Source organism: Cygnus atratus, chromosome 3, assembly GCF_013377495.2.
Source record: "Cygnus atratus isolate AKBS03 ecotype Queensland, Australia chromosome 3, CAtr_DNAZoo_HiC_assembly, whole genome shotgun sequence".
Taxonomy (NCBI): domain Eukaryota; kingdom Metazoa; phylum Chordata; class Aves; order Anseriformes; family Anatidae; genus Cygnus; species Cygnus atratus.
The window spans coordinates 86,239,293-86,310,932 of record NC_066364.1 but is presented as its reverse complement, the minus strand read 5'-3'; the positions used below and the strand labels follow the sequence as shown (position 1 = coordinate 86,310,932).

Genomic DNA, 71,640 nt, shown 5'->3' with positions numbered 1-71,640 from the left:
CTGGTGCTGAGAGCTTGGAAACTCTCAGTTTCAAATAGTTCAAAAAAAAAAAAAAGGCGCTTTTATTTCAGAGGGTGTGAATTTTCGTCCAGGCAGGCCTTGGGTGAAACTAGGTCTATGTATTCTCTATTAATAAAATGGAGTACTGGAAAGAAGGGGTTTAATTGCTTCAGGGAGAGGGAAAAGAGGGAAACTTTCTGGGATGCTTCTCACTGAGGAATCATGATGTACTTAAAAATCAAATCACCTGGAAAAAGTGTCCGTTCACATGCTCATTACCGTGTCTTGTGAGAGGCACTTTGTCATCCCTTTGGTATTACTAAGCAGATTGTCTTCAGAGAGCGGTAGCTGATGCTTAATCTCAGCCACCTGGCTGCTAGCTTAAGATAAATGTGGTTAAAGGAAAGCAAGTTACTAACATAAATTGAAATACAGTAAAGTTTTATTAAATCTTCTGTGTTATACAGCAAATATTTAGTTTGCAAAAAAATTTATATAATTTTTTTAAAGACTGCATTAGTGTGTGGCTAGAAGCTGAGCCTTTAGTCCCAATTAACAACAGACTGAAGCAGTCTGTGTATACTGTAGTAGCAGATTAACTTATTCAGATTTATAATGCTGTTTATTCTTGGAGATCTGGACAAGAAATTATCATAAGACTTCCCAAAGAAACTCTTTTACAATATAACTATCAAATGTTCATCTCCTTCTGTTCCTGCTTAAAAAAAAACAGGTATCGTTCTGGGCATTGTGGTACCATGAAATGTTTAATTACTTTTGAGGATTAAACCTATGCCTGCTGCTTTGTGTGAGTCCTGCTAGTGTAATAGTTGCCTACACAAAGTCAGTCTGAAAGATTCTGCCACTTCTAGAGGTATTTCCGTACTTCAGCATTTGTGGAACTTCTCAACGTGTCCACTTCACTGGGTGTATTATGCCATTAATTAGGTTACCTGAAAATTGAGTGCTTTTTAAAGTTACTCAACGGATGTGCTTCTCTGTTGATACAAGTCGCAAATAACTTTTAAAACAATATTTTGGTGATTTAATCCATTCTTAAAGGAAAGTGAGTGGATTCTTTTCCATGTCATCCTGAGAGTTTTTACTACTCTTCAGTCTGAAGCTGGCATTTTCCTCAGAAGGAAAGGCAGAATTGATGCTGGAGATTATTTCTGGTGCAGATGTGAGTAGGAAAGAGCCCAATCCATGCAACTCTTTCATATACCAGCCTGAGGTTAAGACTGGAAACTGATAAAAATCTTTACCTTTAAACTGACACTTTTTAAGAAGGAATCATTGAAAGATACCAACATAGGGTTTGACCATGTTGTTTTTAGTGTGATATTTGGAGATGGGACCACATTTGAAGCTGAACTCAGAGTTTAGATTAACTGTATTATTTAGAATAAAAGATTGACCTGTGCTGTTTGAGCCTGCAACACATTACTGCTAAAATATCCTGGAATACCTTTTGTTGCTCAGAATATTCAGATATGTCACTTCATGATATTGATATGCAATATATTTCCATAGATAAGATTAGAACTTTTACCGTGAAACAGATGACTACAATAGTAAATCAGATTATTTAGTTTTTATAAAGTGTGTTGGTTGTGATGAAAAGGGGGAAACTTGGCTGCAAACCTGAGCGTTCAACTTTGTGCGAGTTCTGTGTACTTGACTCATATTCTTTCAGTGTCATTATTTTATTTCTTTTTGGAGAGGAAATTACAAAGATTTATTTGAAAAATTCTAAAAGCTATGTATATTATATATGTGTATATATATTGTAAACATGTATTAAATGTCTAGTAAGGGAAGACTCCATGGGTGCATTTTAATGTTTTAGTATTAAGAGTTCTCTTGAGTTTGTGTATACAGAGGATAATGGCGTGAGTATGAAATGAATGTTGTGCTTTTGCTTCCACAATACAATATGTAGTTAGAGTTGTTTAAATTGCTGTACATAAAACTAATAGGCCAGCATGCTTGTTTTTAAAAACTGTCATTCTGATTACAATTGGAATGTAAGAAGTGGCTGTTCAAATGTGAATTGAAAGATGTTTCCCTCTCACTATTGAGCTCTTGCTCAAACTGAAAAGTGTTTTTTTTAAAGCTGGCAATAGCTAGAGGATGAGGTGCCTTTAAAAAAACAAAACAAAACAAATGTAGCCTTACAAAGAGGTTGTGGAGTATATATATTTTTGTGCTGGTCTTCATAATTGATGTCAATGTCTTTTTACTGTACTTGGTCACGTACTTGTAGGACTGCGGGGTATTGTGCATGAGCCTGCCAGATCTTCTGAACATCATCATAGGAGTTAGGGATGAAAAAATTATTTAGGTTATCTAGTTCATCTGTTTGCTAAAGCAGGATTGTAGACTTGTGCATTTTAATGTTGTCTTGGCCAGTGAGGTTTTGTATATGTTCTAAACGATTAGGATTCCTTTGGAAGATTATTTCAATGATTGCTTCTCACTGACAGGAGGAATTATGTGATGTTTAGTAGTTCTTTTTGTAACGTCATGCCAGTATTCCAAGCCATGTTTTGTGCCATTTTAAATATTTCTAATCACTTTTGTAATTTGGAACCTGCAGGTATGCAGTAGTTTCTAGCTGTATATTTCCATTTCTTTCCACTTTCTTCAAGCTATTTTTCAGTCTGCTCTTTTTATACAACTCTTCTTTTGTTTTCAGCTTTTTAGCTCATTTCTCCATGTCTTGGTGCCCACGACACCATTGCATATGCAATGAGTTGTTGGACTTAGTCTGAAGGTGATCTGGTAAATGTGGTTTGTCCGTGTCCTCCCCCCCAGCCTGAAACACGATGCATTTGTGTAGGAAGTCCAAACTTCTTGGTCTGGTGTCTCACAAACCTGAATCTTAGTGCTGACAAAATAAGATTTTTTATATATATAACTAAGCGTTGCTGCTTCTCATGTTTCTCCCTCACTTTCAGTATGTCTTTATGATTCTTTTACAGCTAGATACTTAACTTCTGTTTCACGATTAACCTGTTTTTGTAAGCTTTGAACTTCTGATTTCTGAGTGCACTATTTTTTTTTTTCATTTTACGTGCAGCTCTTTCTGTTTCAATATAATTGGTAACTTGGATGAATGTGATACGTGCATCTAAAGATGTAAATGAGACTGGACCTAATGCTTATTCTTGAAAAAAGCATTTTTGTGCAACTCTCTATATTGCATTTTACCATTATGTTTTTTCCTGTATGCAGTCTACATGGTACATTTTTTTAATGGTTAACTCATAGAATTTTCTAGTGCATATTAGCCTGTGCTACTGATTTTGGTTTCACTAACTAATTTAATGGGAGAATTTGCAATTCTTTCATACACTGAAAATTGTTCCACTAGGTTTTTTAAGTCCTATAATTTTTATTTAGCATTTACTTCACTGTGCTGTATGCTTTCACATATTTGATTTGGTTACCAAAACTCTTGCACAAAATGATTTGGAATAGCCTGGAAGAAGCTCTAGATATAATTCTACTGTGGAATACATTTTCCTCACTCCTATAAAATCCTTGTGCTTGCTTTTTATTGTGCCTCAATGACAAAAGTGTTTTGACACACCAAGTAAAAGATTCAGTTTACTAGTTACAAGAAAATCACCTGATGATTATTTTCAGATCTCATTCATCTTTATTTTGATTTAAAAACAAACGAACAAAACAAAGCTTCTTTACCAAGAAGTCTGGACATCTACATGCTATATAGTGTGGGTTATTTTCTAGTCTGAATTCAAATAACTTTATTTTATAGCAGTCCCATACGTGATGTGTTCGAGTAAAAGTGTGATGTTCACCATACAGCTTTGTGATTGGGCTGTGCAGCACCATTTTGCAGCTGTGAATTTAAATTAAACAGGAGCTTGTCCTTCTGAATAAATGTGAAACAGATAAAGGACTTAGTTACACCACCTTTTGTAGTACACCTGTTTGTTAAAACATAAGGACGGAGGTGAGGGAAGGGGACGCATCTGAAATCAGTGTCATTTTGGGGAACAGAACTTTCTGTAAACTGATGTGTCAGATCAGCAGTGTTTCGCTGTCAGAAGTGTTAGTCCATCCCACAGGAAACAAGAAATTAAAAAGCAGGCATAACCATCTGATAAGCAAGTTTTCTGAATGCCTCTCAAAATGTGTGTTTGAAAGCGTTTTCAGACTGTGGTTTGGCAGCGTCTTTCCAGACTATTCTGGGGAGCCTACTTGACTGTGAAGCATTTAATACAAATTATATCTAGTAAATCTAGTAAAACCTGGTGAAGTAGGCTGAGTTATGGAAGAAAATGCAGTTACTGTGTTTGTGCCTGTACAAGACTGCTCTAGAACAGTCATCTTTGCAGAAGCATCAGACTTGCAATCTAACATGAATAATTGCTGCAGCGTGAGAGTTCCTGCAAATGAGATTATTTGTATTTTTACTTTGAAGATCTGTAGGCAGTGGTCATTTGGATCGTGCTGAGCAGTGAGGGAAGCAGGGAGGCTGTTTGCTGAGCTCTGGAAGGTGAAGCAAGTTAAGTGGCCAGAACCAACGTGCCCTCCATGGAACTTGTGTCATCTCAGCAGAATTAGGCTGGGAAGCAGTGCAGATTTAGCCTGATGGTATCACAGGGAGCAAAGGAAAACCCTTTAAATACAGAGTGGCAAGTTAGCGAGGTTTTCCCATAATGATTCTTCAGATCTATTCACTTGTCCATTGGTTGCAGGTTGTATGAAGGACAAATTCTAGTGTATGTTCAGATTCCAAATTACGCCCTTTTGTGTCAAAGGTGGATTTTCAAATTTCAAACTGTCACTTTAGACAAGGTGACCCATTTGCATATGTTGCTAAATATTGCTTTGTCATCTTGATTTTACTTTCTCATATAAATGAATAGGACCAATGGTTCCAGGTGATTTGTGACTTGCTTAACCTGCATGTCTTTTCAGCTTTCTTGCGGGTGAGCTGGAATTCTGATAAGCTTCATGGAAACTACTGTGAAAAGATACTGCTGCTTATAACACAGCATTTAAAAACATTGTGAAAATTGTGGCTGTATGGTGAAAATTGTCTTGGCCTACACAGTGAAAAACAAAGACCAGAATATAATAGTGAAATGTTCACATATGGTAAATTGGTTTGTATAAAATGTTGCAGTCTGACACAGTCATTGATTTATTTTTTTTGGACATCTGCTGCTGGTGAGCATCATAGTGGTGTTAAGTTGAGATGTTAGTACTGACTGACAGAGAGGAAACAAAGATTTTTCTGAAAAACCTGTTCTCCCCCCCCCCCCCCCCCCCCCCCCCGCCCAAATCTGACAAATGTTTCAGGAATCTTCCTTTTTCCATAAGGACATGGAGGCGTTGAGAATGTTCTATCTAAATCCGGCAGTATCTTAGTTGAAGATGAATTGGTGAACTCTGTTGGCTGCTATATGAGTTTAGAGAACAGTTACTGAAACTAATGGCCCGTGAGCTGCTAGGCAAAACCTCTGCAATGTTTCTGCTGAGCTGCAGTGAAACTGATGAAAACCAAGTCATAGGCAGTGTTTAATCCATCACGTTAAAGTTGGATTGACCGACAAGAAGTAACCCACATTTTGAAAGATAGCCTTAGGCCCAACAGAGCGAATGAACAAATGTGGGGAGTAGGGGGGGACTCAAATGACCTGTGTGTAAATAGCCTTTGCTCAGACAAGTGCTCTTGTTCAGCTGGTGGGACTAATCCTGGGAGGGAAGTTCCTGGTAAATGGGACCTTTAAAATGATGCCTCTGCCTGTGCTTATATATATACATATGTATGTGTATATATGTATGTGTGTGTGTATATGGGTGTATATATATATATATATATATATACACACCAGTTGTGCAGGTTATCAGTCTTCAGAATTCTGATTTTTAATCTTCCCACTTAAATCTTTCTTTAGGCTATATTTTTCTTGGAATCTTAAAATCCCATCTGCAGTAGACTCTCATCGCAAGATATATTTCGTAAAGGACTATTGTTTATTTTTTCAGACTGTTTTTTGAAGGGTACTGGGGTTTGGGCTTTGGTCCCGCTCCTCCCACCACCAAAAGGCTGTTCTGTACCTCCTTATTCCCAGTTCATTTAAGTCTACTGAGTTCTCTCTTATCCCACCTGCTGACCTAATTTTTCTGCTCTGTTGTCAGTTGTGAAAATTTAGGAAGTACTGTACCATTTAGGGTTTCTGAGAATCTCAATTCCACTACAGAAGGTGTAATTCCAGTTCCATAGTACAATTCGTGGGTCTGAACAGGGTCATTGTCAAGAGAGATTTGTTGCTGGATGACAAAGTCTGAAGTATAGATGAACTAAAGCGGCATTCAGTAATACATGCACTTTAGCCCATCCTTGTTCCTGACTGAGTCGTGGTGTTGTGTGCTCCACTAACTTTGTGCAGTTTGTGCTGCCAGGCCACTCTGTGATCCTGGGAGGTCACCCCCATGTTCAAACCATGCCTGCACATGTGCTTTTGAAGCTGCTCAAAGCCTTGTGTGGACAATTCCCTCTGCTTGAATTGCAGCCGCCCCAAAATTGTTCCTTGCTATTTCACAGAAAGCCTTGGTCCCCACACCGGACTGTTAGGCTGGAAAGCTGAGAAGATTTACGCAGCTGGATTTGTCCTGCTCTGTAAGGAAAGGGATAACTTGTCTCCAAGCCAAATATTTTCATTGCTTTGCATTGCTTACAAAAGCAGCCAAAAACATTGTATAAGGGAAAAGCAATGGACTTCAAGCTAATATTTTTCCATTGAGAATTTATTTTTTTATTTTTCCTATCAATGAGAGAGTGCTTTTTGAATGTAGATTGTTTTCAGATGTATGGCTCCTAGAATTGTCTCCGTGCAGTCAGGCATCTACAAACATGCATAGGTTTTGAAAACTGTCTCGTATGTGAGCACTTTTTCTGGAAATGCGAAATGAGCACGTTTGCTAATAATTTATTGTACCTTTATAGCCCAAACAGACTGAAAAGCAGTCTTGTGCTACATTTTCCTTGAATCATGCACCTGAAACTTACAGAAATCTGTGATAAGAAAAATATTGTTGCTGTAAGGTTTTCTATTAATATTTGTCAGCACATACCTGCATTGTATTTCGTATAAATATCTTCAGTCGGTTTCTTTTAAAAGAAACTGTCAGGTTAAAAAAATAAAAAAAAAATAAATAAAAATCAGGCATATTTCTTTGCATTATGGAACTTTCACTAGTAAAATTGAAGTAATCTTCATTGTGATCACAGTTTGGATTGTTGTTGTTTACATTCAACTATTCCCCCTGCAAAACAAAACAAAAACCTGTTGAATTTAGTTACCTGACAGTTCTTTCAGAGAAGGTGCCACAGGTAGGAACCACTTAAATGTTAGTAATTCCGTTTGCTCCTCTTCTGTTCTAGGCCACTTCCATGACAGTTGATAGGAAAAGGCTACTGTGACTTATATATGAACTCTTGCTTAAACAGCTAAAGGAAATTAAGATTCCCCTTCAGAATTATGCTGAGGTTATGATTTTGCACGCCAGTTTTGAGTGACTACTTTGAAACAATATCGGGCTTCAAGTGTCTTGCAAAGTGGTGAATCCAAATGAGAAATGCCTACTTGTTGAGTAATAGTCTGCTTGTCAGTTTGTGTATGGCTCGGTACAAAGCTGTGTCAGAACTACAATACCACCAAACTACCTTGTTTAAATGCTAGTGTTGTACAAAAGTGAATGTTTTTTTTAAGTGAGAAATACTGTTTTCTAATTTGTGAAGAAAATGGTTTTCTTGGGAGTAAGGATCCAAAAAATTCACGTGTTTCAAAGATTTTGGAAAGGCTTCTTGTGGGAAACAAAAAAAGTGAAAAAATGATCATTCTCCAAAGATCAAAGATTTGATAAGCCTTTATAAGAAAAGGTATAAAAGTTTGCTATACATGAAAATGCTTCTTCAAACACTTAGTATTAAACTTTTACTAAAATTCAATATTTTAAAATCCTGGATAAATATCTAAAATGACAAGATAGAAAATTCAGAGGGAGATTATTTTGAAATACACCGCTATATTTTTGAGCTTCACAATTGCAGCCCTGAATTTTCTCTTTTTCACTGCAATTTATACTTCGTGAAACTTCTTGGATGGGTTCTATTTAAAGCTACATTCACTTGCCTGAATAATCCAGATAACTATTTTGTCCTTGAAATTATATAGATCTGCATATGTTAGTGAGCCATTTAAAATGAGACCACGTTGAGGTAACCACGCAGGTATTTATATTGATATGACAGTAGTGAAGTGGGATAGCTGTATACTGTACCCGCGTTCTGTGCTGAGCAAAATCACATGGACTTCCAGAAATAAGCAATGGTTTTTAAGAGCAGCTTTATTTAATGTTACAGCAGCAAGTAAGTGTCATTTGTACCATATAATTATGTAAATTGGGTGCTAATAAATACTATTTTTCAACATTTTGTATTGTGTTCATAATTCTGTGTTTTTTCTCATAAAGTTTGTGCTCTTGGAGTATGTACCAGGAGGGGGAAGTACACACAGTCTAGCACAAGTAGTAGCCTTGGGTGTGGAGGGGCTTGAGGTGACTTCACGTGAACTTTTTGAACTGTGCTGAGGGTTACGGGGCTGTCTCAATATCTCTGTTCTCCATATGTCTTGTTTTTGTACTGTTCTGTTGCCTCGTCACTGTTGGCACCCTGCATCAGGCACACAGTCCCTGCTGTCTGCCTCGGCTGAAGATGCATGCAGAGTGGGTATGGTACCGTTGCTCAGGAACTATCAGCCTCCCCTAATCACGGTGAAACGTGGTGCGCTTCCTGGGTAGAACATTTGTTTAAAATAAAAATAAGCACATGGTTCTGCCCTTGGGGAGAGGATGAGAGAGAGCAAACCACACATCACAGATGGTAGCTGCGTTGCTACGGGAAAAACGCTCAGAATGATGCTGCTGAGGGGGTGGTATGGGAACCTACACAGAACCGAGCAGAACAACTTGTCAGCAAGTCCGTCCTGTTGGGGTTTTTAAGATTGTAGGTGGGACAAAAGTTCTTGTCTCTTCTCTCTCCCCGGTAGGTAAAATAAGCCTTCTGCTTTAGTCCTACTCCTCTTCCCTCCTCAGAGGAAAATAGGGATTGTTGTATGAAGTGGTGGTACAAATGCATTCAGCCTGTGTTCTGCCTTCAGAAGGTCAACAGAAGATTTGTGAGGTAAGGAGAAAACAATGTAGGAGTTACCCTCCCACACAGGAGGCCTAAAGACTACCTTGAGGGATTTGAGACACTCGGTTATACAGATAACGCTGCGATGTTTTTAATGTAGAGGTGACTTAGCAAACGTAGGTTGCTTGCTGTTGTCCAAGACTTCCTCAAATTGAGATGGTGGTGGAAAAGAAAATGGAACTGGCTTAATTTCTTTCCATTATGGTGGGCAGAGAAAAATAGCTAGAAGAAGGACAGAGAGGGTGACTTCGTTCAACCACAAAATCAATTATAGAATCATAGAATATCCCGAGTTGGAAGGGACCCATAAGGATCATCAAGTCCAACTCCTGGCACCGCACAGATCTGCCCAAAAGTTTAGACCATGTGACCAAGTGCACAGTCCAAACGCTTCTTAAATTCAGACAGGCTTGGTGCAGTGACTACTTCACTGGGGAGCCTGTTCCAGTGTGCGACCACCCTCTCAGTGAAGAACCTCTTCCTGATGTCCAGCCTAAACCTCCCCTGCCTCAGCTTAACATCGTTCCTGTGGGTCCTGTCACTGGTGATTACGGAGAATAGGTCACCTGCCCCTCCAGTCCCCCTCGTGAGGAAGTTGTAGACCGCGATGAGGTCCCCCCTCAGCCTCCTCTTCTCCAGGCTGAACAGGCCCAGTGACCTCAGCCACTCCTCATATGTCTTCCCCTCTAGGCCCTTCACCATCTTCGTCGCCCTCCTCTGGAGGCTCTCCAACAGTTTAATGTCTTTTTTGTACCGTGGTGCCCAGAACTGCACAGAGTACTCGAGGTGAGGCCGCACCAGCGCAGAGCAGGGCAGGACAATCACTTCCCCCGACCGACTAGCAATGCCGTGCTTGATGCATCCCAGGGTGTGGTTGGCCCTCCTGGCTGCCAGGGCACACCGCTGGCTCATATTCAACTTGCTGTCAACCACAACCCCCAGATCCCTCTCTGCGGGGCTGCTCTCCAGCGTCTCGTTGCCCAGTCTGTATGTATAGCCAGGGTTGCCCTGTCCCAGGTGCAGGACCCGGCACAAATTAAGGTATGTATAGCACAGAAAACTCTTTACTGTTTGGTATCTAGGTCACATTTCTCATATTTACTGCTTGCTTTGACTTGCCACCTCAGCGTGGGTAGGACCTGTGGAGCTGATGGGTAGGGTAGTAGATCCATGAAGGAAGTTTAGGTCGGGTTGGGCCTGTCTGGATGTTTAACCCCAGATTTTTTTCCTGGTTCCTGGCACCGTTACTTTATGTGCTGGAGAGTGGTGGTAGGAGGAGCAAGGGAGGAGCAACCTGAGAAGCTGCCACAGGGAAAGCCTCTGACCACAGAAGCAGCAGAGCAGCAGCAGCTGAGGAGCCGGAGGGTGCACATGGCGGACAATGCCTCTTGTGCACAGTGACAGCGGTGGTTTCAAGCATCCTACATCCAGACTAGCCTTGGTAAGACACTGCTGAGAAACAGGGTTGTTACCTCTGTCTGTTGAGGTAACTGAACTGTGGTTGTTTACATAATGCAATGCGGGGAGTTGCTGCTGGAGTTTGAGGGAAAGGTGCTGCCCCCACGTTGAGCTCCCCCATGTTAGCGTCCATTTCCTGGTGCATGCTTTGCACTGTGACTGCTGAGCAGTGATAAGCCACCAGCCCAACTCCTGAGTGCCAAGATGCCCGTGTCCTAGAGAGAGGGTGATCAGACCTCCTTTTGGCTGTACATCCAGTGAGTAGTTGCTCTGGCTGCCTGCCTGCCTCCCTCTAGGCCCAACCCGTTGGTGCCCTACTCTTTTGGATGCCTCAGCCAGGCTGCAGCTTCACCCCAAAGGTCAGTACAGTTTCAAATAAGACATGTTCTCACAGACTTAGTAAAAGTACATGCAGTTTAAGGCCTTTCAAACCAGTAGACTCTGGTCCAAAGTCCAGTTCCTCTGATCAGTAATTTGGTGGTCCTTCCTCTGCTAGCTCACTTCTAGACTTTTTTTTTTCCTTCAGCTGAGTATGTTAAAAAAAACAAAAAAAAAAAAGCAAAACAAAACAAAAACATTGAACCATGAAACACTTGGGTCTTTTTCCAGCCTTACTAGGTCTGCTAAAATCTTGTGAAAGCACCAGCTGCGTTTCAGAAACTAACATAACATGGACCATATTTGAAAGTTATTTTTTGAATTACATATGAGGCAACATACTTCGAATGCCTTTGGGACATTTTTATTGCAAAATATATAGCAACTTGTACTGAGAAGCTCAAAACAGCTTGTATATGTTACAAAAAGAGCTCTGCTTCTTTCTCCAAATACACCCCATTCAAACATTTATGAAGCTGTATTATCATTTTTTAATATTATTTAGAGACTTCAGTAGATGTGATGAGTATTTTCATTGCTATGAAAGGTGAAGGGTTAAAAGAGAAGTGCGTTCTGTGCTTATCCACACTTGTGTTGAACACAGGTCGTATTCTGGCAGCTTCTGAGGATTACACTAGAGTTTACAGTGTTTATGGGTAGAGCATCTCAGGTTAAATGAGAGATGAAAAATTAATTTGAAGATCATCTCAAGAACTTAATAAAGCTGCTTGTTGGCAACTGAGCACCATGGGTGTTCTGTGAACTTAAGACAAACCATTTCAACAACAACAAACCCTGCTGTGCCCTTAATAAATGCTTGTGGTGGAAGATGGCTCTTCAGCTTTTCTGTGGGGAGTGTTTGAAAACTCACTGTTGTTGCTTTAAGCTTTTGGTAGAAGTTGAAATGTCTGTCCTAAAGAACACCTGTGGCTCCAGCTGTTCCTAATACCTTGGCCATCTGTGCTGTGCTTTTGGGGGAGCACAGGCACAGCCTTTGGGAGCATCTGTGTAGGAGTGCCAGTCTCCTGTGCTGCAAGGGTATGGCCAGTATGGAAATTGATATGCAGTGGTAAGCTGTTGCATTAAAAATTAGGCTGCAATCTTAAGAGTAGTTAGAAGTTAAGGCCTAGGCCTTCTCAGCTAGCGACAAATTAAACCGCAAGCAAATGGGTTTTCAGATGATAAATCTGGCATCTGAATTAAAGTCCCCAGTAAATCTGATGTATGTGTTTGGGTTCATCCAGCCCATGTAATATTCCTTATTGACAGAGAATTAACAGCAGAACAGTGGTGAGGGAAGTGGGTCTGAAGATGGGGCTATCAGGGCTGCTCCTCTATGTAACTCTCTATCCTTAATGGTTGGTTTTGTCAAGCCAAGAGGCTATTGCTGGAGAAGTGCTGCAGCACAGGTTAGTGTTAAAAACTGTGTGCAAATATCTTTTATGACTTTGCTTTGCTTTTGTTCTTTGGAAGCTGGCAATGACCTGTGTCTTCTGTGAAGGTAGCATTATCATATTGATAAAGTTCATTTAAAGCTAGAACTGAATGTTTTTTTCTTAAAGAGGGAGATATGAACCATCCCTGTGTAAAACCACTGCTTCATCCAGTATTGCTTTTGGTAGTAATGGTTGGGTCACCTCGTGAAAGGACCCTAGCCTGGCTTATGTTACCATGCTAGGGAGATCACGTAGAAGTGGCTGTCTGTGTTAATTTGAATTATGGTTACTTCACTGGTAATTTTTAAGCTGCTTCAGTTATATTTCCAAACAAAGATTTGGAAGATCATGTATATTTTGTTGACAGAAAGGAGTCTCCTTTGGCAACTTCAATTAGTTTTTTTATGTGAATAACAACATCCTGGATCATGGTTATTTATTAAAACTGTAAAGGCTATTAAAAGTCAGGTTTGTGAGTAAGATGTGAAATTTGAGCTTTAATTTCTTCCAGTTTCCTGTTATTTCCACAAGCCTGATGTGGTGTTGATTTGACTGCCATAAGGTGCATGAACATGCACATTTTTACTGGCACTGAAACATCATCCCTTTCCTTCCGTAACTTCTGCTTAAGGAATGTATTTTCTTAAATGACACTGGATGGAAACAACCAGCAACTGCTGCTTCCTAATTGCAGTGCAATCCTTTAGACCCTCTTAATGTGTCATTCCTTCTGTTGCTGACCAGCAGTATGGCTACCTCTTCACGTAAGAAACAATTGTGAATTCTGAATAACTCAAGGCTGTAGAAAGTATATTTTGAAATTAATCCATAAAACAGAAGTCCACCCCAAATTCAGAAAAGAATCTTTAAATTTTAGAAATACTACTTTTCCCAGTGTATAATACAGAACTTTAAGATGCTTTCCTCTTAAATCCTTGTAATGGCTCTCAAATAATTATCCTCACACTGAAGACTGCTGTAAGATGTTCTAACTGTGCCGTAGTTTAATGATAGAGCAGTGGGGGTCTCAAACACCTTTCAGACAGTGTGCAGCCTAAACCCACAATTTTATCAAAGGAACCTCTTTGCGTCTGCAGCTCTCCTGCTATGCAGCAGGTCTCGAGCTACATGGTGAAGTGGAGCCAGTGAGCTAAGGGGGTAAGGTTGTTATTTCTTTTATTTAACCACATTTTAATGCAGTGCTGTGGGAGATTAGATTCCAGCTCCTGTGTGGATCTGGAGCTTTACTGGGACTGCTAAATGGTTGCAGATCCCACAGCTTGACTCTGGCCTCTCTCTGGTTTTCCAGTCTCTGAGTTTGGATAAATCTCAATACTTGAATTTGCACTAGCTGAAGTTTAACTTCCCAGTTTGTGTCTGGGATTTCAGTCCTGACCTGTATGATGGGTGACAGGCGGTGTCACGTGGAGGTGCTTCAGCCACTGTAGCTGAGCAGCGTTGCTGCTCCCTGAAGGGACCTGGCTCCCCAGGAAGCAGATGGCACATCTTAAAGGGTGAGGGTGCTGAGACCAGGTCGTCAGGGTTTATGGGTTGTCCAACAACACTGTGGTATCAGTGATGTGCTGTGAAACCCTGGAACACAAGCCTGTGTGTGCCCAGAGGTGGGAATCAGATGAGCTGGGGATCTATACCGGAAGCAGCTTTTCCAACACCTCCATTTAATTCCTCCTCTTTCACTATCCATCCAAATCTGAGGTTCTGAAGCCTGCAGGGGGGAAAAAAAAAAAATCAACAGCCTACACAGAGCATTATCATACATAGGGATGCAATCAACTTTGTTAACCGGAAAGTGCCAGAGAAAACCAGTGCTGGTATTTCTTGAGCTCAGGGCTGGCATTACTCTGGTAGCATTTTCTGTGCCTTCATCATGATGCCCAAGGATCCTGCCTTGTTCCACTCCATCAGTTCCGTGGCTGTGAATTAAATTCTGTGCAAATGTTTTGGATGAGTGGATTAACAAATTGGTAGAGGTTGTCAAATTCATCCACGAAGAAGGAATGCTCCTTATCTGGATCTGTTGCAATGGCTTCCAGTTCATCTTGAGCAGCCCAAGCAACGCCAATGGAGTAAGCTATAACTCCTGGAAAGAAACCCAGAGATAAGAATGAGCATAACAGTTTTCATTGCATTAAATTAAATTGGTTAACACCAATACTGCAAACATAGTTACCAGGCCACTAAAAATGGGCAGTGAATTGCGGTACCTTCTCTGTATTAAAGTCGCATCGTCAAATAGGAAGAAAGGCCTGGTTTGTGCATTGGAACACTGCCTGTTGCCAACAGCAAAAAGGCTTAGACAATAGTAAAGCTCTAAATGGGGATCTGAACAACAGCTTCTTGCTCCAATGTCTTACAATAGTGCTGTGAGATGTATGAATATCCTGACTGGAAAGCCAAAGGAGGCTTCATGTGTTACTAAGACAGGAGAAATCTGCAGAGATCTCCTAGGCTTAGCTGCATCTTTTTGTTTCTGTATGATTTTTTTGGAAGTTCCTCATTCAGATAGAGAACAGATGCTGGTCTTGTTTAGAGCTTGATGGGATCCCAGGATGAGGTGCTATGCTTCCTTCCTAAGGGTTCCTCCAGTGTCTCCACATGATAGCAAACTGTGTCTCTCTGACCTGGATAAATGTGGAAGTGTTCAGGAAGAGCAGATAACAGAAGAGCTTACCATTTTGGTGAGCTGCCATGGCTGGCACTCGGACATCATCGTAAGACCTGCCATCTGTAATCAGAATCATGATCTTCCTTTTGTTGGGTTTGGATTTGGTGAACAGTTGCTCAGAGGTGTAGCTGATGGCTGCCCCTGTGCTGGTCCCACCACTCCAGTAACTGATCCTTTTGATAGCACTCAGCACGTCCTGCTTAGTGCTGTACTTGTCGAAGCTGAACTCAAGTCGTTGCTCATACGTGTACTGGACAGCTCCGATGCGGGTGTCGGTGTCCGAAATCTCAAATTCCTTGCTGATGTTGGCTACAAACTGGAGGACAGTGCGGAAATTGCCAGTGCCGACACTGCTGGAGCCGTCGATTACGAAGCCGATGTCGGCTGAATTGAGACACGTCTTGCTGCACACCAGCCGGTCGGTGTCGCAGACCCGCTTCACCAGGGGCTGGACGATCTTGTGTAGGCCAAACCAACTGGGCACGCTGATGGAATAGAAACCGTTTGTTCTGCACACTGCCTGCAAAACACCACAAGTATGAATGCAGCGGAAATTCAGTCCTCCTGCTTCAGCTGGGATTTTAGCTAAACTGTAAATTTAGGCTCCTGGAAAGAGCGATGCTAGAGTCTGAAGTGGCCTCTCCTCCAGTCACCATCTGCTTCCCTGGGAAATGACGTCAATGTAACATCACAGATGCTCGTCTAAGGAGCCAGGTTTTTCTGCCCTTTTTCAAAAAAAGCTGTGGGATGGAGCTGATATTATAGCCGTGAAAGAAGTGTAATAACCAAGTTTGCGACCTGTCAAGCTTTTTTAGATAAGTTATATTGTTTGCAGAGAAAGCATCCAAATCACAGAGGCACTGTTAGCATGGCTCAGCCTGGGAGCCCACGTGTTTGCCAGACGGCAACGTCAGCTCCTACCCTCCCAGGGTCAGGCCAACCAGGAGAGTTGTGCCTGCTGACAGACCGTGCTGCCTTGATCTGAAACTTGGGACTGAAGTTGGTTTCTCCCTGGCTTGCACCCATGTAAGCAGAAAAAAAAGAACAAGCAATGCAAAAAGCGCGTGAAGGTAGAAATATATATATATATATATATATATATATATATATATATATATATATCTTTGTAACTGAATATTTGTAGGGAGCAGATTTGAGGGAAGCTTTTGGAGGATCAGTGAGAAGCAGGTGAGTGCAATTAGGAAGTAGGGGCAGCACAGAGCAGGGGGTGGGGGAAATTGAGCATGTGGGGGTCTGGTGGGCTATTTTAGTGTCACGATGCAGCTGTGTTAGGTCACCATTCCCTCTTTACCTTCCTATCTTGAGTCACCTCTACTACCACTTGTGCTCTCTGGCAGGTTCACAGAGACTTGCTGTTGCTTTGCTTTTTTGAAAAGTAAATGCAAATAAGGCTATAGTCTAATTAAACGCTGACCAGAGACAGTGGAGCCCTCTGGAACAGCCCTGAAACTCATGGAAAATTATTTCATGGCAGAGTAACATGACTCAGACAGGAGTCTGTTTTCTGAAAATAACAGATATCTGCCCTGCTTCCTGAGCTCAGGCAGGTCTGGTACTTGGTAGATGCCTCCTGCCATAACCTTGTGCCAGCTTGTCCTGAGGCACTACTGAGCAGACAACTACCATTAGTGCCAAAAGCAAGTAGTGCAAGGCTTGTGTTCTCTGTTCGTTTGTTTGTTGTTGTTTTGTTTTTCTGCACATGACAGAGATTTGCTCCTTTTCCAAGAGTTCATAGCAGCAGAAATAAATAACCAAGGAAAAATAACCCACATCAGCTCAAGCACGGAAACAAAATGCTTCAGCTATCCAGTGTGACTAACAACTGAGATGTGCCTGTGTGTAGAGTGTCCCAGCCCTGGTATGCGTGGGACCTGCTTGTCAGTGCAGCAAGGGCACAGGGATTCCCAGCCTTTGCCAGGTGGGAGAGGCACAGCAGGAGGTCACAGAAAGCTCAGGCTGTGCTTGTGCTTTGTCATGCTGCTGGACATTCAGAAAGCCTCTTGCCTCAGAATGACTGCAGGTTTGTGCCAACGGGTAGTCAGCAAAGAGCCGTTTGCTCCGTGATGTGCCTCGGACCAGAGCTTTGTTGTCAGACAGTTTGCTGTCTCTCTTAGCAAGTTTCAGAAAGATCCCCTTTCTGGTTTCAGCACTGCTGCCTCTTTGTATGTGAGACATTAAGACAGTGTAAGCCGGACCAGAAGTAACCCTGAGAGGTAAGAAAGCAAGATGTCCTTTGAGAGGGACTGCTTAAGCTCTCTGAATGAAATCACTAGAAAAATGTTAACACCAAACTTCCAGCCAGAGCCCAGCCCAGTAAGTACCTTGTCCACAAAATTTGGCTCGATAACATTCTGCTTCTCATTTTCAGCAGCTGCTTCAATAGTGACAAAGAAAATGTTGATCCCTGATTCCCTGGCCAGCCTGGAGGCCTCCTCCACTCTGTCGGTTGGCCACCCATCCACCATCACCACGACCACGTTGGGCGCTCCACCTCTGTTTCCATTAGCATCCGAAAAGAAGTTTTTGTTAACAAACGAAAGTGCCTTTCCTGGAAAGAAAGAGGAGATTGAGGATGAGTTACAGATCTGGCAGTGCTCTGTCTGGTGATGCCTGACAGTACCTCCAGGGATATGAACAACCTACTCCTGAAATGGTGGACAGAGTGTAGGCCCAAGTGTTAGAGCCATGCTGAGAGCTGGGGAAAGTGGTTTCTGGGGCTGCGTGAGCAAGCAGGGAGGTCACCACTGCTGGTGCCAGCACCTCCTGAACCCTCTTGGCAGCTGTGCTGAGCCCCATTTGCCCCCGCCTGGTGTCCCACAGCGGCTGGAGGTGACCACCAATGCATCAGTGGGATCTGTCCATGAGGAGGAAGGTAGATCCTGGCCACTCGTGATGGACTCGCAGCAGCCTGGACCAAGGAAGGCACATCACAGGCAGAGCGTGTGCTCCAGCCAGCCCTGCCCCAGCACCAGGCCCTGCTGCTCATGGCCTCCACACCCGGTGACGGGGCACAAGCTCGCTTCAGGCCCCGGAGCCCTCCCCAAGCTGAGGCCGTGCACGCAGCCCGTCACATACCAACGTTGGAAAGTCCGCCTTTCTGTGGGATTTTCTCAATGGCGTTTCTTAGGTCCTTAGGGTTGGCATAAGTTTTTAGGTTAAATTCTGTGGAAGGGTCATCACTAGCAGATCAAAAGAAGAAATAAGAAGCAGTTGTCAGCTTTTTTGCCTTACATACAGAAGTACAGGAGTTATAGGAGCTGCCTGTGCTACCTGGCCTGTGAGCAGGCGCGAGGCCTTCAGTATGCACTAGCCCCACAGACGCTGCTGTCGGGGCGCACGCTCCCACCCACCGGTGGTGGGAGTAGCTCTTTCTAGGCCATGCCAGAAGAGAGGGAAGGCAGCAGATGGGGACAAACTGCTCTCTTGAAGCAAGGAGCCCAACAAAATTTGTTAAGGCAAGGTGATGCCATTATCTGGCATGACTGTGCCCTATTGCCTTTGGGTTCCCCCCAAGACAGGGCTGGTCAGCTCACGCGGCTCAGGCTAACACACAGCCACAGTAGAGGCCCCAAGATGGGAGCACCGGCACTGGAACAAAATGCCCCCATGCCATGAATATGAGTGAGAATATAAGCTATCAAGGAGGCCACACTGGTGGGGATTTAGATAGCGTTTCAGCAACAAGCATCTCCAAATGTTATAATTCTTGTTTTGTGGCCATAACGAAACAGAGCTAGGTCTGTAGTCTCTTGCGCATGAATGCATGCTTGCTTGTGCTCATCTCAGCATCTGTTGAAAAGACCATGGTGGGTGTAATTTTGGATCATATTCAACCTTAGGCAGCGGTAGAGGTGAAAAGCTGGATGACCTTGCTGCTCTGCTCTGCCCTGGCCTGTCTGGGTGCAGGTGAGCTAGTGCAGAAGCGGCCCTTACCCATACTGGACGATGCCCATCAGGGGCCCAGCGCTGCCAATGCCAAGGGCTTGAGCCACGTTACCGAGGAACTGCTTCTGGAGCTGGAAGCGGCGTTTACCGATGCTCCAGCTCCCATCCATCAAGAAGGACAAGTCAACCTTGCAACCTGAGGGGAGAGACAAAAGCACGTAAAATGCTTTTGGTCCTTTTTATAGCTGTACTTCCCACAAAGTACAGCTGTACTTCTGCCTGTGTGCATGCAGCACCATTTTTGGGTGCTGCCTCACTCAGCTAAAAGTCCTTCTAGAAAACCTAGGCCTGCACCGAAACGCCTTCTGCTAATGACACAGATGAGCCCGGTCTTTGTGTTTCTGCAAGTGCTGCCTGCAGTGCCTACCAGCCCGCCCCTACTTCTCTGCATGTTAGTGGTGACTCACTTGGCAGCTGGACCGTGACCCGAAGCGGGATCAAACATTTGGCTTAACTAGAGCGCTAACGTTTTCTCCTGCCGTCTGCATCTCTTGATTTCTCTCCGATGGTGCCTCCTACCAATCAGACTCTCCAAAATAGTGTTTTAATCATCAGATAGCCCGAAGGCAACAAAGTGCCGATTGTTCCTACCGCCTTATGCAACTGCCTCCCATCTCATTACTTTCAATTTTTTTCTCCCGTAGCTGTCTGTTTTTCTAATTCTAATAATGCTGAATTATAGAAGCGTGACAGAAAACTGTGTTCTTTCACAGCAGATAGTGAGGCAAGGCTGGGAACTCACAACAAATAATACCTCAATTAACGTGCAAATTTTCCTGAATTTCCTGGCCTTAAAAGGGAAATACATCATGCAATGTATACATGGGAAGTGGAAGTTTCTCAGACAACAGGGGCTGAGCGTGCAGAGATTTACATGCCTGCTCCAACTTAATTCCTGGAGCTGATTCGGATGGCAGGAGTATTCCTGTGCTTGGACATCAGCAGGGCTCTGCAAGACAGCAGCCTACATCTGCTCTGCAGGGAGCTGTCCTGAGCTCTGCTTTCGTGCAGTGAGTTTGGGTCTGCAAGGGCAGATCCTTCCCCTTCTCTCTTCTTCCTTATTTCTGTCCCAGTTTTAGGTGTATTTGACTTTCTTTGGTGGGAAAAAAAATATTAGGAGTATTATGTTGGGCACCTTGGCATATGGGATGTTTGGGCCAGCGTGTAATGTAAAGTCCTTGAGCTGCAAGTGCTGTGAGACTCAGCTGCAGGAGGGTGGGCACGGGAGGCCCTGGGGGCCAGTGGGAGGGTGAGGCCCCCTCCCTAGGGAGGCTTTCTGGGAGGAGGAGGAGGAGGAGGATGACCCCAATTCTTCAATCGCAATTTGCTTTCCCTTTCTCCTTCTCTTCTGGGCCCCATCTCAAGACGAGTTAATGGGCAAACCTGCCTTTGAATTATGAAGAGCTGTGCAAGGTTTGCTTTTTAGAGCAGGGAACAATTCCATCCTCAGACTGAGGGCTGCTTGATGCTCCTTCTGCTTCCCCACCAATACACAGACCCTGTCTCTTTGCTGGGTCCCTTTCTTAGGTGTTTTTTTCCCTCCCACACTCTGCAGCAGGAAGGGTGCCTGTGCCCGCATTGCCAAAGGAGTGCATGGTCAGCAGAGCTTGCCCGTCCATCCCTGGCCGCAGCGCATTGGTTTCCTGTACTCTGCCATTGAAACCCCCCAGAGAATCTGCGTGCCCCGGGACCATGGAGCTGCACTCGCCCCAGAAGAGGGAATGGTGAGCAGCCATCATCTGCCATCCAGGTAAGTCACACCTCGGCTGTGCTCCTGTTCCTACAGAAGCAAAATCTGACTGCGTCTGTCAGAGGGATCGGTGGAGATCGGTCGCCTGTCCTCCTTGGAGGAAAATGCATTCCTTGAGTTTCTTGGGATTCTTCGAAACTTCCCTGTTGCTACTTAATTTGAACACATTCTAGTAACAGGTAATTAACAAAGTAGCATTGCTTAATTATGAAATTAATTCTGATGTACGTACTTGGGTTCCCCTGGGAGGTCGCCTCCAGTGGCTTCGGGTTCAGGTCCTCCTTTGAAGCGAAGCCTAGAGAGATGGAGGGGAGGCTCAGTCAGGGTGTGCCAGGGGCTGTCTGGCTCTGGGGGACAGAGGGGCGTGTGTGCAGGGAGCCCCCAGCCACCGCCCAACACCCTGTGGCCTGAGGCTGGTAAATGTGAGAGGGAACCAAGGACGGGTTGCGCGTCCTGGGAACTTTTCTCTTCCACCTGTGTCACCTCTAGGGTGGCTCCTGGTAAAACAAGAGCCCAGGCACACCTAGAAATGACACTAAAATGTGTCCCAGTGGACAGACAGCTGCGAGCACTGAGCCAGCAAGTGTTTTTTTGGCTGTTTGACTCCCCTCTGTGAGTCAGCCTCCTTGCTGCAAGCAGTGCTGCCACAGCGCCTGCATTTTGCTGGCTGTTTGCAAGGAGCTGCGCAATGCTGGAAGCAGACAAGTGATGGTTTCAGCATGTTGGTTTTCTGCCTGGAGAAGGGGGCATGGGCAACACCACAGCTCACCACGTTACAGTGATGGAAGCAAGGCGAGCCATGGGGCTTCAGGTGCTCCCTGGAGGCTGGGTTAGTTTGGAAAGCACAGAGAAACAGTAAAGGGTGGTGGAGACCTGCAGAAAAGTCATGGGAAACAGTCTCATGGGTTATTAGTGAATTTTAGCTGAGGCCCCAGCTGCAACGTTTGTATGCTACAGCCTTGGGAACATGAGTTTTTGTCTTTGTGAGTTCCTCTGAGTCACAGGGATTTGTGATTTCTGGTTTTAAGGGGTTTGAAAATGCTGAACTTCGCCCATGTCCTGAATGTCTGGGGAGGTGTCTCCAACCATGCAGCATCTCACTCCCAAGCAAAGACAAAAAGCTGTTCCTTTTCACTAGAGCATGGCGAGATTAGAGGGATTTATCTGGGATAATCCTTAAAAGAGGCAGCAATGATCAGACAAGCCCCAAACCAAACACTCGCCAAGGAAGCAGTTTGCCAAAAGAATTATTCTGCAAACTGCATATTGTTTCTATAAAAGGAGTAAGAGGAAGACTTCCTTAAATCTTCATCAACAGGTCAAGGAAAGACTACTGCATTCAGAGAGAGACAGTAGAGAGGTAACTTCAGAAAGAGTGAACTTAATATAGAAAAGAAGTTGAGAAGTTGCAAGGTGCTGCAGGGTTTGTCTCTCCATGGCAGTCAGCCTCCAGCAACCCTAGCATGAGAGCTGTAACAGCTCCTGAGGTCCTGGACCACCTGAGCTGGTTGTTGAAGATCCTAATGACTGAGCTGTAATAATGCAGGGAACATTCAAGAAAATGGGGGGAAATACGAGCTCCAGCTCCCACCAGTTCAACTTCCATTTGCCTGGTTCGTTTGAGAATTTATTAATTGTAAATTGAGGTTGGAGAAAATATTTGGCAAAGAACTCTGGCCAAATAAACCCAGCTCCTGGTCCCTTTGCCTTGCCTAGTAATGTTTGTGTGTGTGTGTGTGTGTGTGTGTGTGTGTATATATATATATATATATATATATAAAGATTGGTCCATCTTTCAAGAGTTGAGGTTATTCTAAATAGAAGTAAATGCTCAATTCTGGGCCCAGAAAAAGACCTGGGTTGACCTAATTCTTCCTTTTGCTGCTCTTAGGTCTGTCCCCTTCCTGCCTTTTGGAGGGGCTGGGGGCAGTGGAGCCGTTTCCACCCAGCAGCCGGTGAGGGTGTAAGGGCCTGTAGGTGTGATGAGGACATGGGCTCCGCACAGTGGGGCAGGCGTGCAAGAGGTGCGTGTGTAAGCACTGCTCCTGCCCGAGGGTCACACTGGATCTTACACAGGATCACACCATGGTTTTTTGGGGTGCTCAGTGCCAGCAGCCCCATGCTCTCTTACGCCAATGAGAGCAAAAGAACTGAGCTGAAGCTGGGAGGAAGGAGAGCAGCTGGCAGTGGCATGGGGCCACTCCGTGGTGCCACTCAGCCCCAGCCACGTGGGGGGCATGGGCTGACAGGAGGCACAGGGTGGTAGGAAGGTGACGGCTCTTTTTGCTGCCAGCACTGGCTGTGACACTTGGAACTGGCATGGAAATCATGGGCAATGTGAAAAAAAACAAAGGAAGAAATGACTTGGAGCTGTGCATAACCTCTCCTTGTTAAGCAGAGGAAAATGACTGTGCTTTTTTCTTTAAAACCCGAAATACTCGGCAGCTTGCCCTTCATGACTGTGTACGCTCCAGCGTGGCCTTTAATCAGGCAGAAATGGGACATTTCCTCAGTAGCAGACCAGTGCCACGCTCCATCTCACAGCGCCCAGCATGTGCCAGCCTGGCACCACGTACGTGCAGCTCCCCGCGCCTGCCTTACTCGAAGAACATAAAGTAGGTGGATTTAGTGCTGTCGTGAGGTTAGATATAAACACGTGCCTTTCACTCTCGCAACCAAGTGGTACGAGGAAGTCAATTCATAGCTATCTGCCCCACACATCTATCTGCACCTGATAAAATCTGCGGTCTGTACCCAGGCGCACAGCTGATGTGATGCCCACGCGTGGGCAGCACGGCTCTTCTCGTTCTTGCCCTTATGAGTGCCGTTACCCGTTCCTAAGGCCGTGGGTCAGCAGGCTGATTTATGCTTTGTTTAACAATAAGGTCACCCGCCAAATAACCTTCCCCACTAATTGGGGATGTGGTCAGTGTCTACGGGCCGCCCTGCTCTGCCGGTCCAATTTAATGTTGTTATTGCCATGGGAATTTCAGCTCAGTGCATGGGCAGCCTACTCCATGCTAATTAAAGTTCCCTTCACTGATTGTCACAGCTGTCCACGCTTATTAAACTTCCCATTCATTTCAGTAAGACAGCAGCGACTAGATGTGCGCCAGAAACCAGTCCTTTGAAGTGACAATCTGAATTCATCAGACTTTATCACACAGGCACTTCAGTTTCTGAGAAACTATTAATACTACATCCCTTCTCCCACACCCAACCTTTCACTACATTTAATGCAATCTGTCATTTGCTGTCTCAAAATGCCCCTCTGTACCACTGGCATTAGCACTGTAGCTTTTTCTAAATAAACACACTGAAGACTTAAGCTCCAACAGATAGAAGTGCATCCTCTCTCTGGCTTAGAGTGCCACTGCTAGAGAAGGGAAATCTGTTCCTCTTTGGGCTGACGCAAATTTTGACTAAACAGCCACCACTGCTGATACTGGATTTGCAAGCTAATGCAAATGGGCAATGCTGCTCATAGCAGCCAGCACGAGGATTAGTCACGCCAGGGCTTTGAAGTAAGCAGAGTGTTCAAGGGAATTATCTTTGCAAGGGCCACCAGCACAGCCCTCTCAACAAAACTGGTGATGGAAAAGACATCTTACACTGGATGGTCCAGCTCCTTGTAAGAATACTTTGTAATAAATTGTCATGTGCTTTGCATAGTCTGCTTTAAATGTTCCCAAGGAAAGGGGTCCCTTAAATATGGTCAATACTGGGACCTGCAGTTGCTAACTGCATCTAGTTAAGAGTTACTCAAGTCTTGTTCCTGTCTCTTGAGCCTGCTACCAATGTGTTTTTTTCTCACTCACCAATAGTTATAAAAATGTTGTCTTCTCCATATTCTCACTTTTTAAGGCTAAAATTATAAATTAAAGCTACATTATAAAATTTCAATAATATTTACTATTTATTCTCAGTTTAAACCACTCAATCCTCATCTGAATGCCTTTCCTTCTTGAGTACATTGGCATCAGAATAATTTGTCAGCTTTTTCACTGATTGCATCTCTAGTCTGCCTTCTGAACTGTGGCATTACCAAAATAACTTATTATTTAGAAATGGATTTCAGCAGCTAGAACCCCTTTCCTGCAGGAGGGCTTTCCAGAGCTCACCTGTTTTGTTCTTGCTTTAGGCAGGAATTTGAGAATGATGAAGGCTCAGAGTAATTTTATCTACTAGGATGTAAACTACATACTTCATTTATCATTTTAAATACTGTAATTACTTCTTAAAATGAGATTGTTATCAGCAGTGTCATGGGCCTGATGAATAGTGTTAGCTTTCCCCATGTGTGACGGAAACCAATTATTCCCAGACTAGTTACTGAATGTCTTAAATATTTACCTGTGTCAAAAAGGCTCAGTCCAGGTTTCCATAAGTCTGTTTCCATTGCTTTCACGCATGAAAGAAAAGACAAAGTGTTACTGAAAATAATGGAATTACTAGAGATTACAAAGCTGTGGCTCAATTTAAAAAGATCAATTCATACAGCGAATCGCCATTAACAAATAGGAGCTAAGGAAATCAGTAAACCTGGAAACCTTTACAGACACATTTCAAGCCATATTTAACAGCCTCACGTCACTGCCTCCAAAGCACTCATCTTTTTTATGAGTTTAAATATGCCTCTTCAAATCTATTTTGGTTTTGTTCCTCTACACTGACACTGAGGCAGTATACTGACTTCAGTATCCTTTTGCTTGGCCTAGATTGTTTCCCACTGAAAATCTGCATGTGTCTCCCACCTACTGATCTCCGTATCAGTAGAAACCCAAAGAAGGCATCTAAGTCATGTTTGCAGCCTATCAGGCACGGAAAAACTCCATCGGAGCTGATGATTTCATTAATAAACCCCAAAGTGTCTCTGTTCTTGGAACCTGCTGAAGAACTTTTCCAAGAAGTGATGTTTCCCTGACTAGACTGTCAGCTGATGTACTCTGAACTAGAGCCAGTGGGTGAACCACGCGTAGGTTTGGGGAAAAAATAAATGAGTAAAGGAGCTGTGGGCTTGCCAGTGTCCTCCAGCCTAGTGAAGCACTGACCTTGCCATGACATTGTCAAGCCGGTGAGGAGCTATCAGGTTCTTTGGGAGGGAAATTCGCTGCATGAGTGAGATCGCTGAATAAGACACGTGCCCTCCCTTCAGATAGGAGGAACCTCTGATGTGTTTCATGGCTAAGGTGATTTTTCCAGGCCCCCTTCCCTCCTCATGCTGAGTGAGCACTGTTTAGACACACTATGATGAATGTGTAAAACTGAGAAAGCGAAAGGCTGAGAAGTCAGTCATGATACAGACAGAAGTTTTGCTGTGATTTCACTTAGGAGGAGAAGTAGGCTAAAGGAAGGACAGGTGTGGGTAACAGAAGGAAAGATGCGAGGACTATTCCTACTTTATCATCCACCTGGGCAGGATTACTGGCCAGAATTCTGTACATCCCTGAGGAGAGTCATGAGCACTGAGTGGAGATAGGGGTGGTGGCTGTGGAGGAGGACAACCCTATCCGCAGCAAAGGTCTGGTGCTTATTTGTTACCAGTGGCCAACATGTTTCCTGACTTCTGTCACTGAGAACAATGGATTTCAGTGAAGCCATCTTGTGAGAAGACAATCTCAAAAAGTTTGATTCATTCTCAGAGAGGGCCAACAAGTGTCCAACGGCTGATAAAAGAAGATTTTTATGAAGCCAGTTCTCAGCCTGACTGGCTCAAAAAAAAAGAAAAAAAGGCCAAAGAGCAAATCTAGAATGAACAAACAAACAAACACTTCCTGAGCCTTCTTTACAAACACACTGCTGTGAGTTTCAGGGAGAAAAAGTGCAGGAACTGCCCTGCACATGAAATGAGCATAGGAGCTGTGCAAACATCTGCCCTTGTAAGCAGGGAAGTGAACTGAAGGATGCAGAGCAAGGGAACATGCCTGTCCTGTGAATCACAGGCTTGCTTCTGCTGCCAGCTCATAGCCAAGGGCTACCCTCGGTGCAAGGCTGTGTGGCTGCAGCACAGGCTCTTCAAGCTTACCTGACTTTAACCTCAGAAAAGACAGATGGTTTTCAGTAACTTCAGGAAAAGACTGCTTTTTGTCAGTGAGAATAATGCTGGACTTCTAGATCTACTCTTCTCAAGAACTAGTTTGACTCAGACAACTGTGGGTCCTTCCAAATCCCTATGAGGGAGAGCTGTCTATGGCTTCTTTGAGCAGCCTTCTCATGGCTCACGTCCTTTGAAAACTTTCTGTGGTGAGAAGACCTTAATAAAGAAAAGCAGTAGTTAAGTGCCAAGGATTTGGGGTAGCTGGCTGCAAACATGAAGAATGCACTAATTTCTGAGCGATACGTAAATCTAGGCAAAAGCTCTGTTCTTGGATGTAGTCCTAGACACATCACAAAGCAAGCTCTCAATGAAATGTGCATTGGAAGGAAAATGAGTATTCTTTTAAGTTGCTAAGGCCTTTTTTTTTCCCTTGATGCCTATAAGAATCAAGGGTTTATTTTTAAAATACTACAAGACTGATACATATATATATTTAATAATTGTATAATTGTCTTGGAAAAAAAATCTGGGCTAGGTGAGCACAGGATAGCAAGAGAGTTGATGTGTAATATCAAGAGCTTCTTAAGAACAGGTAGGGAGAAGCTGAGCAGATGAATGGTGTGTCAGGATGGGCGTTTTCAAAGCAAACCTTTTTGCTAACCTGAGCTGGAGAGAGGAAGTTCCTCGACAGCTTGGCCAAACCCACAGACCCAGTCACTGTTGTTTGCTGACCAGCATGTGCTCGATTCACAGAATCAAGAAAAACAACTCTCCTTTCCAAGAAAGCAAGGAGTTGTCCAGGAATTTCCCTTTGATCGTGAGAGAAATTGGCTGCTTGGAAGCAACGCTGAAGCAACAGTGAAGTAACACTGAAGCAACTGCGTGGAAGAGCTGCCAGAACCTGGGCTGAAAAAAATAAAGATCAGGACTCATGGGGAATACAGCAAGTGTATGTTTATGGGTTTTTCCTTCTTGTTCTGTGATTGAGAAAACAGAATAATTCCTGATGGGAAATTTGTGCTTGAAATCATCTTGGGGGGATCTTAAGATGCCTTAAGCAGGTATGTTTGGTGGGGGTCAAACTCTGACTTTTATTTAAACATGCCTCAGCGCTGCATTCCCCTGCTTCTCTGGCAAAGATTTGGCTAGACGGAGGACTAGCCAGCACATCCTTTGGTCCAGATCATAGGGCTCCTCCCATTTCTGTCCCATCAGTAGGGCAGTTCTACCATCCCAGGCGCTCTCTCCCCTGTAGATGGTGTCATGTAATTAGCGCATTTTTGTGACTGACACCTTTGCAGGCAACATATTTGTTCTGCTGTTCTGTACAGGCACATATCTGTTTCCCTTCTGAAGGTGGGCACTGGATTTTTGACAAGGGCAAAGAAGATTGGGGGAGGGCAACAAATGTGAGATTAGTAAAAGAAAATGGCTGTGCCACTGGTATAGCAAAAAAAGAATATGAGAAAGACAATTATGGATGGAATCCAGAGGGAAGAGGCTGAGACTGAAACAAGGAGCAGCAGTGTAAAAGCAAGATTAACAATAATCTCAGGAGGGGCAGGAGTTTTAAATTTTAAATAGGTTGTAACTAGGTCAACTACAGGCTGTTGTTTTGATGGAGAGACTGCTGGGCAAGCTCACCCTAGCCTCTACTACTCAGGAAGCGCTACTGCATGAGGATGTCCTTGAGCCGTACTGTCAGAACCCTTGGCTCTGCCCTGTTGCAGTTCTCCTCCCGCACCTCCCAGATCTCACCAAAGCTGTCAAGGCCCCAGGTGCAGCCCCAGGCCTCGCAGCCTCTCCCTCCCCAGGGCATTTAGCTGCCTGTGCTCTGGTCCTTCTCCCTGCTCTGGCTGCTCTTGGATAAAAGCCACCCCTCAGAAGCTCTGCTATCCCATCGAAGCAGAGCTGGTGTTTGCATGTGAACCGAGTGCTCTGGAGCCACGTGAAGTTGTCGGCAGCCATCCAGAGCACCCACTGAAAGGGCTGCTTGCTGATGAAGCAGCTGGTGAATTGCACAGCCAGGGAAGAAGGAAAGCATAGATGATGTCTCTCCCCTCAGTGTTAAAGGCAATCTCTATGTTGCAATCAGCCTGGAGGCTCCCAGGAATAACAGGAACAGAACAAAATTTAGCTTGATCATAGACCTGATAGGCTGCACAGGGCTGGGATTTTGTTCCTCATTTTGACTAACAAATAAAGAGAACTGCAAACACTGTGGTAGATGTTGATTCCCACGGCCTGAAACAACAGCTCGCCAGTGACATAGCTGTCCTTTGCCTTCTTGTTCTGGAAGCTGCTAGTTGGTATTCAGTGCAGGAGGCTCACCCTGGTGCTTCTCCAGCACACACGGAAACCATCTGCAGAGCTGCCTATGCTAATTAGCTTGTGGACTAATTTGGGGTTACTAAAACCATGAAAGCGAGCAGAAAACCTGCTCCTAGCAGTCTGGCTCACCTAGGTGGGCTGGAGACCCAGCAGGCCTCCGGAAAGCAGCAACAGGCTCTTGGCGCTGAATACCTGTGTGGTTTGAGAGAGAGCGTGAGGTTAGATGTCAGCTGGCCAGGAGAGAGAAGCAGGACCACCAGGAATATGGGGGCCCAAAATTATCTTTCTGTACATGTTTTCAAACAAAATGGAAAAGGAAAATGGAAACTAAGGATTAAAAAAAAAAAAAAAAAAGCTGAAGAATTTAAAAGCTTAAGGAGGGTGGCAAAAGCAGAAGAAAGGACTCAATGTTAGCAGGTGCCGTAGTTCTCCTGTGCAGTGGAGCAATGGGCACTGGATCCAGAGATGCTGTCCGTGCTCAGGGGCTGGAAACTGAAAGAACTTGTCTCCTCACAGGGTCAGAGCGATGGACCCCAAACTTCCACAGGCACAAAGTTCGCCTGTCATTTTGTAACAGCAAATTTTTTAAAAGACCCATGTAAATGGGTTTAGGGTATTGTTCTGGGAACAAAGCTAGGTTTAATTATTCCCATTACTTTATTTTTATTTTTTTAAGGAAGTTACACTATTGTCATGCAATAACGACCGTGATATCTGCTCAGTAGATGCAAGTGGTGGAACCAGCTACAAGGAGAAATCAGAGAAGTGATTGCTTACCTGTATTGGGTCGTAAAATATTTTTGTTACTTGCAGATGTGGAAGTGCCCCTGAATGCTTTGAAAATATTGTATTGGTTAGTACATGTAACCAAAAGACAAAATGTTCTAGTAATAAAAAAAATGCTAGTTATTAGTAGTAGAATACATACCTGTATTCAGTCCTCTTCCTTGTGCAGCCTGAACCTGTCCTGTAGACATCAAAATGTAGAAGTGTCATTTGTACCATGTTTGGTGCAGGACTACTGCTACCTGGGATTTTCAAAGTTTCATTTTATAGCTATCAGAGTTCATATATAGAGAGTTTTCATTAATATCCTTTCTGAGGTGTTAACACTATACATTTTAAGGCAGTTTAAAAAAAACTTGCTCTGTCACATACATTAATTAACATTCAGTTATGAATATTACTTATAAATGTATTTGGTCTATATTTAACGTGTTTGTAGTTAATGTTGTGATTTACTGACCTTTCTAAGTGTCCTTAACTCAATTGCTCACGCTTACTTGGTTTTATTCTATTTCAGTACTATCCAGTTGTGCAGGCTGTGTGAGGAAGGTTAAAAACAAAACAACATCCAGACCAGATACTATTCTTCCTGCAGAGAGCTTACCATGTGAGACAAGAGATGGTGAGTGCAACCAGGCAGACTGCAAATAATGAAACAGTGATAAAAATAACGTGGGAGAATTCGTGTGTCTGAAGTGTCTTCATCACTGTCTATACAAAATGCTTTTTTAAGGTGATTGGGTTAATACATTAAATTCCCATTGTTCAAAAATACTGAAGGCTCAAAATGCTTGCAGAAGATCATGTCTTCAATCATGCTTTTCTTCTCATTACTTATTCTTATGAAGTTTGTTAACAAACTTACACCTTAACATTCCAAAACCTGCTGAAATTAGTGGGAATGTTTCCCTGACTTCTGTGAACACTGGGTGGGGGCCTGCGAGATATTTTTCTCAATAAAATATCATAAATGAGACCATTTTGAATGGTTGTCTCAGAAAACTGGAACAGGTGCTCCCTGGGGACTTGATATTGCAAAATTAGTGACAGCAAATAGTTTGTGCATGACCCAATCTCAAATCTTCACAAGCCAATGGAAGTCCTTTGATGGGATTTTTACAAGCTGTGCTGAGAGACCTTCCAAACTCCGGAAGCCAAAGAGATCCTGTTTTAGTAAATTGCAGGCTCATCTGCCAGACTTTTGAACTCTGTAGGCTTCTAGCTCTGGCTCCAGGTGATCTGCAGCTAGCAGAGGCTGCCTTTTCAGGTTCTGGAGAGGAAGGTCTGCTTATGCAGCAGCGTTGTACAGAGGTGGGCATGCTTTCCACACCCAAGATGGGTACATGCCAAAGAGCTGAAAGAAAACTAACTTTGAGCCTGAGAGCATGTCTTGGTTTGGGTTTGTCACAGCTGAGCTTGAATGTCTATGTAACACCATTTACAAGGTTAGTAGAAACAGAGTACAAGAGGGTAAGAAAGAGATCAGCTCAGAAGTGTTGTGTGCCACAGTTTTTGCTTAGTGCCTCCACACCCTTGAGCAGCCTGGCTTGCCTTCTTCGCTCCTTTGGGTGTTGCTGGGCCCGCGGGGCTGTTTGCTCTTGTTGTGCCACCCCAAGGCATCCCTGCAATATGCTGGTTTCTGCTGGGAGGAGCATTGTGGTGGTAGAGGGGAAAAGTGGTAATCATGTTTCCAGGGCCTACAAGGGTTGTTCTTCCTTTGATTTGGAAAGCCAGAGAGTCTGTGGCATGAAATTGTGTGTCTGTTAAAGCAGTGCTCTGTGCAAGCCAAAGGCTGAGCAACAAGTTGAACTGGGGACAGGCAGTAACCAAGTGATCGCAAGAAATAGGCCAAAAAATAAAAGCAGTGGAGTAGAGAAACCTTTTAAACACCCCGATTAGAGATGTTCCATTTCAGATCAATGCTGTGGTGGTAAACAGCAAGAATGGCTGTACATAATGTATGGCTAACAGGGCAAGGAATGAACATGCAAGGGAAATCCAAGACCAGCTCTGGAAACAGTGCTGGTCAGGGCTGGGATCAGCAAAATGCAGCCATGCTGGGGAAGAGCTCTGATCTGCCACAGAGGCTGATCCCAGCCATGGTTGGAAGCAAGTCAGTAGTGAGTGGGAGGCATGGAGGCAGGAAAGGATGGCAGGGTAGCAGAGAGAATTGCATTTTGGGGTGGTCCTTACAAATGATGGAAACTCATGTGAAAAGGTGAGCAACTACTCTGTGCAAATAACACAAATGCACTCTGCAACTTGGTCAGCCCCCTTGGTGGGCTGAGCAGTCAGAGTTTACCTGGGGGGAAAGGCAGCATCCAAACCCAAGCTCTAGCTGTTCCACCTAGTGTCCAGATGGAGCTCTTATCCCCCTTATCCTGTGCTTCCCTTTTCCTATATGTATGAACCTTGATGTTTTCGCACTGTTGGTTGAGAGCTTTCAGTGCTTTCTATACTGCTTTCAGTGATGTTGTCTTTCCCTTTTTTTCTTTTCTTTCTACTCTTACTACTACAATAAGTCACAGCTGGGGATGAAAGCACAGCAGTGTACAGTGGTAGGCAGCTTGGGGTCACTGGCTTAAAAGAGATGCAATGGTTGAACTGAGCTGGAGCGCACGGCAGGCACTCGCTGCCTGATGTGGAGGTGCCAGCTCAGTGCTTCAGTCTGGCATGGAAGATGGGGACATGACTGTGATCACAGTGTTCACAGAAGCACTGGATTTATAACCAATCCTTATCTAGGGGTCTAAGCAGCTGTGCAGGAAAGGATTGCTTGAAGAGCTGGGACAGGAGAGGGCAAGTGTGTTCATGGCCCCTGCGAGCATGCTGGGTTAACTGCTGTTGGAAAGAGGCAGAAGCTGTTGTTGTACCAGAGCACAGCTGAAATTTGAGTTGTGCCCAGAGCAGAAGAGGCTTTGTATCCACTTTCAAAACCCATTGCTATTGCTAGTTCCTCCTCAGGATATTCCTGTGCTGCATACTGCACTGGTGAGTGCTGCACTCTTTAGTAGGGCAGGTAAGGAGGATAACCTGTCAAATGCCATGCTAGATACATTGGTGTTTTTTCATTTAGCAGTTTTGCCACATTGAAGTCTTTAATGCAGGAGTCCTCTGATGGAGCAGTCTCAGAAATTTTGGTGATTCCACATCTTTGACAAAAACAGGAGATAAAGGGGAAAAAAGAGGAAGAGCTAGGATGGAGTTCTGCCCCTGCTCCAATGCCCTAAGCTGCGAGTCCTGCTTTGCTTTTGCCCCTGTGAACTTTTGCCAGTACCAGTGGCTGGAAATGAAAACACCTTAGCTAACAGCAGACACAGCTGTTCTCCTTCTGACTGTGCTCTGTTTTAACATTATTTACTTCTGAAGTGTCTTTTGCAGGTGAACTGTGAATGCCCTGTGAGAAGTAGGTCTGCAAATCCCTGTGAGCCAAGATGTACAGGAGAACATTTGACTCCGTTTGGTCAAGCCAAACTCTGGTTATGCCCAAGGGCAACATCAGAAACTTCAGTTTGAATTACAGGAGTGAGTTCAAAAGACTCCTCAGACAGACAAAACTGATTAACTGCTTCATGTGTGGTTATAGCTTCAAAAGTAGATATGTACTTTTTGTTTGTTTTGGTTTTATTTGTTTGTTTTCAACAAGGTGTTCTCCTTCAGAATCAAGAAGAGATCAGGATAATTCAGGAAGCCAGATGCTGAGCAGTGACTTGCTGGACATGGTCTTAGAAATGAAGTCCGTGAAGTCAGAAGTAGGTCTCCACAATTTCAGTGTTATCAAAACTTCACCCTCAACACATATCTCTTACTGACTGGGTAATCTCAGATGGGTTTTTCTAATTGTCAGTAAAAGACAGTAATGTCCTCTTTTTTGCTCAGCCTGAGGGAACATGAAATAGTAAAGAGCAACAAGTAGGTCCAGGTTTACAGGCACATTAGGTACCGAATGATGCAGTTTCTCACTGGGACTAATCTGCTTTGAATTGTGTTAGCACTTCTGTTAATCTTGCCATACACATACTTGCACACTTGATGCAGTAAGATTAACCCCCATATCGTGGAGCAGGGCAGGAGCATGGTCTGTTGGTCTGGATGTGCAGGGTCCCTTGTTCTTAGCCCTCCAAGCAGGAGGGAATTGATGAAGGGGGATGCTCATGGTGCGGGCAGGCTTTCTAGGCAGATGTAGTAAGGTAGGAGACTTCTGGGCTCGCAGCTGAATTTGATTTAATGATGCTTTCCCTCAAGACCTGAATTGGCCAGAAGATGCCTGTCATGTGCTTTGGCTCTGACTTACTCGGCTGCAGGGATGGCCAGTTAGGTGTGTGAGAGCAGAACCAAGCTCAAGGCACTCAGAAATCGCAACAGAGTATAAAACCTCCCAGCTCCCTTTCATTCAAAAGCAATCATATCTTCATACTCAGAAACTTGCAAACAATTGAAAATGTTCTCCTTTCCTTGACTGCACAGCTGATGTGCTTTCCCACATTGTATGGGAAATCTCCTCTACATGTTTGCATTGCAGCCTGTGGCTGGAATGGAAGCAGACTTCTGGGTGAAGATACAGAGCTCTGAACAGCCGCCACTCTGTTGTCAAAAACACAAGTGGCATGCCAGGAATAACATCACATTTATGCCAGGCTCAGGACCACAGCCTAAGGTTTCCAAAAGAGCATTGGTCTAACTTAAGTCAGCATTTCAGAGCTCTCAGCCCTAAGTTCAGACAGCAATGCAGCCATCTGTATTATATATCTTACAACTAAATGAGATTTTCCTTTAAGAGAGTAAGACAGAAGGAAGCAATAGGCAAATACAATCCAAACAGCACAAGCTTTATCTCAAGTGTTGCAAAATCCAGCATTTTGCAAGGCTGAAATATGCAGCTATTTGCTAGAAAGGCTTCCCCAGAGGTATGGGTGATCAGCATCTCTGACAATCAGGCCAAGCATCTATTTTTGAGTTTAAATCCAGCTTGTATTCAACCACTGACTTTGCTGAGGCTTGAAAGGTTATTGGATCATTGCTACCTTAAAACACATTTTATTGAATGCCTTGTGGCACATACTTCTTCACCGTACTCACTTGATGCTGCAGCTGCCACAGATGAGTATGCTGGGTGGACACTGCTAGAACCTGAAAATAAGATATTTTGATTTTCAGCTATTGAGCCATAATAAACTGCATTTTTTTATTTTTTTTTTTACTACTAATAAATATAGGGGAGAAGAAAAGACTAGGGAAAACCAGGTGTGCAAAAATCATGAGGATAATTCCATCACAGTGTTTTTATCTTTGAAATCTAAGAGCTGTTACAGAAAATACATTATAACTTTCATTTATTGAAAGTTATCACAGAATTAAATCTAAAATGAGTCTTGAGCTATTTGTTGAGCACTTAGTCCAGACATATGAATCAAGGAAATATTTGTTGACTACTGCAATTGAAAATTATCACAGCGTTTGGAGATGGAGAGCTTCTTCCTACATGAATCAGTTTAGATGCCAGTATATTATATGCAAAGATAAGGACTAACCATAATTGCTGTGCTTATTGCGGATGAACTCTTATCTTGGAGAATCTACACATGTTTATGTGAGGCACACTGATTTTGCATGTGTCTCAAATGCTGTACAGCTCTGACTCCAGCTCATCTGCTGGAATTAATTTCTTTATCCACTCCGCATGTCTGCATTGAACTGCTGAATTCATGATCTACTGAATAATGGTATGTTCAACTGCCTGCCTTGTTCCTTTAATTCTAGCAGAAGTGTTGGTCAGGAGGAAAGCAATGCAAACATCCGTGCTACTGACCTATATCTCTGACCCTGTGCTGCAGTCCAGGTTGAGACTTGGCTGCAGCTGCAGCTGTCGTGGTTCTGGTTGTTGCAGGTGTTGTGGTTGGCTTTGGTGTTGTGGTGATAGGATCTGTGGTCGTGCTTGTTGGGGTTGGGGTTGTGGTGGCCAGTTGTATAGTTGGTGTCGGTACCGGCGATGTCTGATCTACCTTGCGGCCTGTGTCCCCTGTAGGAACATCGACACAATCACCCTATGAAGTTCTATGTGACACACATGGAAACATCATTAGTAACGCTCCCTCTTTAAGACAACCAAGTCACTGGTGTTTTCCTCAGGGTGTCTACAAGCATCCTCATCTGTGGACCTCATGCCATGCATGCCTGTTTGATGCTGTCTAGAGGTGCTGACAGCAGCCTGTCATAGCATTAGTGTTTCCTCTACACTTTCTCTGTTTTAAACAGGAAAACCTCGCTGCCTGACAGATGCCTCAGTCCTATGCAGTGGTTCAAACAGCCAGTTGCAGTTTCTGTTTTGCCATCATCTTTTCTCAGTGTAATTAAGCTGTTAGAAAGTCCATATAAATGGAAATCAACTGACATCTGGTAATAAAAGATGGCAATTTTGAGTCATAGACCAGAATAAAATATGCATTGCCTACTGCATCACTGAAATGCTCTTGGCAGAAAGACAGCTTTTAGGGGAGGGTGATTCAGGAGCGGGTCAGGGCAGGAGCAGCAGGCATAAGGGCTTTGGCTGAGGGACACGGAGGAGAGCACCGCCTGGGAGGTGCTGATTTCATCTCACTTTGACTCAGCTCACTTAAAATGTATCATCTGTCGTGAGAACAGACAATTCTAGTTGCAAAAATGTGCATACTAAATAGCATTATACAAAGTTTTTAGCATGTTTACAGTCCTTTCAAATTGTTATCTTAGAAAGGAGCCTTTCCTGTTATCTTTTCAATCTATCTACCAAAAACCACCCTAGAATATATTCCATGTTCACCTCAGTCTTGCTCCTCTCCTCCCTGCCCGTATCCCTGGGGACGGCCTGACAGGCTGTGTGCACTGAAAGGGAATGGTGTGCCTTTATTCAGTCTATTCATTGCTGCACAGCACAAGCTTGCATTTTATTGCTGGATGTTCTCCTTTTGGAAAGCACCATCATGAAGCTGTCTGGTGGATTAATTACCACGTAATGCTAGCCAGTGAAAAACTCAGACCTCAGACAGTTTTAATGGGATAATGCTGAAAGAGAGCTCAGAAGAAAAACAAAACAACTCAACTGAAAAATCAGCATGAATGGCTCTCTTTGGGCTGAGCAGTGCCCTGCTCCACACTGCCGCACTAAAAGCAAGAAGACAGAGGGCACAGTGATTCTTCCCATGCGATGTGGTGCTGCAGAAGCCAGGAGCGGGCATGCCAGCTCTCTATAACCTAGGCTGCATGGAGCAAGGAAGCTGCAATCTAACAGTATAGCAGAAAACCCTGGGCCAAGGAAGCAGCATAGTAAGAGCAGAGTGAAGATGTTGCCTTGGCACTTGTTGGCTGGGTTTTTGCTGGAGTCTGGGACACAAGAGAGGAGCTCCCAAGGGCTAGCTGTTCCCAGTGCTCCCACAGGCAGGGTGCCCACCTCCCTCACAGGATCTTCACAGGGTTTGAAGGGCACATGTCCTGCAGAGGAAACTACTGAGAGGTGTAATGGAGGTTTTTGAAGTTTGTGACACTTGAACTCACCCAAAGCACAGGCAGAAATTAAACTGTGAGGCTGCCCTCTCTGCTCTGAGTTGTCTCGTGCCCTTCAGGCAGCGGTTGCAGGCACTCACATAATGGGGTCACTTCAGAGGGAAAGAGGCTGTGGAGTGGAGGCTGGTAAAGCTGTGTGTGTTACCAGTGTCAAACTGCTTCTCATGAACACTTGTGGGCATTCTAGGCTGGAAGGGATAAAGTAACTGGCTTTCTGTAGAAAAGGGCACTGAGATTCCCAACCCCTACCTTGTTCCAGTGCTTTTTCTGATGTGTTGGAGGTGCCTGCACTCTTCAGAGCTTTTAGGTCTTGCTCTGGCTTCTTAGGCTCTGCAGAAAAAATAAAGACATTAGGAAATCCAGCTCCGGAAGAAAACAATTTTAAATTTTCTGTTCAGAGATTATTTGTCCTCAAAGGCAGGCATCCCATCACCTAGCATTACAAAGGCTAGTTGGTCTAATCAGAGCTTTCTCACCAGGACAGAAAAAGTGATGGATGGGTGCCTCTAGAGAGTAGTCAACCGATGTTGTTGGTGTCTAATTTAGGTGTCTGACTTCCCAAAAGCTCCTGCCAATGTCAACAGAATTTATGAAGTGAGCAATAAATACTTTTTTTTTTCTACCAATAAACCAATCTTCATAAGATTAATGAGAGTCAGGGTCTTGGTGTGTGTAGGGTGCCTGGTGAATACACCCTAGCATGTGACGTTTCAGTCACTAACCACATTCAGATGTAGCTCGTTCTTGCCTGACATTGCCAGATCCTCATGGGACCACATCCTGAGTGCCATGGACTGGCTTAGAAGGATTTTTTTTTTTATCTTTCTGTTCTTCTAAGACTCAAAGTCATTGGAACATTTATTACAGTTCATTTATTGCTACCCTGCAAACAAATTCACCTGTGCATTTGTGTCTGACTGAGTACTGGAAGATTTTGATCTTTCATTTTTTTCTTCTCTCTAGCTATTTTGACAGCATTGACCTATTTAAGAAATTGCTCCAGGGTTAATGGTTACTTAATAATTTGTACTATTTTTTAAAAAACAGTAGCTTTTGATTGTTTTTTACCTGCTGTGATTAGTTACAGCTTTGGGAAGGTTTTTTTCCTCCTCTGCTCATCTTTTGAGGGGCACTGTATCCAACAGCAGCATTTAAAGAAATGTCAGGTACTATGAGTCTCCAGTGCCCCTAGGATGAGGACCAAAAGTGCATCTCTGACAGCTCAGATCAGGTGTGAAGTAGGATTTTCTCTAATCTGGCAATGAGTGTAATCCTCAAAAGACTGCCTTTAGCACCTAGATACAATGGGTTTAAATACCCAGCTGTGCAATGTGGTCTCTATAATTTAAGTTGGAAGACGGTAACTTTCTTAAAATTGAAAAAGAAATATGAAATGCCATATTGCAAGATGGCTCTAGCACTGTATTACAGAGATCTTATCTCAAGAACAAACTGTTTCTGGCAGCATACAGCTGAGATGGCTGAGTGGAGGCAGTGGGAATAAGCTGGGCTTGGAGAAGACTACGTGTGATGGTCTGATCTCTTTTCTACTTGTGGGACAGGGCTGGGCAAAGCAAGGCAGTGTGCTCTTCAAGCACTGGGTTTGATATATCAGTTATTATTTGCTCCTTTGATCATCCTGGGTTTTCTCTGCATGAATGCACAGTTTCTGTTGCTAGGATCCTAACACTTCCATTCATTCAAATTGATTCAAGTACAAAGTGAAGCAAGTCACTTGCATCTTTGCTTTGCTGCAGGAGCAGTTTTCTGGTATTTTGTTTGTGACTGCAACGTGTCTTGATGACACTCCCCATTACTATACAGATTCTCATGTAATGTCAGTTTTCTCATTGGTAGAAGAAACCATTGCTTACAGCCTACTGAGCTCTACGCTGAATGTGATTGTTCCTGCCCTGGTGTGAGGTGCTTGGACTGATACTTCAAGTGTGTTTAGATTTGGGAATGGAGAGATGTGGTTTTAGTGAATGTTTCCTAGAAAAAGCCAAAATTTCTAAAGTATTGCCTCCTTTCTAGCACTGCATAATATTTAGGCCAATGGTTTCTGCATCAAGACACACGTACAAATATGTACCTACTTGTCTGTAAATGCACAGGAACTGTAAGCTAAAGGCCTGGCTTTGGGTGATGCATATTCAGTCTGAACAACTACAGCATTCAGATGTCTTTGTGTAAATAAAAATCTAAAGATGAGGAAAGAGCTCTGTATTTTGCTTCCATGGACAAACAATAATGTACAGTAGAAGAGCAGGACTGAAAGTAACAACTGTGCAACCTCGGATGGATGCACTCATTGATAAGCATTTGAATACATGGGGAAGATATACTGCATTTCCTTATACCACTGTTTACAGTGGATAAGCTCAGAAAGGCTTGGGCTCAGCAAACAGCAGAAGAGCCATGATAAGGAAGTGTGTAGTAGTAGAAGACATTTATTTCTTCATTCAGACTCCCTATGTAGAGCCTGGACTTTACACAGTTGTGACCGGAAGCACAAACAAATGTCATTTCCGTGATAGAGACATTTCATGTACGCTTGAATATCAATTACCACCTGGTGTGCAGCTTGATCAAAGACCTCTGAAAACAACTAAATTATTTAAACCGAGTTGAGTATGACAGAGTAGGCTACAGGCTAAAATGATTATACAGAGTAATTCCTTATCATATGATCCTTAGCTAAAGCTGCTGTTCATTGCCATCTGTGACATTAATATTGTAGCATTATGTATTACTATATAATAATTATTATAATCCATTATATATATGTATTATTATATACATCAAAGGTCCCAAGAGATAACATGAATAGCACTAGGAGAAAGATAACATGTAAGACCTTGAATGCTTTCATATAATAAGTACAACATCATACTCTCAGACTTAAAGCAACGGGAAAGGTAGGTGGGAACAGAGGTTTGTGAAACTGGGCATGACAAAAAAAAAAATATCTGGGATAATTCTGTGTGCTTAATATAAAAAAAAAACGACGAGAGATTTGAATGAGATAACATTGATGAACATAAGGGGTACATTAACTTCAGGCTCTCTATAATTAAATCTTTATATTACACAACTGAGATGCTACAAGAGATAGATGTGAATAGATATAAGGAAAAGTCCATCGTAATTACTTGCCTGGTTTAACAGCTGTACTTTTTGAGGAAGAATATTCAAGAGTTGATGGATATGTCACACCTTTTCTTGGCTTGCCCTCTACAAAAAAAAAAAAAAAGAAGAAAAAGAAAACATAACAGAAAATTATAAGCTTTCTTTCAACAAAACTCCCATCTAACATATGTGTTCAGAATCAGACCTCGCTTCTTCACTGCCCAACTCATTTTCTGGCAGATTTCTTTCATCTGCTGGCAGAATCTAAAAACCGTTTCACTAAAAATACCAATGCCTAAATCCACCATCATAAAAAAGATAGAAAGCATGAAAACACAGGCCTGGGATGGATTTGAAGAGGTCAGTTAGTTCATTCTTTTGCTCTCACATGGTTAAGGTTAAGCATAAGGGGATCGTTCCTGAAGAACATCTGTATAACCTGTACTTAAACCGATGGCCTCCCTATGTAGTCTTTTCCAGTGCCCGAATATGTAGTTGAGTTAGAAAGTGTGTTTGATGTGGGATTCGTTTCATCAAGCACACAGCATTCTTCTCTGACCTCAGTTTTGCAACATCTATTTCTAGCAACAGTCTTTTGCAGTAATAACAGTGAGAGAAGACTGTGCTTGTGTGTGGGAACATATGGTTCCTATATTTAGATCTAAAATGAGGGTCCTGTCTTAAAACAATGAGGTATGTTTCCCAGTTAAGCTTTAAACCACAAATCTTTTTAATGTCACACCAGAGGCCATCTCTATTGGCACATGTGGCCATGCAATTCCATCTCTTAGGGCGGTTTTTATATTCCCAAGGTATACCTGTATCACTCAATGAAAAATGTTGCAGGAAGCTCTGTTTAGGAAAGACTGCTGTGTCCTCCGAAAGCTGGACAAAACTTATCTGTGCAAGCTTGGGTATGATGTACAAAAGGACTTCTAGACCCTGGGGATTCCTCTACAAGATGATGTGCTGTGTCACGTGTCTGGACCACCTCAGATTAGATGTACCTTCATCTCCTGCAAAACCTGAGTCATGATGATAGGTTTGCTGTTCCTTATGCCCTTGGTGAATTCTTGCAGATGGTGTATATGGGCACTGTATGCATGACAGTTGTCATCCTCAGTAATTAATCTAGAGATCAACAGCATTCAGCAGAACTTGCTGCTACAGACTGAGCTGCACCTGGGAACTGGGAACTATTTCCCATGTGATAGCACACAGAGAAGGATATGTGCCAGAGAAACTGGTCCTTTACGTGCAGGGATGGCCATGGAGCTTGAGAAGCACTGTCCTTTGTCCCTTTGCATGTCTCTAGCCCCTTTGTTTTACTCTTTTCTGAAATCTCAGTCATTAAAAAGCCCTAGATGAAGGAGTTAGTTTGAGTTACTAATGAGGCAATGCTGTAAGGATCTATTGCATTTCTCATTTACAGTAGTATAAATGGAGAGTAGATCCACTGAAGTCAACACAGCTCCTGCAAAGACCAAAGCACTTTAGCATACATGGACAAGCTGGAAAGAGCTTTCTCCTCGCCCTTGGGTCTCTCACAGAATCTGGACTAAGTGAAGAACAGCAGATCTTCACTTTTACTTTCCTCTGAGCTAAAACTGGGCTCAGGAGACAAGCAGGACTAAGGAGCTCTTTCTCCAATTTGGGAGAAAGATGAAAATGTTATGGGATTGCAGATGATTTCTAAATGCATTTCTTTATCCCCAGCAGTGGCAGAGTGATAAGGTGAGTTGTTACACAAATGCAGCAGCAGCATAATAATCTGATCTAAATTTAGACTCTTTTTTTGTGCTAATCTGATGCTTCTAATGCAAACCTGAAGACTGCCACTGTGCAAATAAACTAGCTTCTAGCTATGGGGAAGCTGCCTACTCCTGGGCTCTGTGGGTTTTGATAAACATCAGCCTTGTGTCGCATATGTGGTCAGAAGGTAGGTCTGAAGCCTGACCTGAACGTGGCCCTGCTTTCTGGAGCAATGGTAATGTGTCCTTTCTACCAATGTGTCATCTGGAAGAAGTTGCGCCTAGGCCGGAGTTTGCTTAAGATACCTAAAAACGGGTTCACATGTGGGTTGAAAACCTCAGTTTCTGTCTGTTTGAAGTACGAATTATGGTGTGGTGGCCGCTCACCCTCTCGTGCCTGTTTGTAACCAGCAAAGCCAGAGGTTTAGAGCTCTATTTTCTTAACCCACTAGCTGCAAAACTCGCACTAAACTGAATGGAGCCATTCAGCTGAGTGCCAAGGCATTTCAGTGCTTGAAAGTGAATACCAGTGCATTTGCATACCTCCTGGTGTGCTGACTGCTTTAGTCCCAGAGGACAGACCTTGTTCCCCTGCTGCTCCCAAATCACGCCACCTCATCCCCTGGGTCCCCCAGGGATTCCTCCTCTGTGCTCTTTTGTGTGGATGCTCATTCACAATTTAAACATCACAAACTCTTGGTGACAATATCCTAACTAGGAATAAACTGTTGGCACTGTCCCAGGGTGCAGCATCGCATATGGTTTTGGTCTGATGAAGGGGAACTTGGATGGAGAACAGGAGACTCAGTGCAGGCTCTAAAGCTTGAAATTAATGCCTTAGGTGACTTGTATTTTATTGGAGAATGTTTTATGCAGCTCTGTGTTTTTATGACTCATAATTGTAAAAAAAAAAAAAAAGCAAACCAAACAAAAACAAAAACACCATTCTTCTCTTTTTGAGAATGAGATCTGACTGCATGCAGCCTTGGGCTGCATGAATAGCACAACCTTCCTGGGGTTTTAGGCTTCTGAATTTCTCTCTGAAATTCAAAAATTCCCACATTTTCATCAGGTATAGTAAGAATTTCTTTCTTATTTGTATATAAAATGTGACATGAGACAGGCTATATTATGTTACATTTACGCTTGAGCTAGTTTATAAACTAGTAGTTCTACTTACATCAGAGGGACCACTCAGCATGCGTAAAATTAAGTGTATGAAAGACAAATCTCACCATGCGTGTGTCAATATCCAGATTTTTCATCATCTCCTCTTCTGTGTACTTGTGACTTTCTCTTCTACAATCTTTCATAGTAATTCATTAATTAAGAACAAAGTTTTGTTACTACAAATCAAAAATTCCTACAGTTTTATAGGATAAGTGAGCAGCTGCTGAGGTAAAAAGTTCTTATTTCTCATTTATGTACCAGAATTACAATGTGCTGTTTGTTGCGAAAAAAAAAACCAGCAACAAGTACAAGTAGCAATTCAGCTATTCCAGGAAATCCATACTCATCCAAAATAAATCCTTCTCAATTTGGTGTACCCATGGTAAAATGCTGTAAAAGTGCATCCAAATATATTAATGCAAACTCCAGATGGCAATTCATTTTGGTCAGCTTCTAAAACCTCTGTTGCTGTCCACAAATTTTCACATGAAAAGAACATTTCTTTATTTTTAGAGGCTGTTCAGTTGCTTGAGCTGTTGATTTTTCCAAAAAAGATGAAGTTAACTAACATCAGGTGGTCACGCCTATCCCAAAACTAAAGATGTGTGGACCAGCAAGAACTTACACATTGTATGGATGCAGCAAGAAGTTAGATTTAGAAATTGTATATAAATTGTGAATTTCATCAGTGAATCCAAGTGAGCTGCTGTATATACAATGGACAGAAAAAGGAATTAGCATTAAATTGGGATGGATTTCCCTGCACTGGGTAGATAGCAACACTTTTTGGCTCACAGAGAATTTCATAACTTATTTGGGATACACCAATAGCATTTTTTAATATAGGCTTTTTTATAAATATAGTACGGCTATATATGGTTTGAGATGGCTTGGCAGTTTTTATTTTAAAGGTATATATTGATAAACTATACATATTTAATTTTAATGAGGAACTCGGAGAACCTGGGCCATTGTGTCCAACAGCTGCAGTGAAAATGTATTGCTTTGCTTATCAAGGAAACCCTCACAACTCAGAGTAAAACAGACAACAAGGCTTCTCTGCAAAGCCTGAACGGCAGCACAGGAACAAGTTGTTTCAGAAGACACAGGTGCAGATGCAGACTGAGGGGGCCAAAAGGCCACTTAGTTTGCTTAGCAGCCATACTTGTCAGGGTGGAGAGCAAGTGCATTAGGGAGATCTTCCCACCGGTACCAAGGCTCAGGTTTTAAGCATCAAGAGCAGGAGCTGGGCTGCCCTTGGGCAGTCAATCCAGACTGTCTGTCACCTCTGGCAGACCTGCAGAGGGCTGAGCCCCGTGCACTTCTGGTGAGGTGTATTTCTCTTTGCCTGCTCTATAGGAAGCCCAGGATAAAAACTAACTGAGGTGCTCTGGCGCGGTACCTGAGACGAGGAAGGACTCCCTCCAGCGTGGCAGTGACAGGGATCGGACTCCATTGGAGAAGCTCCCCCGGTAACCAGCGTGGCCAGCCACTTTCTGAACCAGGATCTTCCCGCCTGTGTTGTCAATGATACCACTGCAAGGCGAAAACACAGTAGCTGAAGGAGGAAGCTCTCCCCAGAAACACAGAGACCATTCAGCAGTGCAAGAGGTAGGAAGCATTTGCTTTCATCTTTAAGCCAGGATTTACAGTAGAGCTATGAAGCTACTGCTAAGTCTGCCACTGAGAAAAAATTGTACTTCAACACAGAGAAGAGCAGTTTGCTACACAGTGCCATCGGGCTCTGTTTGCTCTTCCCATAGATCTATGTTCTGTGTTTAAGGCTGACTGGTTTAGGGACAAGTTAAAAAGCCTTTGTTAAAATTCCTACAAGCTAGACTGCATGATTGAAGATATGCGATGTACTCACAGGAGTTTTAGTGCCAGCCATGCAACAGAAATAATTTAGACAAATACAAGGCAAACCTCCCACTCGCTTGGCTTTTTCTTTCATGAAAACCAATGTTTTCTTTGATTTTCAGTATGCATTACCACAGAAAACTAAGCCTGGTTCTGGCCTCAGCCCAGAGTAAATTGAACAAAATATTGCTGCAAAAAGCTGTAGAAAACCTGACCATCTCCTTGTCTGGTGCACATTAAATGGTGTTTGACATTTGATATAATCTTTTTCTTAGGACAAACAGAAAACCTTCACTGTATGCAACCTGCTGTGGCATTATTAGGACAGTACAAAAACTGGGAAGTGATTGCTACTATAAAGGGCTGGTATAATTGACAGTAACTGCACAGTGCATGTCAATTAGTAATGGGCAGCCAACAGTGGTGAAGAATATGTTACTGCCTTAGCTTTCTCTGATGATTGCGAGAAGCTGATGGTATAATAACCATAAGGAAGGGAAATTCACTGTCTGTAGAAATGCAACATGTGAGTTAATGAAGCCAAACCCAGCTGGCAAATGAGGAAAACTGAAAGCCTCACTCCAATAACACAGGGAGCCAGCATTTGAGCTGTGGCAGAAATTGCATTCACCGTCAGCATTTTGTAACTTCCCACTGGGACAAGCTCTGCTTGCAGTGACGCACACGGTTTCCAACGTGCATTCGCAGGAAGAATTTGACAGGTGAAAGCCGGTCCCTTGAGAGCCATCTCCCAGCAAGGGGATGAGCAGGGCAGCTGCAGCCAGGAGATGGCAGCGCTGCGCGCACCGGCACCTCCGCCGGTGCAGAGCGGGGGCACACGGAGAGATGCGGCTTCGTGGTGGGCTCTCATCCACAGCATCTTTCGTTGGTCCTCTGTGCAGCAAGGGCTTCACTGTCTCCTCGTAGGCATCGCCCCTTATAGCAGAACTTTTGTCTTACAGGTTCAAGTAAAAATTCACAGCAGACAGTCTTAGTTAAGGAAACGAAATACTTTGCATCTTCTTATTGATTTAGAGATGCTTTCCCATGGCAATCAAAAGCTTTGCAGTAACACAGTTTTTCATCTCAGCAGGTCATACTGGAGTAGGCTGTTACAAGGACAGAGCAATTCGTGGGCTGGGACTGAGAAAGAAAGGAAGGCAGAGAAGTTCCCACTGGTGGTGCAGCTGGTGTTGCCTAAGATTCATGAACAATTTTCCTTTCTCAGTGCTGCTACAGTTCCCTAATGCAATATTAAGGGAATTTGTTTTCAAATACAGTACAAAGTCCCGAAGTCTTAACTATTCAAGCTTACTCAAGTTCCCAGGTATTTCTCAGAACTGAAAGCATTATGATAACTCTGAATGAAGCCAAGATGTTGATCAGACTCTACAAGTTCTTCCTGCATTTTCAGCTGAATGCATCCTGCTTTTGCATCCTGCCTGCAATTATGGTGTGTTTTGGTTGTGAAGTTATTCTCCATTAAAAATATCTGCACACTTTTGCATGGCAAATTAAACTTGGTATAATTTGTACTATAAAATCTGTATTATACATTTCCTTGTCCAGTATTTCCTTCTGTGGCAGAAAAGCACATTACTCAGCCTCTGACATCAAGGACAGCTAAATTCAAATCTAGAGAACCAAAACCAGTCCCAGAAGTATGTGAGTTGTATGTATTCATTGACAGTGATAAGTCTATTTTTTTCTAAAGCTTTATTAGTAGCAGCAGCGCCATCCTACTTGAATAATAATAGTATAATAGTCATTTGCTATGCTTGAATGGCAGATCTGAAAAAACTCAAAACATTTCTCCTAAGGTTGAAAAACACTTTCAGACATGACTGATTTCTGTAGGAATAGAGGATTGACAGCACTTCATAAGACTGGATTCGTTGTATCATGTGTGGTCTTTCTCACGTGCTTTTCGCTAGAACAGCAGCCTGCAATCAAAGCTACAAGGCACTGGGAACTTTAAAGGACCTGAAAGGCCAAGAGCTCCCCACACTGAGATGATGATTCTCTCAGGGTGCCTGGCTTATTTAAACCCACTCACCTGTGAATTGCGGCACCGCACACACTGGAAAAAGAAGCATAAATGTCTGTGCCGTACACACGGTATTTTACATCTTGACATCCAGGAGGGCATTTTGCAATGAATTCAGGATTGATTATCTTCCCTGCCTTGGCATCACAGTCGATCTGGGGTACGTCTGTGAGGACAAAATCTTGGTAAAGTCAAACTGAATGTTTTCATAGATGAATTATCTTGTCATGAAAATAATGAGTAACTGAGTGACAGGGATGCCCTCCTCTTATGCACTTATACCAATGCTTTTGTGACACAGGAGATGTCAATGTCTATGTCTTCTGTACCTACAATATAACACATAACCCCCTGTGCCAAGGGTTGTGGCTGTAAGTGAGGGTGGACTGAAGAAGCCTGGGGATATTTCTGATCTTCAGTGTTCGTTTCTCCAAAGTGTGTATGGTACCTGGGGACCTATGAAGATACATTTTAACAGTGAAATACACAATATCCTCTTTACAAATGTACAGTAGCACACATTTCAGTGATTTGACTTCAGTAGAATTTGTTAGTTAATATATATTCCTATTGACTCTGCAAAGAATTGTGAGGAGTTACTGGAATATGACTTCACTTTGGACATGTTTATGCATCAGTCTTGCCTGCAGTAAAGCAGCTGGGCACACTAATGGGACCACTTACATAGCTTAGCCTTTTTAATCTTCTTTGTAGCTTCCTTGGCTGCATATGTACATGTAAGAAATACACCTAGAACAAAGAAAACATAGTATCAGAAAAAAGGAACTACCAGCATCAGTCACCAGGAGCTCCTGTGCATGGGATTTCCCAGTTTTCAATCAACTTGTTAAAAAAAAAAAAATTTACATGGGAATATTTTAAGCCACAGTTAGGTTTCCACTTGTTGGTTAACTTTTCAGTCAAGATGGCATCTACTGTGGGGGAGCTTTTTGAAAGGGATTCAACATGAATTGATCGCACATTAATCTGTGGAACTCACTGTCAAAATATGCCGTTAAGTCTATGCATTTCCAGAAAATCACAAAAAGCCTAGGTATTTCCAAGAGCAGTAGAAACTCATTGCAATTGGTGTGTAGAGATACCAGTGAAACAACATGCTCTGTGCATAAAACAACTAGGAAGTTAGGGAGAGAAAGATACATTTTAATAGCCCATGCAGGGATGGTATCCTATAAGAGCGCGTTGTGGCATTTCAGTCAGTGGTGGTAGTAGATACGGGATACCAGGAGCATCATGAGATGTATGAGATTCCAGTGTGGCGTGTCCAATACCCTGTCCCAGCAAGGACACTGCTTTCTTTAAGTAAGTAGAATTGTGATTTGAAAAGTGTGATGGTAGAAGAGACATACAGTTATGTTAAAAAATACATCACTATATATGTGTGCTGCTTAGCTGGCTGGGTTTACTTGCTAAGTGTTTGATGTACAAACACTTAGTTCTGTGTGCTTACTTTATAAGCGCTAAGCTGTGGGTAATAACTGTTACAAATGACTTGGCCTTCTATTCACCTTATTTTCTGAGCTTTTAGAGTGAAATAAAACTCGCTGTGAAGTGTTGACTCAGCAATAGCAATGTTTCTTCTCTCTCTCTGTCTTTTTTTAATATGATCTTCTCCCCCTAGACTGGTTGCAAGTGTTTGCAGACAGTAACTCTTAGAACCTGCTCAAAAGTAAAAACAGTCTCACAGTTTCTGAAGTTACAGCATATAGATGCAGTATTGGGACTTTTTGACACTGGTAAAGTTGTGTGAAGAGAAATTGTACTTTGAAAAAAAATAGAAGCAGTGGAAGAGAAAGTGCAAAGTCCCAGCTGCACGCTGTGTTAGGGCATCATTTAATGTGAAGGAAGATAGTCTTCATAGTAGAGACAAAAGAACAACATAGATAACTATGAAGTTAAACTAAATGTGGATATCCTGCCAGGCTGGAGGGTCCCAGCTAGATGGAGCATTGCCTGGGAATATTGCAATTAAAGTCATACAGCACCATTAGGCTACTTGATGGCTGTAGCGCCATCAAAGGATGATAAGTACACTACACAAAGCAACTATGCCCGATCAACCAGGTTGTTCATGTAAGACCTATTGCAAATTCTGGAGTCTCTACACATTCCCAGAAAGCATGATCTCATCTGACATCCAGAGGAAAGAAAATAGGATACATATATAAACATTTTCCTTTGTCACCTTCTTGGCCATAGAAAGCTCTGTGTTCTCGGAGAAAGAGGTAAACTGGGGATGCTCCCACAGTATGAAATAAATAGCTGATTTTTCTTTATAGGGAATCTTTAAGTTACAGATATTTTTCAGCACTAGTGGTACCATCTGATGTGGACTGTGTGCAGCTATGGCCATGTGCTTCGAGATCTCTGCAAATAATTAGTATTATTTCTATGCAAAAGTTTGGAAGTTTGGGTACCCTATTTCTGAAAAGCTGTGTCAAGGCTTACTCTACGTTCCACAGAGAGCTTCATCAGCAGTGGAGTCACTGGTCAGCCAGGACAGGGGTGTACAAATCCACAAACTACTAGTTGTAGCACATCAACTGTACTTACCAAAGAAGATCACAACGACTGAGGCCTTCATGGTGATTAAAGCAAAGTCTGGATGTGTCAGTAAGGAGCACTGAAATGGAAAAACAGAGAACATCAGGCTGTATTTAGAGTTATGATAGATGATACTGGAAAGGTGGGGGAAGAGCAACTGTGCATCATTCTTCAACATTTTACAGTCCTCATGTACTGTGCTCTTTTCTCCTGAGCTGTCTGCTTTGAAGAGCAGCTGATGTCCCCTTAGGAGATGATGTTTGGTCTGTGGAACAACCATGGACTAATTTTTTTCCTTCTGTCCAAGTTTTGCCTTTTTCCTCCGTGAAACCAAGATTTCATTCCTCATACTTATTTCTGAAGCCAGTGGTAGCAGAGGACATGACAGATATGGACATGCTCTTGCAGCTATTCAAGTTAATTTGCTAGTTTTCTAGGGAGTATTCTCAGACTTGTACTGTCTGCATGTCCAATTGCACCCCATAATTTCACAAATGTAAGGAGAACATAAATTTGCTTACTCTTGAAGCAAGTTGTGCAAAGTATCTTGTAATCACATCATTGATTTTGAGCCAAATTACTAGTTTATTTCCTTTCCTTATTGTGTGTGTGTGAGAACATGCCTGAGAATGAGAAGACTCTCAGAACATCTGGACAACATTTTTCTCTGGGTCTACGTATGTGGTTCCTGATGTCTGCCATTCCTGAAGCTCTTGTCCAGACTACAAGACTACAGGCTTATCACAGATATCCTCCTTTTCCTGAGCATCACCTTCCATGTTGCTTTTGTGATCACTTTTCCCCTCTGTAACATCTGGGAGATGTTATATGGGGGAATATTTTTATTTTTATTCGCATTCATTTATTCACATGCCCTCTGTTTCTTTGAATTTGAAAGAGTTGCAAGTGGGCTGAATGAGTAGTGCTTGAGCAGTCAGTGGATAGAAGTTTAGCATGGCAATGAAAACACAAAAATTTGTATTTTTAAACCATCTTTCTAATGAGTTACAGAGCTTGAGAAGTGAAGCTTTTCATCTCTAGCAAATTAGGAGACACTACTTTAAACAAAGCATAGGAGGAAACAAAAAGAAGAGGAAATCCTCACAATGTATGAGGATTAATTCCTCACCTCTAGTAGCAAATGTTCATTATATTATGATTGCTGGGGAAATCATGGGTTGGATGCTTGTAATTAACATCAGTCATTAAAATACCACAAAATGCCTAACAAATATCAGAGAGTGGGAAAATATTTGTGTGTTGTAGAGGAAAAACTCAAGCAGCAAAATGAAAGGAAATTGATTACACGCTTTCAAATGGCAAGCTTTGCACTAAAGTCAAAATTAGCTTGCTATCAAAGAAAGTATAGAAAGTACTAAAGCTGGAAACGGTTAGGGAAAACAAGTTGTCTGCCTCCTGGAAAACATGGCAGTGACATATTCCACTTAGAGATTTGTGTACTCAGACCTGGGCTTCTCCCACCTCAGGAAGGAAAATTAGAATGACAAGACAGATATGGGGCAGAGGGAAAAAATCTGTGATCTTTCCTCAAAGTCAATGTTTCCACATTTTTTATTTTAATTGCTCTTCTTTTTCAAGAAAACCACATGTTTCCTGAGTGAGAAAGATGAAAATAGTATGCCAGATTAAACTGAGTTCGTCCAGTTGTAGGCCTATATAATTTATAACTGTTTTTATACAAGCCAGCTGCACCTCCAATTTCTGCTTCTGTATTATGGTCAGGGAACTCAAAATGCCAGCAACTATGGTAACAGTATCGCTTGGAAATAAGTATTTTGTACTACACCTTTCCTTATCAATCTTAGTAAAACAATCTTCCTGCCAGCAGCTAAGGTGGAGAGAAGCAGAAGTTGCCTAGAAGCCACCAAGCTGAATCCCGGGGCATGGAAAGCTGCTCAACATGGGGCTGTGTCCTTCTCAGAACAGTGGACAGCATAGTCAGGGGTAACCCCAGGCTGTCCAAGCAGTAGCAGCAAGACCACATCAGTTCTCACTTGATTGAGTTCAGCTCAGTCCCAGGAATAGGAGATGAAGACTGAGGGAGTTGCTGGCCACTTGCAGAAACACCATGCCCTTTAAAGGCTGTACTGGTGCTGACTGGGCATTCCCCAAATCTATAGCGAGTAAAATCAGTAGTGGCATCTTTATTTAAAGTCAGAGATAGCTGTGAGATTTAGTCTTGACAGTATTTGGCTCAGCGCTGAGACACTTTCATCTCCAGTTTAACTAGAGTAGAAGAGGGATGGGATAGTAAAGGATACATGTGAAAGCTGCCTCACAGGTGGATTGCTGTGTGCCTTGCTGTGGACAGAGTCTAATACTGCCTGACTTTTCCCATCTCACAAAATGTATTAACCACCAGTGCTGCACAAGAGCTCTTGTTAATTTCCAGAGGCCCTGCTGTCCCCATGCCCGACCATCCCAAGGCCAGCTGCTCCGGGTACCATCCCAGCCCTCCTGGGTGGCACTGAAGTACTATGAACGTCTGGTAGAAAGAGGCCAAGAAATCTAAAATGAATTCATATATAAAGTCTATCAGGAGGCAAATGAGTTCAGCAGACCCCTTAGCCTTCAATAACATGTATTTTACCAACAGGAAAGTTAATAGAAGCATTTAGGCAAGGCTGTTCGATTTACCTGACAGATTTGTTGTCATAGCTACTCTCAAAAGCATGCTACTGGGGACTGTACTGTTGCTGGTGCAGCTTTTACTGGCATCCTGATGGAAATAAATTTTAATAAAGAAACTTATTTTTCCAACTATATTAATTTCTATGTTAGGCATTGGTATACCAGGAAAAATGCACAGATATCCTATAGGTAGTATGAGATCTCCTATATGGTGGGCTAGCATGGCATCTGCTACTTTCAAAATCTTAAAAGGAACAAAAGTCTGGAATAAAATGGTGTTTTTTTCTTTCTCTGGGAAGAAAAGAGGAACTAGGGCTCTGATCCTCCAAATGGACCTATGTGTATGACTGGCCCTCTAGTCATTGTAAATTCAATGGCAGCTTTGGGGATGTTTTATCTGCAGATTGAGAATGCCACTTTGCTATTAAACAAAAAGCTATTGTCCCTTTCTTACTTTACAAAATTAATAGATCCCATTAAAGCAAAAATTGAAGTTTCTGCTTTGGGTTAGTCTATAGTATGAGTTTTGCTGAGATTTCTCCTTTTATCTACCATTGTAAGTCTCAGTACTGTGTTTAATTTTTTTTTTTTTTACCCTAGATTTTTTTCTTGGGAACCTGATATCACCACTTCATGCATGCAGCTATCAACTTGTCTGTGAAAGACAGAGGTTTACACACCAAAGTCATTAAATATTTCGGTTTTATTTCAATAACCATACAGAAAACCCCTAATTTGCCTGATTTCCTGTGTTTTCTGCTAAAATAGGAGGCTGTAGGTGTGTAGGGCTGGTATTGATCCTCCCCTTTGATCCCAGATCTTATTTTTGTTTTGAAGATTATTCAAACCTCATGCCTTTCAAACACCTATTATATGCAATCTGATCCCACCTCTGAGAAATAACCGATCAAAGTCCTCCACTGATGTTACCACAAACTTACCATCAAGTGGCCACATGAATTTACACCTCAGCCTTCTGCAGTTCTTTTCCTGACTTCCTGCTGTTAACACCTGGTTAAACCACCTGTTCTTCAGAAGTGTGATGCAAGGGGCCACACGGAGGCGTAAGAAAATAACCCACATTGCAATTAACTTTAAAAAAGCCAAAATGAGAAATCTTATGTACAAGAGGAGTGTGTCTGCTATGTTTCCATAACTGTGATAAATGATACCAAAATCTCACATGGTCTTTCTCTCATGGGTTTTGTATTCCTCCTTTCCACCTATGGCATCTCTGTACTACAGTTCAGGGTACTCAGTTCAGAGTAAAGACCAATTTAAAACATGATGCGTTTAAAATATTTTTAATACTAATCTGTGTGGTTTTATTACTAACACATTAATAAAAATGTGATTACTGTACCTTTTTCAGGCATTTCTGAAGGATAATTACTCAGCCTGCACAGGAGCACGCTGTGTCCTACTCATTAACTTCTAGCTGGGAAAATGCATTTGGGATATTTTTTAAAAAGCCAAGAGTGAGAGAATATACCAATGGTTGGTTAATGGCAAGGTCTTTCCTAATGCCTGGATTCCCAGTCAGGTTCTGAGAGTTTTCACTGAGGGAAGTGTGTTTTCTTCAGACTTTTTTTTCAGTGGAAAGTAAAACCAAAACCACCTTCTTCCAGCTGTCTTGGACTGTATGTTCTTCCCTATATTATCTTACTGTGAGAAGCTCCCATGGGCTGGGTTTCCTTGTCTTTGCATTCTGGTGTCTGTGGGGCCATGCCTGACTCATTGCCCTCCAGCAGCCCAGTCTCCTGCCCCTGCTGGGGGACTGGCCATGAGGAGCCAAGGAGCCCCATCCACAGCAGGAGTCCCCTCTGGGGTTGGGCACACAGCCCCATCACCACACAGGCCCCTCAGCAATTGGGCCCACCCAGGTCCCTATCTGCAATTGTTTTTTAGTGGTTATTGTTTATTATGGGTGGTTCCTTCTTCACTTTCTCTCTTGCACTCCTCAGAGGGAAGAGAAAGTAGCAGGCCTAAAACATGAGGTAAGTCTGCAGCAAAGTTAGGAAAGGGACCACTTACCCTCAACCTGAACTTGGCATCTTATACCTGAGCTATACTATCCCTGGTGTAAATTGGATTTTACATAATTTTAGTTTTCCAGCCTCATGAAATTCCTGTCATAACACACAAAATGGGAAAAAGAAAAAAAAGTTATAATGTCCAGTGCCCTGGTTGTGTTTGCTATGTCCAGTAGCTGTGGCTCCTTTCACTCCCAGCAATGGGATGCTAAGGCATCTTCTGAGTTTGCGTCTCATTAGTAAACCAGAATAATGGATGATATTTTGGAAGCACTGATTCACTGGCATCTTCTGTTCCTTTTCTGTGACACTCTTCATGAACCGAGAGATAATGCCAGCTATGCTTACCAGATTTCCATTAATTATTTGCAGTCCTAGTCAGTCAACTAGTGACCATTCAGTATTAAATCTCCCAAACTTTATGCTGGATCTTTTTTTTATCCTAATACATTTCCTCATCTGTATCCTTCTGAGCGCCATAACAGATGCTATTACTATACCAGGAAAGCAGTGTGTATGCATTAAATGCTGCTTAAATCCACGTTAAGTCAAGCACAAATGCAGTAAAAAGCATCTCCTTCAGTGTTTCCAAGTGTAAGCCCCATCCTAACATTTTGAAATCAAATTTCTATTTGAAAGAATGTTGATTCCTTTTTCCTGTACTAAAAATATTTTAGAAAGCTCAAATGCCAGTGAAAAGACAGAGTTAGCAAACCATTCTTTTAGGATATAAAGTCAGATTTTTATACCTTTTATTAGCAGCTCGACTATTACAAAGCTCTCTGAGAGAGCTGCTACATGAAAGAACCTCTACAAACAAACAGATGGTTTTGATCTGTATAAACTGTTACTGTATGGAAAACTATACTTTTGCTGATGGAAGTGCAGGTTTTAAGTCCTTGATGTTTTGTGTAAGGCATTGCTGTCCATTACATGTGCAAACAGAAATTCTTTGCTGGTGCCACATGCTTTGACTCTGCAGGCGTAAGCAGTTTATTTCCTGTAATCTCTTGTGCTGCAGAAATTAATTTCTGTACTCCCTTTGTACCACAATAAAGCATGCTATTGTTCTCCTTCTCAAGAGGTTATAATGCAGCAGCAACACTGGCACTGTTAAAAAAACAGAAGTGGACTTTGTTTGAAAGCTATTTGAGCAAGTAGTTTGGAGTTAACAACACCATCTTAGAGCACTGTGGGTTGAGTTAGATATGTTCTCCTTACAGGAAAATCAAGTGGGTTTGGTGTAGGTGTGAGTACAGCAGTTCAGATAAACAAGCTTATCATCGTCTTTGCAGATAAAAGATTTTAGACTTTTTTTCCTATTGTTTCTTTTTTAAAATGTTTCACTCTTTCTTTGTTTCGTGCTCATATTCTGTCCCCATAGTACAGTACCTTGCTCACCATTATAATAGCTGTGCATTTTGGTGCACAGTAGGTAATAGGGCTAATACCTGTCACATGCAATTTAGTTTCCTCTCTTTTCTCCTCAAAGGGAAGAAATGCTGCTCACTCAGTGCATTGATTTGCTCTGAAAGTCTATACATAAAAAAAGTCTGAATGGTAGTTTATTTTAAAAAGACAGGTAGTGAGTTCTGCTGAGCCAGAAAAGTAGTGTTGATAACTGTATTTCATTCCAGAAGCTTAGATTGTCCTGCAGGTATCCTAGGTCAGGATGCTGGGTACCAGAAGTAAGACTCAAAATGCTAGCTTGTAAGCATGAGCTCATTTGCGTGGGATGCTGGACTTTTGTCTTTGAGTGATCTGAAATAAAATATATGCATCCAGGGATTTAAAAATATCATAGTACCCATTACCTTCTGCTATAAAAAAAAATGAGGGAAAGCTCAACTCTTTTCTTTCATATATGAAGGAAATTGCAAGGAACTTGCTATAATTGAACCAAGAGAAAGCTAGTATCTGCACTAGCACCATCTGCAAGGATAGGACATTTCATACCGTATCAGATCAAAGAGAAGAAAACAAATAAATTGCCCACACTGTTTGTGGGAAGTGTCAGTAAGAAACTCAGAGTCTCCTGTACCATGTGCATAATTAAACCTTCTTCAGCTTTCAGAGGAGCTTGGGCTTTGGCTGCAAACAGGAGTCTTGGACAAACAGCAGGAAGAACCGAAAGGGAGCCCTGTCCCAGCTGGGGGCAGATGCCTGTGTGGAAATAGGACTGAGAACCCAAAATTGCCTCCTAGAGGCGGTACTCGGATTCACTCTGCTAAGTTATCCAGTGCCTCAGAAAGAGCTGATGAGGAAACACGGCCTTTTATGTCTGCAGGTGTTTCCACGGTGGTGGAGGAATTGGAAGAAATAATAGATGTTGCACATGAGGCAATTGTGCGTGTGATAAAATGAACAACCAGACCTCTGCTGGATGAGTTTCTGAGCCTGCGGACAGCTTGCCTCAAAGTGTCTTTGTGTAACATGCACAGCTAGCATTAAGATTATAGGCAGGACTATTCATTTTGAATAAAAAGCCTTTACCACCTGAGCAGTAGCCACAGGCTTCTTGTCATCTCTTTCCTGTGGCCACACGAATCCCACACTGGTCCACAGTTGTCCTCCCACCTGTGGGTTGTCACACCCTCAACAGCAGGCTGGTGGTTGCTGCTGTTCCTGCTTAGCATTTTAAGCCTTTTGCTTCAGAGACGGGAGCTGAGGGCTTAGACACTGCTCTGCTCCCCGAAGATGTGCTGCTTCCCACCATGTTGTTATACAGAGGTAGCTGTCAGCTCTGTTTCTCAAAGAAATTCAGCTGACTGGCTCGTAGTACGGGTGTCAGCATGTGGTAACTGTGCTCAGGTTGGGCTGTTTAGCCTATTGAGTGATCTGTGAGTGTGAAGAGAGTTAATGTGGGTTTTTTGTTTTTTTTTTTTGTTTGTTTGTTTGTTTTAAGTGGGGTTGTGAGGGTGCTGAGGATGCCTGGGCACATTCTCCTCTCTCTGATGAAACTTGACCACTACATGGTCAAGTTCATAAGAGCTGAGAAGATGCCAAAGGAGCCTTGCTCTGTGGTTTGGACATAGATGGGGAGGAGGATGTAGGGTCCTGGGACCCTCCCTGGGTTTCAGAGGTCCCGATGCTACCTCAGTTGCACTTGGGGCACACAAGTTCTTTTTTTTTTTTTTTTATTATTCCAGAGCCACTTTAAGAAATGTTTACATGTGGATTTTCAAGAAGAATTTAGTCCAAAATAGCCCCAGTCAGGTAGGTAAAATGACGATGCTATACCCAGCAATTTAGAGCTGAATAAAAACACCCAAGCAGCCCTGTGCTTCTCATTTTATATTCATGCAGTGCCCTGAAATTAAACCAACATAAGGCTGAAGTAACAGTGACAAATGGTTTCTCTGCTTTCCACAGAGCTCGTTTAGATGAAGGTAATTTATTTAAAACTATAGTGTGATTTAACTTGCCAGACCTTTCTGAGGGCCTAAATAAAACTGCAATGATTATACTTTCTCATCTGTCTCACACAGATAACCACCAATTACGCTGGCCTGATCTGTTCCTCCCAGCAGAGGAAGAAATACAGTTAGAATATGTCACCCACTCACAGAGAAAATACAGTTTGGAATATCCGGATGACTATATCTGTGAGGGTCATTGCACCATGCTTTCCTGTTTTCTTTTTACATTTAATAACGTATTATTTTATGTTACATTTTTTCATTTCGATGCACAGCTTTTATGGCTCATTGGGAATCGCTGTTAGCTCCGACCTGTGAAGCCCTGTCCAGACAACTACCTTCTGTCTGTCCATCCCCCACAGCTCTCATATCTCGTGTATCTCCTCCCCTTGCTCCCAGGCTTGAGCCCTGCTCTGTCTGTGCACTGGAACTTGCTCACTGCTGAGGGCAACTTCTTTCCCTTTCCTAATTTAATTACTTCTCCCTAATACCAGCCAGGTCCCAGCTGGGTACCATCAGTCCTGGCATTGCCATGTTCCCAAGAAACTGAGATCAAATGTGTGACATGAAGGGAATGGGAATATCTGCAATCCAGCAGTGCCTGAGGGCTCTGTTAGTTAGGGAGAGTAAGATTCATGGCCACATTTCTTTCACTTTTTATAATAGGCATTGTTTCTATTTTCAACAAAACACCCAGTTCTGAGAAGCCAAAGTGACTTTTGAAAGCGCAATATGTGGTTTCTCAGTTTGGATGCCCAATAAGGAAGCACTGAATAACCATGCTATTGTGCTGCCTGCAAGCTAAGAATTATTGTAGTGTGTCAGAATTCCCCTGAAGGTACATATTTGGCCTAAAAGTGAAGAATTTGTGTAAAAGGCACTGAATAAACTGCACATCACTCTGGGGATGGTTTGGGGAATTTTTGTAGCATGTTCAGACACAGCTTGACACCTTTTTGTTTGGTAGAAATTTAGACGCAGAAATTTAGAGAAACTTTAGGATGTGTATGCTCTGCTTATTAAAGCTACATGTATCCCTTTACTGCAAAAGTGAATTTTATCTCCAGATTGAAAGCAAACCCAGTCCTTAAGCAAGCTGATAAACTTATACATCATCTCACAGAAAAACAGAATGGAAGCTGTATCAATTCAGTATGTCCTGCACTCAGCACTACTGATGTCTCATGCCAAAGCCACGGACTGGTTGGATAAGGATTCATAAAACATATGCAATTAAAAAAACTATCTGGAGCTCTCCTGGCATGTGGCACTGGTTTTAGATAAGGCAGTAAGTGGTTGAATTGATCAATGTCTAGTAATGGTGACTTGATTGAGGAAATATCGTACACAAAATATCTTCAGCAAATCAGGAAGGGCTATCGCTAGACGTGGCTGTTGTGGGGAGCCTGTTGAAAACTGTGGTCCTGTGAATATCGTTTCTGCTTTTTAATGATTGCAGAAGATATCTTGGGACTCCATGCTGCTTTTGAGATGAAAGCGAGCTACAGGTTTGCATGGGTGCCAGCATTATAAATGAGGATGTTAGCGGTTTCTGAAGAGGCACTGCTGGTCACAGACTTGACATCATGCAGGCCAAGCTGTGCAGCCCTACGTTATGCATGTTGGCAGCCCTTGGCAGATGGCAGGAGTGGGCTCCTTAGCACACGGGGCGTGCAGACAACATGACAAGTGGTTATGCTTCCAAAACTGTATCCCTTATGTGTATGAGTGCCCTGGAGGCAGATAAAGAGCTAGAGAAGGTGGTGGCATGGAACATGGCATCCAGAGCCTGGCCACGGATACTGCAACAGTGTAGGTGCAGCCAGAAATTTTTGAGAAATACATCTGAGGGCCAGGCTGATACAGATTTAATAATTTTGCCCGTTAGAAGCTTTTAAAACTTGCTGTTTTGGCATAGAGATGAATCACAGGATTCTGTTTCTGACAACCCAAGATCAAAAAGGAAAACTGTGTTAATCGCATGGATTGGGAGCAATCAGGTAATCAAGAGCAGGAACATGTAATTTAGGGTCAAAGGTCTGTTTTAAAAACAGAACAAAGCCTGCAGACCTCAATACTGCATAATCTACTTCCATGCTCAGGAATTTTTTTCTGAACTTTGGTTTGAAGAGACTACCATATGAACTTCTAGTTATTGCCTAACATGAATTTCTTTAGATGCACAAATTTTGCCATTGAGAATCGAAGATGTAGACCACTGAAGCCTGAGATCCTACATCCCAGATCACCACATATTTTGAGAGGCAGTTTGGTAGAATGACTGCCCTCAGAGTAGGGTGAGAGAACATCTGCCTGACCTGGCCATGGTGCTTACCCCATGCTTGAGGAAAATGGCAGGTGCCTACTTTCATTCCTGGCAGATTCTTGTGTGCATGTGTGGTACCTATATTTGACCTCAGAAGCAGTTCCGTTTGCACCAAATTGTTTCATAGCAATTACTCTAAACTTCTATAACCTCTTCCCTCCCTCGTCTGGACACTCCTCTTCTTCTCTCAATTTAACCTCATCTCCTATCAGTCTCTCTCCCTTCATACCCTCCACGTCCAAACTCTTCTTCCACCAAGCCTGGGAGAACAAAATGCTGGCATGCTGCAGATGCATTGCCAGAGAGGTGAGCAAGGTGGGCTTCCACCAGGGTGAACAAGGTGGGCTCCTATCGCCCTAAGCTGGCTGGTAGTGGTGCCAACAGCCACCGGAGTCGTGGATCCCTTACCCTTGTGTAACTCTGACTCGCTGGAGGTGACCAGGTCCAGGATACACAGCGCTGCTGCCAGCTTTCCTCTGTCTCACCCTTCTTCTACCGACTCCAGGGTAAGCTGCATATTTGGTGAAAAGAGAAAGAATGGAGCCTTCTGAATCCTTAAGGGAACCTGGCAGAGAGATCCAGAGGTACAGACGTGGCCGCATTCAAACTTCCCTGTAAACAAGTGATTTTGGAGAGGTAAAAATTTCCACAGTTTTATGTACAAGCCTGGAGGCACTGGAAATCCCCAGTGCATCCTGGTGGGGACATTAAAGGATTGTGTGAAGCTACACAAAGATCATTCAGAATTTTGCCAGAAATTTTGGCTCATGTAAAACTGTCACTTGGCAATTATGCATTTTTTCATAGGAAACCAGCTGCCAACTGAGAAACTGTTGGCTGCTGTGTTACATGCATTGCATTTACAAAGCTATTTTATAGGGTGGCAGGCCAAAATGCAGTTTCCAAGTGCAGTTTGCATCTTCAAAGTATTTTTTGTATCTGTATCTACGGGATGTCCTATAGAATGAGATACATTAGGAATAACTGACATAGATAGTGCTTTTAATGTGCTACTGAACTCTTAATGCACCCTGCTGCTCTGGAGATAGAGCGGAGGTAGGATGGGCTTAATGGTTACTAGAAAGCCAGTTCAGTCAGGACAGTAAGGCTTGGGAGGTTAAGACCCACTTAAATCTAGATGATTTGAATGAAGCAAGGATGGTTATAAATATTCTTCTGAATCCAAATGTGTTCCCAGTTTGGAGGATGAGCTATAGGTTTGGGTGCTTTGCTGCAATGGTGAAAGCAAAATCTGCAGATGGTGTTATTATTCTAATTAAAATGCCGCTCCAACTTAAAACGCTGGTTCCAACTCATCGGGAAATCTTGTTTCTGATCAACCCTTCCTGGCTTTTTCCAGGGCTCATTTGCTGAAAAAATGACCCAGCCATGTCCTTGCTGCTGGGGAGAGCAGAGATGCCAGCTCAGAGAAGGTGGCAAGAGGTAAGATGAGCAGGCTGTGGGCAGAGGGAGCGGGCAGCTCTGCTGCTCTGCTGGCAAGGCACCCGGCAGGGGATGTGGCAGCAGCCCTCAGACACCACAAAATGTGCAGCTGCCTCAGCACAGAGCTTGGTGCTGAATGTTTGCGGAGCCCTGAGCCAACACTCAGGTAGCTAAACCATGAGTGCCGCCGTCGCGACTGCCCACTTCTGATTCTGCCCCTGTCTGCAAGGGTCAGACACAGCCGCAGTCTGCAGTCACTGCTGGTGGGTATAGCTACCCCCATAGATGCCTTAGGAGCCTACACCATGTCAGAAGTCTCCCCAGGATGCCTGTGGGTAAAATCTCATCTGCAATACACACTGCTGTGTTACCCACCGCAAGCCCCTTCACACCCCGCTTTTTGCCACTGCAGGGCATTACAGGGAGTCTGCAAGAAGCATCCTTACTGCTCCCTTCCACGGTGCTTGCAGCCACACGTGCAGCCCCGTTGGGCTGGGGGCTAAAAGAGTTCACCCACAAGATGCAGGATGTCATGAGCCAGACGGTCAGAGTTCAATTTACTGATGTAGATGCAACCGAAACAGCCACAGGTTTTCTGGGCACTTCTGCACCGCTCTGCCATCTTCAGTGACATGGGGAGGCTGCACTGCCTGCGCAGCATTCACCCAAGTTTTCCAAGTGTGAAATGTGCAATAAATAAAGGAATCAGGATGCAAAAGAACGGCATCTGCTCCAAGACAGTTAGAGAGTCTCTTTTACAGGCGAATGAACCACCAATTTGTAGTAAGACATTGTTTTCTAAACATAGCATAAAAACTGTTATCTTGCTTGGCTGGTCATTAGAAGGGAGATAATTATAGTCTCCGTGTGACAATCGGGCCCTGAACAGTGGCTACATTGTCCCACACCCCAGCTGAATCCCCCAGCACAGGCACCCGAGGCCAACAGCACAGGAACAACACGCTCCTTGTGCGAAGGCAAGTTCAAAAAAGTGATTGAAGTGCTTAAGGAGGTGCTAAGCACCTATCTCTTCCTGTGGGCCTTAAAAACTACTCCAGGCGGGAAAAACAAAACAAAACAAACAAAAAAAAAAACCAACCAACCAACTTTAGTTTTGCATTTATTTCTGTTTTGTTCTGTGTTTCTGTTTTCCAACCCAGATCAGTGAGCTCTGAATGTGACGTGACACTGCAGCATGTCAGCGGAGTCGTGGTGGACCCAGAGCTTCAGGAGGCCAGAACATCTCCCAGGGCTCTCAGGAAACCCTGGACCACCCGTCCAGAAAATACAGTGCCTCCCCGTGCCACTGCAGTGGGCCAACACACACCTCGCTGATCCAGCATCTGCCCATCCCAGTCCCAAAATCTCTGGTGTGGGGATTTGGTGACTTTGTGTGCCAGAGCATTGTTTTTCTGTGCATTTAGCCTCAAGATGCCGGAGAAGGAATACAGTCACAGTTGTGGATAGTAAGCTGAACTAGCCATTTTATTGCTCAGTTCGTTTGGCTGTCCTAAATGTCTTACCTATCATCAGTTAGGAGCAGAGATGTGAGCATGTGTGTCCTAGGTCTTGAGTTAGTATGTAAGTTACTGGGCAGTATTTTCTTTCTAAACCTGCATTTGTGGCTCTGGGGTGAATAGGAAAAAATTAAATTTCTCCAGACAGACTAGCTACAGTCAAGTGGTCGATGCTACTGTTACATAAACTTTAGGTTTATATTTAGCAGTGTTTTCTAAAAAGCAATGGCCAGAAATAGCAAATAATTCTGTTCTTTCACCTGAAGTAATCAGACTCTTCCCATCTTCTGTGTTTACACTGTGTCTCACCCAGTCTTCTTTCAGAAATACTCAAATTAATCAAGTTTAACTAAAGGGAATGTTAAAAAATAATTTCCTACTAAATTCCTACTACTTTTGTGAAAGTAAGTAGCTGGGTGAAGGGGTAAATGTTAATCTTTGTTAATGCTCCAACTAAATGAGAGACTTCAGTAGGAACTCTTTCTTTATTAGGCATCAGAGAATCCACAGAGTCTCATTCTTGCATCCCAAGTATGAGGGAACAGTTTCCTTGATGGTGTTGGTTGTAAAACTACTTAGTTCAATCAGCAGTGGTAAGTCTTGTGCAAGAACACTGCCAAACAAGAAAGTGTCTTACAGAAAGTAGCGAGCAAGTTAAGAACATGAAATTCCTGCTACAGGCAAAAGCACAATGCAATATTCAAATATATTGGTAAGATACCAAGGTTTCTTTCCTTTTTTTTTTTTTTCTTTTCACTCCAATTAATTAAATACTTCTATGTATTGAATAAGAGAAAGACAGGAAGCTTTTTCTGACACCCCAGTGAGAACAACCCCAGCATCTCAAAGCACTAGATAAAATATGGAAGGAAAATAAGTCTGTTTGTAATAAGATACCAATTCAGCATTCAGAAACTAATGTGCACGTGCAATCTTTTTTGCACGTGCACATTATTTTTCCTTGAGCTCTGCGTTTCCTAAAGAGACCAGTATTATAGTAATCACTTTAATTCAAGTGATAATCTGAGCAAGGACTGAAGGATGTGGTACTACAGATACAGCAAAAAGCCAGTCTTTGAGCAGCCATGCAAGGTGGTTTTATCTTTAACATGCCTGTAGTAAAACACAAGCCATAAACATATACGACTCCATTGCTATTCTCAGTCAAATAGGTCTAAACCATCTAAACTGAAGAAACTTTTTCTCTGTGTGTGCTTGCTTGTTTTTGGTCTTCTGTTTAAATTTTGGAGGGATTAGAGGAAAAGGAGGATCTGCCTCTGCAATTTGTAACTCCTGTTTTGCTCTGGATGTGGCGTAGTTCCCATAAACTCTAGAAACAAAATATCAAGTAGGGTTGAAAGTTTGCTTGGGGCATTTGGTTCATGTTTGTACTAGTCTGACAGAAATCACATTTTGAAGAGACTTATCGAGACTCTAATCTCTCCACAGAGAGCTGAACGGCTGTGGCAGGCTTGACAATGCTATGCATTTTTGGAGCCTCACCAGCAAAACAAGCGCTCAGCACAAAGGGGTATATAGAGTCTAGGCTACTGTACTGCTCATGCATCTGTACTTATCTGACTAGCAAAGGAGAATATGCTGTATAGGTCATATCAGTGGAATAACACTATTTTCTGTTCTGTGTGCTGTAGATTAGCGTTCCCCAGAGTCATGTATTGGTAATTAATGATACAATGCATACCTCCCCATTGATCAAAGAGGTGAAGAAAAAGTCTTGAAAGCAAAACTACTTTAAACACAGGGAACAAGTCATATTACATCTTACACGCTATTTGTATCATTGGCATATATATGTCTATTGGCGTGTGACTAATATACACCATGCTTTATGAAAGAGTTAGTTAAGCCCTTGCTATTCAGGCAGTGAGCATATGTGTCCACTTTAACAGTAGGGGTTTAATGCTTTTATAAAAACTGAATAAAATCTATAGAAAGTACAGTTTCATTTTACATCTATGTCTTAATCTCCTTAAGTCTTTGATCTTATGCACACAGCTGGAATGTTAAAGAAAAAGTTATGTCCCTACAGTTTCTTAGCGGTGAAAATATTTAACTACTATCAACACACAAAAAGGCAATATTCCCTCTCCCCAACAAACAAATATAGTAGAGAAACAACATCAAAATTACCTTGCTTGAGGTGTGTAACTTTTTATTCCTTTCCTCCACACAGTATGAAAGTGCTATTTTTTCCCAGCTTTTCTGTACCACAAACTCCAGCCAACATTATTCTAAAGAATCGGAGGCAGGCGGCGAAGGGAGGCCTGGACACCTTTTCTCTTTCAGAGAGGAGCTAATCAAACATTCCCATCGAGCTCCCAGCTCTGTGAAAGGCACATTGCCCTCCCTCCCTCCCTCTGCTCCTCTCTCCCTCCCTCTGCTCCTCTCTCCCTTTCTGACTCTCTCCCTCTGTCTCTCCCTCTCCCTTCCGCACACACAGACATAGAGAGCTCCTTACAGTGATTTAGCAGCTGAATTAGGCGGTCCTATTTTAAATATATGCTCCCTCCCACATGTTTTTTGGTAGGGATTTCTATGCTCCTTTTGCACTAGCCTGTCAAATTTGTTGAGTTTTTTTCTCTTTTGGAAGGTGAAGCAGCACTTGCCTGATGTTTTGGCTCAACTTTTTTCAGTTTCCCTATGCGATTCAGCACTGTAGTAAAAGGACTACAACTAGTAGCCTGGAGTAAACTAAGTGGCTCTAAAGATCATAAATACCAGATTAGTTAGGTGAGAGTCAGATTTAAAGAGGTAAAACAGCTTTTGAAGAGCTGGATGCCTTAACTCATGTGAATAGCATCTTATTTCGTGAATAGTCACTCTGAAGCCAGAGGATTAGTGACAGAGCAAGTCTGTGAGTCTGACCACGGAGAAGCAGAAGTATGAAATGAGCATTAGCATGACTCCTTTCTGATCAGGGTGGGTGCAGGAATTTAACAAAAAGCTGTCTAGGATGTCTAAAACAGCACTCAGTGTGACCTGGCCAAATGAGATGGTAAACAAAAGTCAGGTTACTTTAAGAGGAAAATTTTATCGAGATCATCAGGATCACAGCAGTCACAAGATTATCAAAGAAAGGACTGGTATCATACCCTAGGATACTGAAATGGAGGCTATAATCTGCAGTTCCACCTAAGTATTCAGAAGTGTAAAGGTAACATGAGTGAACTTACGCTGTTTTATCTAAGATGATTATTGGTAAAAATTTACATATAAAAATCTAGAATAAATACAGGAGACAGAGTTCAAAAGACACATTGAAACAATACATAGTTTCTGGCTACTTCTGATTTAACAATCCTGTAAATACATTTAGTTTCAGTGAAATTGATTAACATTTATTTGTGATTCTCCAGTCCAGTACTTACGGAAACTATACAATAGCTCAACGTACCAATAAATGGTACAACAACAGAGGTTTATCAAGAAGTTTCAGCTGTGTTACTAGTTTATAATTATCCATAATAATTTGATTCTCTCAATGATTCTCTTAAAATGAAAGTCTAGACTTGCCATGGTAATCCCTTGTGAGGCAGAATAAAGTGTACTGGCAAAAATCTTGTCCAGATAGCAAAGCTACTAGTGGACCTAGCTAGTAAATCCACTGAGAACCAAACCAAACCAAACCAAACAACCCCCCCCCAAAAAAAAGTCTTGTTAATTCAAGTTATGACTTTCAGAATTTCATCAGCCTTTTCATAATGCTTTGTGAGGTTCATTTATTCAGATAATCCTGGGCAAAAATAACCTGAGTCCCTATGACTACAATTTTAGATGTACTGGGGGCTAGACATCCAAATACTGGGGTTTTACAGCTAAGTGGCTGTGTCATTTGCCAGAACAACTGCAAGTCCCCTGATAGCCCCTTACTTACAGATGTTGATGGAAATAGTCTCAAGTGTTTGGGCACATACATTCACTGTTATTTAGCCACTTATTTTCCACTCAAGAAGACTATTTTCAGAAATCCATGAGCAGCTATATGTATGTGTTTAGATTCCTTTATACATAGCTTCTTATTAGTAGGTCAGTAATTAACTAAGAAGCTTCTTGAGTTAAATCCTAAAGTGACTTCAAAACAGAGCTGTATGTCAGGGAGTGAGAACAGAAGAGACATGATGATGAGAGTGCTGATGAGCAAACCCTTGGCAAACCAAGACATGGTCAGGCAGCAAAGGGCAGGACTGAATAGAAATAGCTGGACTGGTGCCTTGGGATGGAGGCATATGAAGCAGTGGATGATTGGGATAGCTGTTACATGCAGAAAGCACTCCTAAAGTTCTGCTTCTGGTATCTGCACCAGCTTTTTTGGGCTGTGGGTGTAGGCGTGCTGAACTTGGTCAGCAGGGTGTTGAAGCAACAGCTATAGCACCTCCACCTAGGTCATGCCCCATTGCTGTTGCTGCTGCAGGGTGGTAGTTTTACAAGAGGAACAGCTGATAGATCCATTTCTTGTTTTCCATGGCTGGATTATCTAATTTGTGGGTAAATTGTGCCCAGGGCAAAGAGCCAGCTTGGACCTGGCAGGACATAGCCCTAACGCAGTGGTGTGTGAATGCAATTCTTTTGTTCCCAGAAAGCCTGCAGTGGTGCAGCCTTGTCCATGCTGCACCCACCTGAGCTCTGCTCAGGGCTCGGGTCAGGGATGCTGCTGGTGGGCTGGCATGTTTCTGCATCACTGCCTATGAGCTAACCCGGCATATCCTGGAAATGAGCATCCCGGGAACCACAGTGCAGAAACACTGAGTGGGCAGAAAAAGAAAAACTCCCTAAGTTTGTCATTATCCAGGGTATTCAGCCTCTCGTTATTGTGTGTAATGGAGAGCTGAAGAGTATCAAAACAAAACACTGCAGAGGCCACAGGCTGACTCTTTTTATCACAACACTTCCGAGCGCTGCCGCCTGCTCTCTTTCCTGACAGAAGTAACTCCCAGCCACCCAAGAGCTGTCAACACAGAGTACGGGAGCAAGAAGTGAACCTCGTTGTGGGGCTCCACTTTGGTGCCAGGATTTGCACAGGGGACGATCTGCTCACAAAAGAGGTGACTGTGCAGTCAGGAAGCCACTCGTTTGAAGACAATAAGTGTTGAACACTACTGTCTAGGGGGTGGAAAAAGCCTCAGTGTCTATGTGTGTTCGTGCCTCCTGCCATCACTTCTAATCAGAGGCCTCCGCTTGAGTTTGCTGTTAACTGGTAGTAATGTTTGTGGTGGAAGCTCTGAAGTTTTACTATACTGTTTTTTAATTTGTTCAATTAAAGCAGGATTTCAGGGGATATAGACTTTACTACTGCGTGGCATGTATATATAGACACAGACGTCTACATATGTGTGTTACATGCCTAGTAAGTAAGGCTGAGGCATATCACAGCCTCACTTCCCCACAGCAGCAGCTTAGTGACTCCCTTCAGTAAAACATTTTACCAAAATTGCTGCTCTATCCCTTTTCAAGGACACGTGGAGTGGCTTTGTTTCCACTGTAATATGAGGCCTGAAAGAAAAGGACGTCAGACCTCTGACTTGTCCTCTGAAAGCCTTAATGAAGCGGCTGATGTACAAGTGAGTCTAAATAGTATGGTTTCAAAGAGGGTTTGAGAATGTTCTTCATTTTTGAGGAAAATTTTGTGACCACACTGAGTGATAATCTACTCAGAGATTACCAACACACTGAAAGATAAAGCAGAAGACAGATGAGATGATATGATGTGCGCAGGTGATGCTGGCAGGGAAGGAGGAGACAACTTGGCTGAGACTCGGGAGGGAGGTTTAGTGTTTTCAGACAGTTGTCTGGAGCAGGAAGGCCAGACACTTGCTAATGGATCCCAGTCACAGGCCCTTTAAGTCTTCATTTTGAGATCTTCGGTCATGCAGAATTTTTAAAGTATACAGTTTTTGTTTAAAACTCATTGCTGGAATAACTGAAAATCTAACTGCCCTGAAGGGAAGGTCACTTCACTTAGTCAAAGCCTCATTACAAATCTAACTTCAACATTTTTTAGTGAAGCTTTTGTTTATAATACAGCTTGTGGGTTTATGTGTTTCAGACGACACGGAAATGTAATGTCCCTTGCGTCTCCCATCCTCTGCAGAGATGTACAAGTAAACGAAAGAAACCTCACCTATGTGGAAATGGCAAATAAATTCACCTCTTCTGGGTCTGATGCTCACCAAGCGATATGTCCCTGGGCTGAGGCATGTGATGACTTGGCTATACATCACACCATGCTTTTTATACTGAGTTGCATGGCACAGGGTTTGCTCTCTGCCTGGCCTCTTGCTGGCGTGAGGGTCTATGCCTGCCTGGGGATGCCTTCTGGAAACAGGATCCCCTGTTTTCTCTCTCAGAAAATCCCCTTTTCTCTCTCAGCCTCAGACTGCAAGGTAGTTGGCCCAACACAGATGGTTTGTCACTGCAAACCTTTCAAAAGGTCACCCCGCAGCCGCGGTCACTGGGACATACCTAACTTCAATTGGGAAATTTTTAGGGGGAAGACAGAGAGTCCACACACTGGGCCTCTCGTGCTCCCAGGGCATGTGCTGATCTTCTGGCATGGGGCTGTGGACCACCCTCCTAAAACCATGGGGTCATTTGGTCTTCTAATTGCAGGTAGGAAATGTAGAAAGAACCAGAGTGCTCCACAGCTGGGCTCACTGAACTGTGATCATTGCACAGAAACTGCTGAAGACACTTTCTCAATGGACGATGGCAGGCTAAGCAAGCTCTATTAAGTCCTGGCTTTGCATTTAAGAATGGAAAGAACAGACAGATGAAATGATTTCTGCAAGACCACATGTAGCTGTGACACAACTAATCCCATCCAAGTGCTGAAACAGCAAGGAGCAAATTTTCTGCTCTCAAACAATTACCCTCAAGTCTTGTCAAGCAAACACTACTGCAGGAACCATGGAGCAGACACTTCTGCATGTTACAGCACCCCAAGGTGTCCTGCACAGCCTGGCAGCCCTGCTCTCTGCAAGGACACCGTGGCAGCACATAGTAGCGCTGAGATCCCAACAAGTGACAGGGGAGTTCAACTTCTGCAGCACCGCTGTGTTCCTGAAACTCTGTGAAATGAAATATTAATTTCTATGCTATTGCGCTTAAGTTAATCTGTGCTCAACATTCATATCTATATGAAGAAATCAGGGCACAAGTATGCAGGAGAAAGAAGTGTAATTGGGGTGGCAAGGCAAATAGGGGGTTAACATTGTTTGGCTCTAGCTGTTTAAAGCACTTACATCTAAATTGACCTCGGGTAAATAAAATAACCGATGTCCTGGAAGGCTTATATAAAATACACTGATGTGTTTGTCTTGTGTTTCAGAAAGGTACGAAGGGTGAATTATGTATGCTGGAGCTGTTGCCAGCATCAGAAACTTCTTTAAATAATTAGAGCAACTGGGTAGCCAAGCATCTGTTTTTTCTTTTTATGAATGGGGAGACCTCACGGGCCAAATGAATGCATAATGTTGGCGTGCCTGGCTTAAATGGATGGATACCAATCTCACACAATGTAAATTTGTCCCAGTGGGTGTTTCTCAATGAAAATGGCAATGTTCATCTTTTCTGAGACTACAGAGAAACTGAGCTCTTTCATTAAGCCCCAAGCCAAAGGGTCATTCGTAGACCCCCCACAGGGAAGGCTGGGACAAGAGGTGCCCAAATTAGCCTGTTTGGGTGTGCCAGGAGGCTGCTGTCCCAAGGGTCAAGCTCAAAAATGGGGGTTCATGGCAGGAAATGAGAAATGGACCCTTGTCTGATATTGATACATGCGTGACTTGAGCATCATTTGGGTGGTGAGGCACTGGCACAGGTTGCCCAGAGAAGCTGTGGATGCCTGGAAGTGTTCAAGGCCAGGCTGGATGGGGCTTTGTGCAGCCTGGTCTGGTGGGAGGTGTCCCTGCCCATGGCAGGGGATTGGAACCAGGTGGTCTTTGAGGTTCCTTCCAACCCAAACCATCCTATGATTCTATGATTTCCAATTTCGCATTAACCATTTTTACCATCATGGATTTCAATCATTTTTTTTAAGTTCTGGTCAGTCACTATGAAAACTTTTGACCTCATTTGTGTCTATAAGAATCAAAAGGCGTAATGAAAAG

At 43.0% G+C, this 71,640-nt stretch overlaps 2 protein-coding genes across 5 annotated transcripts in view; one reads left to right on the top strand and one right to left on the bottom strand.

Annotated features, from left to right (window-relative positions):
* The window catches only part of STRN (striatin), a 62,715-nt gene extending 60,948 nt beyond the window's left edge, over positions 1 to 1,767 (top strand). For all 4 annotated transcript variants that reach the window (XM_035563413.2, XM_035563421.2, XM_035563408.2 and 1 more), the window contains one exon: positions 1 to 1,767. This exon is cut by the window's left edge and continues 347 nt beyond it. The gene's annotated coding sequence lies outside the window, so the exon portion shown is untranslated.
* Positions 1,768 to 14,432: 12,665 nt separating this feature from the next.
* Positions 14,433 to 50,167, bottom strand: VIT (vitrin). Its single transcript, XM_035560368.1, has 18 exons — positions 50,137 to 50,167; positions 48,247 to 48,312; positions 47,572 to 47,728; positions 45,058 to 45,191; positions 40,762 to 40,839; positions 37,855 to 37,935; positions 35,876 to 36,085; positions 35,146 to 35,196; positions 30,209 to 30,247; positions 30,058 to 30,114; positions 29,410 to 29,472; positions 25,266 to 25,313; positions 21,145 to 21,207; positions 19,151 to 19,298; positions 18,293 to 18,396; positions 17,539 to 17,765; positions 15,203 to 15,716; positions 14,433 to 14,611 (listed from the first exon to the last, which is right to left on the bottom strand). The coding sequence occupies exons 1-18, from the start codon at positions 50,165 to 50,167 to the stop codon at positions 14,433 to 14,435; spliced, it is 2,250 nt and encodes a 749-aa protein (XP_035416261.1).
* Between the last annotated feature and the right edge of the window lie 21,473 nt (positions 50,168 to 71,640).

What these genes read in the sequence shown, in the direction of transcription:
- VIT (XM_035560368.1), bottom strand. Translation starts at nt 50,167, where the DNA reads ATGAAGGCCTCAGTCGTTGTGATCTTCTTTG. An exon ending in TATTTTACGACCCAATACAG is followed by an intron (nt 29,473 to 30,057) that starts GTAAGCAATCAC and finishes CAAACCACACAG; the next exon opens with GTATTCAGCGCCAAGAGCCT. An exon ending in GACCTCCCAGGGGAACCCAA is followed by an intron (nt 19,299 to 21,144) that starts GTACGTACATCA and finishes CTCTCCCCTCAG; the next exon opens with GTTGCAAGGTTGACTTGTCC.